Source organism: Fulmarus glacialis, unplaced genomic scaffold (assembly GCF_000690835.1).
Source record: "Fulmarus glacialis isolate BGI_N327 unplaced genomic scaffold, ASM69083v1 scaffold11273, whole genome shotgun sequence".
Taxonomy (NCBI): Eukaryota; Metazoa; Chordata; class Aves; order Procellariiformes; family Procellariidae; genus Fulmarus; species Fulmarus glacialis.
This window is the reverse complement of record NW_009203586.1, coordinates 1-59,586: the sequence shown is the minus strand read 5'-3', so window position 1 is coordinate 59,586 and position 59,586 is coordinate 1. Positions and strand designations below refer to the sequence as shown.

Genomic DNA, 59,586 nt, shown 5'->3' with positions numbered 1-59,586 from the left:
AGCCTCCGGGGTGTGCGGTGCTGCGGCTGCAGAGCCCAAATGTGGCAGCGCCATGCACCCTCCATGGAGCACCCCCCATCCCACTGTCTCCTCGCTCAGCCGGGTGGGCTCCCCACAAAACGCTGTGCCCAGCCAGTCGCAAGCCCCCAGACGTTTGCTGCCTGCCAGCACACCTTAACCCTGCGCTGAAAGCAGCCCTGCCCGCCCAGGGCTTCGCTGACATGCCCCAGTCTCAGCCCTCAGCATCGCTCACGCTCCGGGGTCTGTTTTGCTATGGCAGAGCGTGGCGTTAATCATTAATTCATGTCGCAAACAGATTCAAAGCCTCTTCTCTCCTTCACTACCTCTAACTCTGCTTTGTCAACTATCTCTTCCTGAGCCATGGCTTGGGTAAACACGCAGCCAGGCCCAGTGGCACTCCAGCGTGGCACGCAGCCCCCGCTCAGGGTTTATTTACCCTGAGGTGAAATGAGAAAAGGCAAATGCACCTGTGGTCACTTCCCATTCACACCGCTGAAAAGTGGTGGCATGCACCCTGTCCGAGGCTCAGCCCGTACTGGGCTCTGCAGCGTGCTCTGTGCCAGGGCTCGGCAGCCTGCAGTGGGGGGCAGTGATCTGTGGAAGCCCCCAGCCCACGCTGGGAGGTTGCACGGTCTCTGCAGCAGCCCAGGCAGGTTTGGAGATGAGAAGCCCATCAGGGTTCTATGCTCGCTTTGGGGAGTCAGGTGTCACCAGTGGCTGGAAGCTGGGGGGACACACATGCAAAACCTCTCCGCATGCTTGTCCTGCTCTTACACTCTTCCCTTTGCACCCAGTTTGGCCCCTGTTGGAGACAGAATTTGAGGTTAGAGGGATCTTTGCCTCATGCATTTAACCGTGGGGCTGCAGAAGACAGTGTGGTGCAGCCCCCCTGGAAGGCAGCAGACCCCCGCTCTGGCAGCCTTCCTCCTGCACAGCACTGGAAATTTATGACCCAGTGCTTTTTGTGCAATTTCTGCTCTGTCAGGGCAGTGGTAGCTCCGCACCTTTCTCAACAGACCCAGGCCATGAACCTACCCGAATATATCTGACGCAGTCAGGCACATGATCGGTGCAATGGTAAACAAGCCAGGGCAGAGCTGGATTTAATGCATGCTAATCTGCAGCTATAAGGAGGGGGAACCCATCTTTCAAGCTGTTCCACACACACACCTTCCCCAAAGCAGCTTTTAAACCACAGGCCATTAGTTTTGATCTCCACGTGCAAGATGGAGGGCACCATTCTGACAAATTGGTCCGGTTTTGGCCCAAGTAGTGCCACGTAACTTCTCCAGGGTTCCTAGATGGCTGTTCTTCCTTCTCTGTCCATCAAAACCACCGTCACAAATGAGGATATTGGAACAAATTCCTGGCCGATGAGTCAGGAAAAGTCACCCATTGCATGGGCTGGGAACATCACCTGCATTGCAGTGCACGACAGCTCCTTACTGTCACTTTCTAGGTCACCAAGGCAGATGATCTGAAGTTACCCTCTGAAGACCATCTGGCAAGCCCTGCAAGGTCGCAGGTGTACCACCAAGCACCAAGGTTGTCACCTGTGTGCCTGACTGATGTTTGCTTCAAAAGACGTGCCAAAGATTTAGTGGGGAACGAATTTACCAGCAGTGGCAACACAGTACTGTGCACAGCAAGACCCATGTAAAGACACAAAGAGCGTCTTCTGCTGGGGACAACCTGAGAATACCTGGGCCTCTGTCATTTGGAGGAAACCAAGGATTCCCAAAAGCCTGCGTCGTGTTTTGGCACCCAACGGCGGCTGCAGACCGTGCGTGTCTCCCGCGTTCACTCGTACCGTGTGTTCAGGCCGGGCAGTGAAGCAGAGGAAGACACCACCTGAGAGACAGACGGATACCATCCTCCAGGTCACACTAGTAGTGTATTTATTGGAGTATCTCACATGCAGGAACCAAAGTAGAGATGATTTCTGGAGCAAGTTAAACAATGGCAGATTAATACAGTTGTATCGTCCTTAACGTAAACACTTTCTACGTGAATACAGCAACATTTTAGTGTTGGGTTTCTTTGCTTTTTGTATATTTTGTTTCTCTTTACATAGTCAATCTCTTTAAACAGTTACGTCCCCCTTCTCCCCTACCCCATTCCCAAACAAAAAAATATCCAATATCTTCAGTAAATAAATATTATCCACTTTTATCTGGAAAGCCTACAGCTGTAATATACAGAGAAGCTATTACACAGGTTACATTTGTAGGGTTAACGATAGCTCATAATAACATGTACAGAATGAGGAGCTTGTACTCATAAAAACACAGAGCAGGGTGGGAAGTTTGGCGTAGGTTTGCTGTGGGCTAAAGAGAACCAGCACCGGAGCTCGGTGCGGCTCCAAAGCCAGTCAGTTCTCGGTGAAACGCAACCTCGCCTCTCTCCTGGATGGAGGAGCAACCTGCTGCCAGCGCCTGGGGCACGGTGTTGGGAGGCTGGAGCTGGCAGCCTGGAGACGGAGCACACAGGCGCAGCCCGCTCCGGAGGCTGGAGTTTGGGAGGGATGAGTGGAAGGTGCTGTGTGGGCACCAGCAACGCCTCTGGGCGCCTGGCAAGGGGATTTCTGCCTCCTCTCCTCTGCTAGAGGTCAAGGGTGGGTGGGTGCCCCCAGCAGCTGAAGCGTTACCTCCAAGAAGGCTATAAATCCACTCAGTGATTGCCTGCTTCATTATTTCCATAAAAATAACTGTCCTGAGCTGTTTTTTTCCAGGGCACGCTCCACAAGCCTTGCGGTTAGCATTTAGGAGGTAAACAATGACTGAGCTGGATGAGGCTGGCCTGGGGATGGAGATAGCACAAGCAGTTCCCACTCCACAGGACTCCCAGCAGCCGCAAGAGACCCGACAACTCATCGGATGAAAAAGACTGTTGAAAATGCTTCTGTGTTTGCTCTCCTGGTCTGCATGTCCTGTCCCCATGGATGAAAGCAGGAAAGCATTGAATAGAGAGGAACAGGAATAGGCTGCGTTGGCCGGGGTGCTGGGGCACCATGTGCCCAGCTCCTGCGGCAGCTTACGGAGGGGGACCATCACCCTTGTCCTGGCTCTGAAACCACCACCCGGATCTGTTCTTCCACCACTGGAGGGAAACATCTCGCCACCACAGCCAGCTCTGCCGAGTCCTCCATTTAAAAGTGGAAACAGCCAATATATCCCATAAAAAAAAGCCAAACGAAGTCAAACAAATGGAAACCTCCACTAAAATCCTTCTTCAGCTTGGAGGTATAAAAACAGCCCTGGAAATGGCAGAGCTGATTTGATCAGCACATTTCAGAGACAGAGGCTGTGATAATTGGAAGGGGAAAGGTATGTTGGAAGCTACATGAGGGTCCTGGTAAGGACCAGTCTCTGCATTTGTGCTGTTCCCTTTAAGAGACACCGTGCTACGTTTTTATGAGCAATTCTCCTATGAGCCTTACCTACATACTAAACACCCTAAATGTCTGTACAGCACATTGTTATCTATTACACCTGCCAAAGATGCAGCTGAAATCTACACATAACAATTAAAAAACCTGAAAGGATATATTTAAATAGAAACCATTCATTTCTTACATCTCAGCACATGAAGGGTTAACAGAAGAGGTTAAAAAACACACTGGAAAGAAAATATATTGACAAAATAAATATTTTAACCTAGGATAGGGTATGATTAGGACTTACAAAGGACCCCAATAATAATTTAGTGTCATTGAGTGTCAAGCTGCGATTCCTAATAAGCCTAGAAAGCGTTGGGATGTTATTTCTTATGGAAAGCAGATCAGGCTGCAGCTCCATCTCTCTTCTCACAAGTGTTGGAGCCACACAAGTCCTCTGCCCACTTGCACAGAGGAAGCACTTAGAGTGAAAGCGAAGGAAGAATAAATCGAGAGGTTGGTCTTCTGAAGTGAAAAACCCCTTCCCTTTCCCTCAAACAGTTTCCACCACTGAGGTTTTCTGCAGACCACAAGAGCATGGGGAAGATGAGAGATCCTGATACAGGACGTTAGGGAAGCTCTAGCATAGCTCTTACATTTGTTAAAGAAGGTTTGGGCTAAACCACCCGTTCCGCCGCACGCTCTGTCCCCTTCAGTGCTTCCAGCCCCTGCATGCTCAGCCCACCAGAGCCAGGTCTGGTGGATTTGGGCTCCAAATTTAACTCACGGCAGGGCTGTGCTTTTACCAGACCCATCAAGGGTCCCACCAAAAGGACGTTTAGCCATTGTCCCAGGCTGAGCACACACCTCCCAAGGAAGGCATCTCCTGAATGCTGCCCTACTTTCAGCAAAGCCACTGCTTGTGCTGACGGCACCTGCCACCGCCTGCAAACAGTTCCCTTGCTTTCCAGCGGATAACACGGGACGTCAGTGGGACCACGGAGTGCCTGAGGTTGCAAGCACAGAAGAGAGTCCCTTGAGTTGTGCCAACACACGTTCCTTATCTCCCCAGCCTTCTTGTTTCATCTCTTTTCCTCCACGGTCGGAGGGAGCAGTCACTGACAGCTCTGCAAGATCTTCTAGAAAGGGACCAGATTCTCTCTAAAGCAACAACTTGGAAGTCCCAGGACAGATTTAGCATGACAGAAAGAAGAAGCGTTAACACCACCCACCCCACAGTTTTTGCTTAGGGGTGGGGGAAGAAGGGCCAGCAAATCCGCAGCAGTGGGACTCTGCAGGGGGGCTTGGTGACAGCACTGGTGATATCCTTGCCACTCAGCATCATTTGACAATGTTCCCATGCTTGAGCAATGCGATTATCTCCTCCGGCTTGGCAGGGAAGCTGGATTAACATGCTTAGAATCACCTGATGTGGCCATTTACAGGGTCAATGTGTTTCAAGGATTTAGAAGAGAAAATACACACTTAAAACACCCACAGAGCTTTTTGCATTGACAGGAATACCAACAATTCATTCTGTGCTGGCAAGACTGCTCAGGCAATCACCAGACACCGTCTGAAATCAAATCAGTGTCACAACAGAAGTTTCCTCAGGTTTCTGGGAGCTGGTGGCCACATCTGACGTGTTGTAGAAAGGCAGGGTCTGGCAGGAGCTGGCAGAGGGGTGTCTGGCAGCCAGTATCTGAGCATTGGGCTCACCTTGTGTTTAACAGCAAGGGCATGGGCGAGAGCAGCAGTGCATACATGCAACCAAGGCAGACTGTCCTGGCACTTTCCATTAGCCACAGAGAAGATGAAATGGAGAGAAACCCTCTGCAGACCCATATAGAAGGGCTTCAACTGGGGAGAGGGCCAGCAAGCGGGGAAAAGAGGCAGCTTGATCCCCAAACTATCTCCATCCCTACACTTGCAAGTCATGCTACTTTCTGCACAGCGCAGAGCTGACAGGGAGCAGCGAGCTACGGAGCAGCGGGGGGTGGCAGGGCAGCCTTGCCCAGCTACATACGGAGGGATCCTGGAAGAGGATGCAGGCAGGGCAGGACAGAGGAGAGGATGAGCAGGGACAGCACAGAGCGACATCTGACCTGGGACGGCCTGGAAATCCTGCACCAAACAACACTTCCCTCCGAAGATTAATGTGACTGCTCTCAAAGACCATCAGTGCTGCAATCGGGCCATTTGGTAAAAGGCTTTATGTGTCAGAACGTACCAAAGCGTGGCATACCCTAGAGAGTATGTTACAAGCTGAAATAACTATACTCAGATAAAAGCTTCTATCACTTTCACATCAGCTGTTTATAGCACAGTTTCTTGGTCTAGAACAACTTCTGAGAGTTCGACACACATCAGCATCCCGGGAAGCTCAGACACGCCAAGTCAAAACAAAGTGGCTGGTTGCCTAAGACAACGAGCGCCCCGAGGAAGAGGGGCTGGAGCGCTGCTGCCTGCATGGGTGTTCATCTGATAAAGTGCCTCTCTGTCAGGACAGGAGATTCTCCCTGCCACACAGCATTCAGCTCTCTCTTTGATCCTGCCATCTTGTGCCACTGGCTTACTACCAAGGAACATGCTGGGGGATGCAGCGATGGCTGGAGCTGCATGCTCCAGCTCCGCTTGTCAGCCCAGCAAGGCAGGCACACATGCTGGAATCCCTTCTGGCAGCTCCAGCAAGAGCAGCGCTCTCGGCCATGCCTCTGGCAAGCATGGGAATATGCTTGTTTGCACAGACAGGAGGGAGACTGCAGCTCTGTAGGAGCTGGGAGTTAATAAAGGGGCAGAGGTATCAAAGGACACTCCAAAAATTACAAATAGCACGGCCACAATCATCCAACACTTTCTCAGGCCCAAACCTAGAAGGAAATGAGGAGTTTCACCTCCAGCACAGGCAGGCATGGCTAATCCCTCCATGGTAACCATCTCCCTCAGCATTTTCGTACAAGCCTCTGTGAAGTTTGCCTCTTTTTCTCATACCTACCACCAAGAACCAGCATGTCTATCCTACCAGGCATGGCAGGGAAACCAGGAACCTCAGTTCACACCCAGTCCATGAGCAAGTCCCATCCATCTGCATGGATGTTATTTACAACAGCTGAGACAAATGCAGAGCTCTACAGTCTCTGAAGAAGGAATCTAAGGTAAAGAAAAAATAACCTAGCTATTTTAAAAGGCAAACACACTAGAAAAGATCCTCATGTGAGAATGCTCTCCCAAAGAGCAAAATGTTTTATGCGCTAACATTACAACATCCATTTAGCTCAGCATTTTTCATTCTCGTCAACTGCCAGAGCTACTGGACATGGCCAACAGACTGCTTTCAAATTAGAGCAAGCCCAGATAAAACACAAGGAAAAAAATACCCTGTGAGATTTAGAATATGAAGCGCTGCACAAAGTGGGGAAAAGCGACTACCATATGGTACCGGGAGATGTGTGAGTGGGAGAGTAAAGGATTTTAACTTGTGAAGCACATGTTGAAAGGGGAACAGTTGTTCCTTGCTGCCGAATCTGACACGAAAGCCAATACATTAACATTTTATCTAAAAATAAAGACACACTCCTCCTGAACATTCCAGCTCAGTCAATTACATGCTGATCGACAGAGCAGTCTACTTGGCAGGACCTGCCTACAGAAGAGGATGATCCCTACATAAATTGAAGGGCAAGGCTGCTCTCTCCCCTCTGGGCTTTTGTTTCAACACAGTGTGACGTACTCATGCATTCTAAAGGGGTTTTCAGCATCAAGACCTGGTTTTGTGCAGCTGGGATAGGAAGGAGGGGATTAAGCGAGTGCTGGAGAATCGTGGTCTGGCAGGAATAGTGTTGAATTTAAATAGAAAGAGTCAGCTTGTGGGGGTGGATTGTTTGGGGAGGGGGGGAAGGAGAAGCAATCTATGAAATCGGGGGGGAAGGGGGTTGTTGTTAGCCAAGGACTGTGGGAGGACGAAGTGGCCGTACAGCGATATTCGCCTGCAGAGCACGGGGGTGGGAGGGCGGCTCAGAGAAATCTTCACAGTGCAAAGAGGGCATCCTCCGAGCGCTCTTGCTTTTTCCTGCTGGAAGGATTTGTTGGAGGGGTGGGGGCTTCCAGGGGAGGGGATGGCAGATTGGGAACCATCTCCGCCGCTTTGGCTCGCTCTTCTAAAAATTTGTCAAACTCTGCAATGCAAAAAAAGAAGGAAGACAGGTTAAGAACTGGAGCTGTATGTTTAGCCCCGGGGACAGAGGTTAGCAGGGTCTGAAATTCCAGCGCCTGGTGTCCAGTCGGGCTGTGTTCACAGGCACACATACTTGTACAGCCTGACTTCCTCAGGAAAGGGTACAGACGTCCTTTGAGACACCCTAGCTCAGGCAGCAGAGGGAATCAAACCCACACTAAGCCATTGGCCGTGACAGAAGCAGGGAAACATCATTCCAAAGGGTTGAGCAGCTTGGGGACGCATTCCTACTGTCACAAATACAGTGCACAGCCAAGGAAGATGGCAGGAAAGCACTTACAGCCGGGAGGCTCCTCACACCATAAATACTAACTTCTTGCTCTGAAATGCTCTCCTCCCGCCTTTCTGAGTGCAGAAGCATTTGCTGGGGAACATCAGGCTGGGAGAAGTCAGCATCTCAGCAGGGATCGAAGCAGATAATTCAGTCTGTGCACTAACCTGGGAACAGCTCATAGCCACAGGCATCTCTGCTTACCTTCACTGGTCACTCCTTCTTCCAGTTCATCTCCTTTCTGCAATTGGAACAAAAAGGCATATGAACACACAGGCAGTGCTTCACCTTCACTATTACCCTCTACATACATTTAATGCAACTGGACAGTTTCCACCACTCGTTTCCACATGCTAACTATTTGAGCAGGGCGACCTGGGGAAATCACACGGCTCCCACGTCGGGAGGCCAATGGTGACTGTGCTGCAGAACAAGAGGACGAGCACTAGAGATGCTTCTGAAGACTGCTGGTGGATAGCTAAACTTTCCCTGTTGGACCTGAATGGCAGTCCAGCGCTGTTTCCACTGCAGACAGTAGGCCTGGTCAAAAACCTGAGCCGTGTGAGTTACCCAAACACTGTACAAGATGCCATCTTTTGTCACGCAGTCCTTTAAAAAATCAGGACTGCGGTTTGCATTGTGTCTTCAAATAAAAGGTACTTTACTGACAAAGGACACATGCTGCAAAATAGTTTGGGGCAAACGTTCCTCCTGTGGGAATTCATTTTAGATTTCATACAAAAATATAGCAGCTTTCCTGGCGTCCATGCTGTACAAAGACAAGACTAGGGTGGGCTGGATGAAGGATACTAACGGGCAGTTAGCGTCTGTCCATGAGATACAAAGGCTGGGATGCCAAGGGGTCAGTGCATTTCTACCAGTTGTGTGCATTTCAACATGTGAATTTCCAACAGTTCTTTAATAAGGAAATTAAATGAAGTCCAAGGATGTAGCATCCTTGTCAATCTATCAGGATGCTAAAAATGGACGAAAACACTACTTGAAAACCTCATGTTGAACCTGCTTTGAAAAAGAAAAGTATTTGTCCATGCCCTGGCTTCTCCACCAGGAGAGTGGGAACATACTGATTGGCCTCACAAAGGTGTTTAATGCCTGAGAATTAAATGCCACCTAGCATTTACTAGCTTTCTACCACACAGACGTTTCCAAAGGTACACACAGCAGCCACTGCTTCACATGCAGAGATACTGTTTGTTCCAAAGTACCCCAAAAAGGGTAAGGAAATAAATAACGATTAGCTAAACTAATCAGTAATTTCCTCAGCTGGGAAGCAGAGAACTGAAATGAACCATTAACAAAAAAAGGAGGCGGGGAACCCAGAGTAAAAAACAAAAATCCAGTCCAAACTTTCTCAGAGGGCATCTCTATGCTGCAACACACACGGTCAGGATAGGGACCCAGGTACCGGGAGAAGGGAAGCCGGTACAGTCACAGCCACAGCGCGTGTGATCCCCAGGCTTGTTCAGGCATTTACATGGCACTTCTCTGCTTTGCTCTTTTTGAGTAAGGCTATCTAGGGGATGACAGATGTACAGAGCTACCTCGATATCGCTCCATAAGATCTTCTCTCCTGCTAAACTAATTTAAATGGCAAAGACAAAAGTTTATTGTTTAAGCAGAGTGGACATGCTACATTTACTGTATTTCTTTAACAAAATGAGGCCAGTTTGTAATTAAATTTGAAAATGACTGCCTGTACCGAGGCCTGAAAACCTGTGACATTTCAAAGACAGCCAGTCAGTCTGCCAAACTCGAACACTGAAACCCAGAATCTGTTCAAGCACTTCAGGCGGCTTTGGAGAGCAGGAGCATTTTCTTCCTTTCAGTAGAGTCAGCTCCTCTGGTGCCGGAGCAGAGGGCTGACATGCCAGAGCGTGCCTGCAGCACTGCTGCCAGAGCCGGGGAGCGAAGCCTGAACCCTGCAGCTCCCAGCTAGGAGCTGAGCAGGCAATAGCAAGGAGCTGGGGGAGCCCTTAAGGAGTAGGGAGTTATCTAGGACAATATCTGAAGTTGGAAGAACGGAAGGAGACAATCCTTAGGGATATGGTGACCACAAGGAAACAGTTCAGTTCACTAAAACCACGTTTAAAAGAACAGTCTGAAACACAACCCACCACCCGTCCCCAAAATGCACTTGGTTAATTTGAGTCAGATGCTTACATTAAAAAAAAAAGACCGGAATAAATGCGTACTAGCTGTACCACTGCTTAAACCAAATGTGTATTGGTACAGCAAAACAAACTCCAGAATGAAGGAAAAGCTACTTTTAGTTCTTTTGTTTGTTTGTTTAATAATTACCAGACAATAATCATTTAGGAGAAACTGAAAGTTATAAACGTTGAAGAGAGACTGTTACAAATTTTTATTATTGTTATTATGAAACATGTCAAGATTGCTTGCCAATTTAACCAAGACATCTCGATTTGAGAGGGATCTAAGCCCTGATCCAGCATCTCTTAAAAGCATGCCTCAACGTAAGCATGTACCTAGATCCTGTCAAAGCTAATGCAGCCTTAAACATGTGCTTTAAGTCCAGTGGAGAACACAGGTAAACTTCAGCACATGTTTAAACGCTTTCCTATACAGGGACCAGAAACACACGATTTCTGGAATGCATGCTATTCTGTGATGTTAACATGGAGAAGTGAAAATAAAACAACTCAGAAAAAAACGTTTTGATTGAATTGCTGAACACGACCCCATCTCCTCCTGCTTAGGAAGTCCCCTCAAAGGGAAATAAGCCATATGATTTGGAAGTTTCACTGCCTCCCATTACGAGAAGTACCAGTAACTCAGCAATGCATTGAATGTTATTCGTACAAGTGCTATTGCCCATGTGAAAAATGAAAATATAAAGAGTCTCACCAAGTCGGTACTGAGCCACTCCTCAATGTCATCCATGACAGAGGACTGTGCAACAGGGATCTAGGGAGTGCAGCGAGAGAACAGCAAGGCAGGCAAAAACCAAAACACATCCACAATCATGGCCACAGAGTGATGGAAAACGCCAGAAATAAGATTAAAAACAAAACAAAAACAAAGATGTAAGATGTGCTGGAAAAAAAAAGGCAACAAAATATAAATGGCATTTCAAATAAAGAAACACTTGGAAAGGAAATTATGAACAACAAGGCTAAAAAAAACCAAGAGAAAGATTATGGGGAATGACGTGACTTGATGCCAGCTTAAGACGGGTAACTTCCCGACCACATATTAAAACCATCAAGATGGACTGATGATTCTAATCTCGATCGTGAAAAGCTTTTAAGGGTAGAATACTGGATATCAGTTAGGTTTTGAAACGTTAAATTTACACCTTTTATTTTTTAAAATGGGTATTAGCCACAGCGAAGGGTTAGCAAAAAGAGGGGCTCAAAGACTTCAGGCAACACTCCTATGAAAACATTTGATTTTCTCCGCAGGTGGAGGCAGTCAGAGCCCAGGGTACACAGTCATGTTTCCTTCCAGATCCTCCTCCCACCACACCACCGAGCCTTGGCAAGCCTCGGCACACCAGTTTAAAGAAAAATGGTCCTGACTCTCCGGCCCCTCTCTTCTGCCAAAGGTGACCCTCTTGCAGCAGAGGCAGCAGAACCCAATGTGTGCCAGTGCAAAGTGCGGACTCTCAAAGGTGAAGGTGAGGAGGAGGATGGGGCAGCAGCTCCCAGCACGGGCAGAGGAGGAGAGCACTGTATGCACTCCTCTCGGGCTCTGGCTCCAGCACCGGCAATGCCTTGCAGTGCTGCAGCAAGGCTCACCAGAGCCTGCCTGTCAGGCCTCCACGGATGGTTTAACAAAAAGGCAGGGAAGGTTTACCTCTCCTCCTGCGATAAAACCACTCGCGTTATGCTGTGTGATTGCGACAGGCAGCACAGACGCAGCACACCAAGTGCTGAAGTGCAGCTATTTCACAAAGCGCTACAGGCAACTGGGTCAGCAAAGGGAAATTACTGTGTTTTAGGTGTAGAATTTCCTGACTTAACTACACTGCTTAAATACAACAGAGGGCTGCAAAAGTAAACAGGAAAACACCACAATAGATCTCGTAAGGACAACCTGAAAAACACTTTGAAAGCAATGTCAGACATGCAGGTTCCAGGCCAGAGCACAGCAGCTGAGCAATGGGGCTGGCAGACAAGAGCCTTGCTGGAGAGCCTCTCCTAGGAAGAAAAGGTGTTGGGGGTTGTCCACAGCTTTGCCTGAAACCTCTTATGGGAAGAAGAGCTGAAAGAGGCTCTGCAGATTAATTTGCTGGGAGATGTAGTTTTATCAGGGACTTCTAGCGGAGGAAGACAGGCAGACTCTAAATTACAGAGGCAGCAGCACAGGCTGATGTTGTTTAGCGGAGCTCCTCAAGAATTTTGTCTTCTAATCAAGTGGCCCTTTGCACTGAGGAGGTCAGTTAAGCCCTTGCTTGACGTGAGGTCTGCTAAGGTGGGCTAGTTGTGTCAAACGACTGGAAATCCAGGGCTCAATCCAAAGCATCTCCCACCAAGAGAGGCACCGGGAAGGTGGCTTGGATCCAACTCTGCAGGTTGCTGGACAAATGCACGTGACAGATCCAAGAAGGCTCAGAGGTACAAGTTGTCATTTTGCTTTCAGCTAATACATGAAGATCCCAAACAGAAAATAAGTTCCTGCAGTTTCCTTTGGAATGGGCCAGATTAAGGATAATTGCCCCTTTCTAATTTGCAATGGAGAGCTGAATCATGCACGTGCAATGCTCATGCAGTGTGCTGAAGCTGCCGTGAGCTGGCCTAGATGGCCATTAACGAGAGAGGGCTCTGTAGACATCTTCCAACATGTTCCTTCCCAAGGACAAGTTGCATCTTGTAGAACTTGCTCGTTAGTTTAACAGCTTTGGAAAATACTTCTCTTCAGAGATACAAAGCAATGAATTTATTCAGCCTACAGCAACCTAAAACCTACTGCAGAAGTTTCACTGCTGTCTCTCTTCTGTATTGCTTAACACTGCACACAGTAAGTAATGCTTTGGAAGGTGTAGCCTTCAGAGCTATTGGCTACTTTGCAGCTCAGAAAGGTACTTACATTTCTTTAAGGATAAGAAAATCTATATGGAGAGGAGAAAGAAAACAGCAAGGTTTTTTTGGTTTTCTGTGAATAAAATAAGAGCAGCTGTTCTAAAAAGCGTGGTGGTACTGCGGTCCCTGTATTAGGAGGAACAGCAATTCAAATCTTGGTTATCCTGAAAACACAACAGATGACTGAGCAAATAATGGATTCCTGAGAATCGCAGGACTCTTGAGTTTGCAGGAGTCCTCGAAGAACAGTTCAGCAGTACAGGAATCTGTGCTGCTGTGTTTTGGAAGATTTAAAAAAAAAAAAGAAAAAAAAAGAAAAAAAAGGAATTCTACTTTCAGACAGATCTACTTTATATAACAAACAAACAAAAACCTTAGAAGTGCAAGAACACTTCTTGCAGGTCATATATAAGAAGCAGAGAGAGCTGTAAGATAAACATTTGAGCATGTCAGCCGTTTGCTAGTCAGCACTGACCTTTTAAAAAGCTTCCCCCATCTTCCAGCACACTTACAGAAGAGCCAAGGGTTGGTATCTATTGCTCCTTCCATGCTCAAACTTCCAATTTACTTTCCTCAGACTCTGAGCCCCATTTTCCCCATAAAACATGGGTTAAATGTATCAGGTTTAATCTGTTCAAGAATAAAGAGGGGGGAACTCTCAAGAGTAACTGGAAGTCTTAAAATATTTTAACTATAACGTTGTACCATTTATATTTCATTTGAAACTGACCACACACAGAAATTCATTTTTTACCAGTCAGTTGTGTATTTGGCAAGTCTCCCCCTTCAGAAGCCCTAAACTGAAAAAATGCGTAGGGGAGTTTTAACAAAACTAATCCCCTAAAACACAACAGAAGCAATGTAAAAATAAATTAGCTAGTTTACACATTAAAAAAGACAACAGTCTCTGGGAACAAACAGCAGTGGCAGCCGCAGACTACATGGAAATGACTCCAGAATGGGATACCGTCTTGTTAATACTTTGATTATGCAAACATACACGGTCTAGTGAAGCTCTCAGTCTTGGCAAGACAGCTCCCTAGATAGTCAGTGTTGGCTGCAAGAGCTGTTTTTATAACGATATTGTGATTTCTTTTTTAAAAGTCTATACTCAAAGTAAATGGAAATTAAGTCACAAGATATTTTTGAGTACTTCAAGTAACTGGCTTTAATTAAAAGTTGGGCTCATTGTTCAAATTCCTTTTTTATTTAGTCTTTGGAAAATCCTACAGATGGGATCATCTCAACAGTCCTGAAAGGGAAATGGAAAAGGAGGGCTGGGAGAACAAAAGCAAGCGTTCAATCCCACAAAACCCACAGGAACCTGGAATTCAAGTTCATACTTATCTAAGTTAGATTGTGTTGGTGTTCTCACTAGCAATCAAAAGCCAGAGAGTATTGCCAATATATTTCCTCAGAAGTCATAAAATCCAATATTCTACCCTTAAAAAGACAGTTTGAGGTTATTATTATCACATTTTATTTCTACTAAAAAATGATCCCACTGGAAAAGCAGGTATGAAATGACAATTCAGGTCTCTAGGTGAGCTCATTAATGTTCTTAAAATGTTTAACAAGGTTCATGCTAATTGCTGCTAGACTACTGTCTTGTAGTAACTTAGTTAATTCCACTTCTTTCTAGATGTTTAACAAAGCTGACACCAATACTTGGTTACCTGCTATTCATTTCGCCCGTTAGTTAGCAATAGTAAAGAAACGTCTGTCATTCCTATGGCAGCAGAACTAGAGCACTAAGATGCACGCTAGCAGTCTACTCCAGCTTACTACTACAGTCTTACCATCTATTTAAAGCTGTTGTGATCTTGAAATAGCTGCCTGGACTCAATATTAGAACATGTTTGACTTTACATGGTAAGGATTGAATTAGCTACTTGATTACTTGTAGCTGTGTTTATACATCACATAGATGGGGAAGGCAAGAGCTCAGGTGCAGTATGGTCCCCAACACAGCCTGTTGTGCCCATACAACAACCAGCCAGTCTGGATCTGATAGGCATGTCCAGACAGCGAAAGCCTTCATTCACATGGGGCATCACATTGTCTTTGTAGAGTGCTCCATAAAATGCCATGTCTGGACAGGTAATGAAACCCACATGGTCTTCAGAAAAAGGGAACACGCCTGCTTGCCTTCAAAAGGGAGAGGGGTCCCACCACACAGAAGAAATGAGATCTTCACATGTCTATTTCTCAGTTTGTCCACAATTCAAGCACTTTAGTGTCCAAGAAGATGACGTATTCCAACAGTCTCATGTTATCCAAGTCATTTCCACATCTTAGATCCTCTCTCTCTATTGAAGGCACACATAGTGGCATCCCACTTTGTTACTAATTAACAACATTTCAGCGAACGTTTCATTTAATCTTTACTCACATATCTTTACTACAGAGAGAAATCTCCTCTCTAGCCAGGCATGCTGTTGGTGGTCAGGATGCAACGCTCAAAGCTTTTCATACCACTTTCTGTGAATTCTGGTTCAGTTTCATTCTTCCCCTGCCACTGTCCCAAATAATGTCTGTCCTGACATGGTGGCTTAAGCAACACCTGCTTCTCACTTTTCAAATACCCATTTGGCATGTGAGTGGGGTGATAAGATTATTCTAACAAATTAATATATTCATGCAAATCTCAATAGCTACCCAAACTCATGAGAAGGGAACTGGAATTACCTGCACTAAAACATGGTGGCCTTATGCTAAAGTCTGTGCCTAAGAGCTGCTGATACAGACCCCTGTATGACACCTGCATGGCCCAACTTCCAAGAACCCAGACCTTACACTGCAAACAGATCTCGTACTGGAACAGCTCAGCTAACATCCCTAAGTCATGTTTAAACCAGGAACATTTTCTGCAGATATTATTTTGTCTACGTTAGTTTTGTAGGCATAGCTGGAATGGATAAAGGTGTGGTTTGTGTCTCCACGGTCCCGGCATCACCTTGCCAGCAAAACTGAGCTGAAGATTAAGCTGAAACAGAAACAATGCTGCCAAATTCACTGGGAGAGTACACACGGAGCCCTGAACAAGGCTCCCTCTGCAAAGGTGTGTTGGTGAACCGGGATGCACAGAAATAGAGTGGGAAGAACTCAACCCTAAGCTTAAATGTATCACAGTTTGGAAAGAACAACGTCAGGTCATGAGGGATGCAAGTACCACTCTGGCAGGTGGAGAATATCCTTTCAGTAGTCTTAGTGTTGTACAGGCACAGGTAATGGCAATGTCAGCTCACCCCTCTTTCCCCCCTCATCTCAAAAGTACAAAAAGTTACCAAAGAACATCAAGTTCATACCTGGGATGCTAGTTATTCCACTGGTATTGCAAAATGCTACAAAGTCATATTAATAAATACGGTTAAGAACTACAGCCAGTTAAGAGAGAAACGGAGTTAATGATTAGTTTAGTTTTATTTTAGGTATTTCTCTCTCATATTTAGCATACAAATAAGGTGACAGGCTTGTAAGAGCAGTGACTGGCTGGACAGCCAGATCCCTTCCCTCCCCATATCCGTATGCCTCCATGAATGCTGCAGTATCCTTTTTCCAGACTGAATAACCACAAGCCAATGAACGAATATTGTGTTTGTTTTTTTAATAAAGCAGTGGTGTGAGTGGTGTGAACAGCAGGGGTGCCGATTTCATGCTTCCCTGCTCTTGTAAACAGTGGAAAGGCAAAGAAGAGGAACTAACTCAATCACTGGATTATTCATTATGGATGAACATCTAACAGGGGCATAGTACATCTCTGGCTGCAACAGAGCCACCAAACAGCAAGAGCCTCTGTGAACCACAGTCAACAGTATCAGAGGCAAAGCAAGCGCTGCTCACTTTATGGCTTTTCACTCTCATGTTACGAGCTGTGGGTCTCTGACGAGCACTGAAGTGAAACTCTGGTGCCCAAGGACAAGTACCTACAGCTGGGCTTACCCACGTGTGCTAAGCAGGCACAGAACTACTTTTGGGTGCTTGCACCGACAGGCAGATACGACCGTGTATATGCACGTATCCAATTACTGTGCATGCACCAGCTATGCAAGCTTCTGACAAATTCACAAGCTGGCCCTCAGAAATAATCTGGATTAGCCCTAAATCTAGAAGAACAAATGCGAAGTGTTTCACAGAGTTGGTGCACTCTGATATTGCACACTCTGGATTTTCTCAACCTTAAACTCTCTGGGACGTTTCTCTTTGTAAGCACTGAGTGGCTTCGTCCGGGACATTCAAGGCTCTCCCCAGAGTGAGGCATTCCCATTCCATGGGCCTCCTGACGCACAGCCCCACACGCTGCACTGCACGCACACCCCAGCCCAGAGTGAATTCTGCACTGCACCTTTCTGAGCTCAGCTGCAGTCAGGACTGTCTCAGAAGGACTTTGTACAGTTAGGTCACATTATTGGTACTAATCTTAAACACTTAAAGTGATGGATTACGTCATCCAAAAATACAAAATTGGTCTTAGAACTTGGCTTTAAGGCATAGCTGAGGCTATTTTTTACCTACCTCTGACTCCTGCGCTTAAAGCAGGCTTTTGAACTTCTCTCTGCAAGCATGTTGATGAAGGACAACTTCAAACAAGGTCAAAACGTGCAAAGATTTAGTGATCTTCAGAAGCTTGATTTTATCAGAGCACTGGCATCACTAGACACGGGAATTAAATCCTTAAAGCCAGAAACACTGTCGTACTTTTTGGAGTCTGAATCTTAATGCCAGTGTAATTTCCTGACTGGGGTGGAAGATGTCAATCTGGGTAGCAGTTCTCCCATTCCCTTCCTTTCATACAGAACTATCCCTACATTACTCAGTTCAATTAGATATGATCCTACAAGCTCCGTATGTTTATTCCAGACCATGAAGTTCAGCACTACCAGAAGAGGCTGCTTTAAAGATACATAGAAAGTGTCCTCTTTTTGAACAAGATCCATGAGACTTGTGTTTATCCCTCGAAAAGTGGATACTGCATAAATAAATCAAGACAGTATAAGGAACTAATTGGATCCCCAGGCCTCTTCTGAAGGTTATGTGGGATCCTACAAATGATTCAGTTGGTTACAGGCCTTCATGCTGTATAAATTGGTGCAAATCTTTCCCTTTGCCCCAGGTAATGATGTAAGTGGGAAGAAAACTCCTTGTACTGTCTGATTTCAAGTGGTTCAGTAGGGCAGGACAAGAGGTGAATGGAGGATGGTTATTCTAGGTAAAGGGACTGGGGTGGGCAGTAGGAATCGCTTCACTGGTGAAGTCCTCACCATTCCTTGTGTAATTAGCCACTTGTCTATGGGCTCCATGTCTGAGTTCCCACCTTTACCTCTCCTCTGTGTTGAGAACAGAAAGGTCCATAAAGAGAGAAACCACAGCAACAACCCATGATAAAGTAATATAACAGCAGCAAGTTAAAAACTTCACATACACATATACATACACACAGAGTTGTCTATGATAGCTTCTGGCAGCAGCTGCATCCCCCTCTGCTGCCTGTCAGCTCTGTCCGTGGAGGGACAGACCTCACCCCGACCTCTGCACTTCCTACCGACAGTTCACAGAATTTTAGCACTTCCTCCATGCTGATATTAAAAAAAAAAAAAAAAAAAAAAATCACTGACTAGTAGTGAGGCTGATGTTTGTCATCTTCTTAGAAGAAGAAAAAGTGTAGGCTCTACAACCTACTAAAATCAGTCAGACTTTACTGAAAACACTACTATTACGCACTGTGGAGTTTCCTGTGTTTATGAAGCTGTGAGTTGCAGCACACCCTACTTACGTCCTTGATCTCAGCAGACAGACTCTGCCCCAAACTCTAACAGTACGACAGCTCTAATGATGGCGTTGAGCAGGAGGGTAAGCAATGGCAGTTTGCTGCAGTGTTCTGGCAGTCTTTCAAACTGCCCATCTCTAAGAATGGCAGAGGTTAAAACGATCGCTGATGCATCCAGTTCCCCCTGTGCAGGCTGCAGACTGCATGCCACAGCAATGCAAAGACTCTCAAGATGGCTTCTTGTCTTTCAGCATCTCATCCCTGAGCCAGGGCCCGCATGCAGAGTCATCTCTAGTTCTGGAGGGGCTTGCTTGGGACCAGCAGAGCGCAGCGGCTCCAGCCCACTGGCCCTGCCAGAACTGGGCTAGCTCAGCAGAGAGCCACTGGTGTGTTTATGTACTTCCATCCAGATACCCGTATATGTGGGTATACGTATCCTGTCCCCATTACCACAGATAATGGAGAATCAGCTGTAATCTTTTATGTCTCATTTCAGTACTCGTGCTGCGAAAAAAAAGGGGGAAATCACTCCAACTTCATCTACTATCTGTGTAACACTAGAGAATTGTTTCTTGGACACCTCTCCTCCCAGTTGTGATCATGCAACAACTCTGTGGCAACAAAAGCAATTCCCAACATGGAAAAGCAATATTAAGAAAACAGTGTATTTTTAGCTCGTCTTGTTTCCAGCTGCTAAATCATATTAAAAGACAGCTAATGCCACGTGACCAGCCATCTCTCTACAGACCATTCTGAGAATGACTACATTAGAAACGTCGGATGTGCTGAATTTTACCACTGGACAACTGTGCTGGAACAAGACGTGTGTGAAGAATGTGTTGCAAAGCTTTTGGCTCCTCCCTAGAGCTGTTCTTAAATTAGCTCTCTACCCAAATTAACGTGTGTCTTTCATTTACTGAGCACTGCCAGTTTTTTCCTACACATGCTGGGGCTGGTAACTTTAGGAAAGTTTAATTTTTATTTCCTTTAAGAAGAGACACCCACAAGCCTCACAACACTTGGTAAAAAGTAGTGTTTACCAATTACCAAAAGACTGCATTTCAAAACAAGCCTTTCTGATTACACGATACAGTCATCAGGACCTTTGAAAAGAGGCTGAAAGTCTCAACAACATCTCAGAGCCCAAAGTTCCACAACCCATAAAACGTTTGCCCAAAAAAACTTTGACCGTCAGATTAGCTTAGACACAGCCCTTTGAACTGACAACACTTGGGGCAGAGCAGCAGCTACACTGGTGTGAATGACACGTCGCATTGGTGCCTCAAGCAGAAATGGCTGAGAATAAAAGTGTTAATAAATAAGGACATGACCCCGTGGCCACCAGGGGAATACAGCCCCCGTGACCAGTAGCTAAATGCAAGCCCCTTGCGTTTGGTTAGCCAGGAACAAAGAGCAGAATCTCAAATCCTTTCCCAGGTCCTGCCAATAACACAGCTCAGTGATACTGGGGGCTTGGGTTGTCACACTGCCTTCAGGAATTCCTCTCTCACCCCCCTTAATATACTTCTGTCCCTGCCTCCCCATGCTTCCCCCTTTTCTCTCAGTACTGCTGGCATGGGTTTTTGTGGGGCCGAGCTTGAATCTGGTCACGGGGCTGACTTGGGTTATAAATTACCCTTTTTGCAGGAGGACAGGGACAGGAACAAGCAGACAGATTTGTGGGGTGGGGGGATGCTCCATAAGAACTCACTGCTGAAGCCCTGCTACCACTGAACTATGGCCCAGGCAGGCAGGCAGCTGTGATCTGACCCCAGCTGGCTCCGAACACAAATTCTCCCTGGCTCAGAGCACAAGCTGCCAGGCATGCCAGCTGCCACGAGCACTCCCATTTCAACTTATGAAAGAACCAGGGCGGGATCAGCCAAGGCACGGGGAGGCAATTGTCCTTGGAGGGAGGTGTGTGCATGCTGCACTGGCTCTCCCATGCTACACTGGCTCTGCCATGCTCCCTAGTGGTCAGCACAGACCAAAATTAGACTGGGAAAAGGCTCTGAACTTGCTCCGTCATCTAAAAACTTGCACACAGCTGAGTACAAAAGAGCAGGACAGTTTTAAAAAGCAGGGTGGTAGAAAGGGGTCGAGGGATGATCTGAAAGCTCTTTTCACTTCTGCCTTCACCAAGGTATGCAGACAAAGCTGGCCAAGCTCGCTTTCTCAAACACGTTTCTACCATCAGCTGCTGTGAGGTGACAGCACATGGGCCTCTTCTGCCCACACAAGATAGCAGGAGCCTGCCCTGGGACAGACAATACAGACTGCATGCAAGGGCAGTTATGGCAAGGCATGTGAAACATTAAAAGTCTACATAATTTCCCTCCCTGTAACTTGCTCGTGTATCCATGCTCTTAGAGAAAAGTCTAGTAGATTAAGATGGCAAGAACTTTCATAAGCAAAACCGAACCAAACAAATGCACACCAGTGTTCACAGGATGTTCCGTACTTATTCTTTTCAGCAGTGATTCCAGTCAAAGAGCTAGACCCCCCAGGCAAGCTGCAAGAACACAGGAGAATTTACACACCATGATTTTAGGCTGGGGTGCTAAGTAGCAGCTCTGTAGAGATCATTACTGAGCAAGTACTTGCTCCTAGATATCAATTTCAAAACAGCCAGTACTAGCATGTCGCTGGAATACAGAATGAGAAGTCTTGGTCAAAGCAGCTGCCTACAGCTTGGATTTCTCGCACGGCTTCAGATAACAAAATGCAGAGCAATGACCTACCCCTCCTGTGTTCTGTTTTCGAACATCCAGAGCAGACGCTAGTCCTTTGACAGCCTGTGGATCCTCATATGTCACACTGAAAGAAAGGAACAAACCACAGAACTAGAAGGAATTCCAGCAGTCACCCATGTAGAATGCACTTGCTACTCTGATTTACTTCCTTGGAAATCAGAAAGCACGTTCTTTTTTGTAACAAGATTTCAGGTGTACTAAGGGTATTCCAAGAAGAAGAGTGTGCTCTGTATAAAGACCATCCATCAGTTTCTGTAAGCATGTTGAAGCAAAAAGAAAAGACTGGCATTATGAAAGGTAGGCAAATAGGTTTCGAGGCACCATAAGCATGTCCAAGAACTAGCAGGGGACTATGAAAAGAGGCCTGATTACAGATTGCGTTTTGCAAAGCTTTGAAGATGACATTTGGAAGCCTGAACTTGATGCGTGCATGGGGGAAGGCACAGGGAGACTTGAAGACAGATGAAACGTAACTAAGCAACTACAGTGAAACATACAAAGAAATGCACTATTTACAGAGGTTGGATTTTTAAAAAGCTTCTTAAATTACTCTGCAAAAGGGACATGTAGCAGTCAGGTGACAGAAGCAATAGCATCATTTCTCAGAGCACAGTGGCGAATCATGAGCTGAAGCAGATGCCAACACCTGCCCATAAATCAGCCCCTGGGAGGATCTGCGTGTCTGAGCAGGAGGAGCACTTTCCCCTCCAGTGTGTTGGCTTCTCCCAAGCTCTGAGCACAGAACCCAGAGGCTCTCTCCTACACACCGTGGCAAGTCACACTCGCATCTTTACTGCTGCTCCATTTATATAGCGTACAATTGAAGGAAGATATAGCAATCCTCCCTTGTGACATCATGGACTGATACGTGCTCCTTTGTTCCATTAGCTCGCAGGAGGAGATAGAGGTGCAGTGTGGGAAGACTAGTTTTGTGCTTCATTTAGCACCAGAGACAGAGGGACCTCCATTAGATCTCTCTGCAATGCATCTCCTTTCTGACTATACGTTAGGGTTCTCCGCCTGAAATCTCCAGTGGTATACATGCTCTACAGTAGAGCACGTCTTCTCAACATTGATACTACAACTGAGGCAGTACTAATAGCTATATTGATGACTGCAAATAAAAGATCCCAGTAAATTTGATGGCTCAAGTTTTCCAGAGCTAGTAAGTTTCTGATAATCTGCTAAGGTCTGAGCTAAACTATTTAACAACATTTCTTAGTTTGAGACAAGGTATTGATGATGTTCTGACTGCTGATAGCCACTACATCCTTTAGAATCTGAAACCAGAAGAAGGCAAGAAATAATATATGAAAAAAAAATACCTGAGTGTGTCTTTTACTGAATCTCACTTGACAGGGATCAAAGGATTCCTTAATAATTGCACAGATTTATTTTATATTAAAATAATTGGACCTGTTAAATGCCCTTGAAAGTGCCAGATTTGCAGCTCTAGAGATGCAAGCCCTGTGCATATAAACAAATCAGGGGTAGCATGGCAGCCAGGCAAGCTACACTGCCTTGACAGCCTGCAAGAGTCTGACTGCTGGGCCAAAGGGAGAGTTTAACTGGATGGTAGTTCTGTTTCCAAGCCCTTGATGACAGTAATTGAGTCACCAAAGTATATTCAGGTGAAGGACCCTTATGCTCCTGTATCTCAAGCACTGGCCGGGTGGATGGGATGACAATCCTTTATGAGAGGAAGCATCTGCAGAAGTAAAGGCAAGTTCATTTCCAGTGAGCTCATTAACTAAGACAGTCAAATAACATTACTCAGCCAGTCTGCTCTGCCCAGCAGCAGGAACTTCTCCACTTGCTCATATTAATAATGACCAACAGGATAGGGCTTGGATTAAAAGCACAAAAACATACACCAAAACTACTTTTTTAGTCTGGAATGAAGTCAAGAAGTTTCAGATTTATGCCCTTAGAAAAGAGCAATGCCATGACTCAAACAGAACTAAAGACAAACTCCAACATACTTCTTTCGCTGCTCAGCCAAGGAACTGCCTCTTGTCTGTGCAAACATGTCGAAGTCATCACGAGGATTACAGTGTTGTAGAGAGCTGAGTGTGCCACTGACGCTGTTTGTACCCAAGTCTGCAACCAGAGGCAAAAAAACCAAACCAATGAAGTTACAAAACATATGCAAGCACCACTGCCATGACTGTGTAGGTTATAGAGGAAGTCATTAACAATACAGGACAGCTACAGATATCATCTAGTTAACCATTGTAGCACTGAGCACAATTCTGCCCAGAAGAGGCTGGAGGCTGCTAATCATGCATTTCTTAAAGGACAAATGTAGAGATTGTCTTATTCCTCCTGGAAGCACCACACTGTAAGTATTCTTCATCGAGAAGCCAGCATTTGGGAACTGGTGTGCACCTGCTGCCAATCTCACCCTGAGATATTTACTATTCACTAACATGGTCCAAGATTTGGGGCATGGATACTCATCTTCTCCACAATATTGTCTCTCAGCTATTGACCGTAAAATCAATAGTTTCAGATCAAGTGATATGATATTGGTGCAGTGCTGAAAGAGGTGGAGAACCTTCAGTCAAACCAAGTGATCATACCAAGCAATCTTTGGTTTGATTTAATGTGAAACACCTAACAGTTTCATAAAACCTTTCATCCAAAGATTTCAAATATCATTTGTAGAAGGGAAATCAAGAACATTCACCAGACTGATTTAATGGAGAGCTATACCTATGCAGAAGTAAAAGTAGTACTACAAGTTTTACCACGAACAAGAACCTGCATCCTTTCCTTCACTCTCCCCTTTGGTTACCAAATCCCTCCCTTTGTGCCAGGCTGGTTCCCAGTTACAGATTGCTACAGTGCAGGGGAATGGGAAAGCTTTCCTAATCTTGTAAGCCACATACCCAAGCCTTCTGAAGGCTACATGGCAACATTTATCAGGTAGTGGAGAGCCAAAGGGACCAGAAACTCCCTGACCCACAGGTGAAAGAGGAAAACAGCTCCTCGTAAAACCCAACAGCTCACTGCGATAAGAGCTTGTACTAGGTGTTCAGGTCGGTCACAGGGACCTCAGCAACCGCTCAGACTTGCTCCCACACTCACACACCTGGATTGCCTAGCAGCCCCACATGGCTGTTCAAGACTCACAGACTGGTCAGGCTTGAAAAAGTCCATGCATTGCAGCCTCATGTTCATCGGAACTGTTTAGATCAGGTACTCACCAAGCCCTGCAAGCTGTGAAGAAAGTGAAGACGCGGGTGCCGAGTTTCCGACCATTGGGCTCACTACAGCTGGAGAGCCAGGACCCAAATCTATTAAGTTATCTTCTGTCACCTCATTCAGTACCTGTTGGGACACAAAAACCACAGCAAGTTACACATGCCAAATATTTCTTCTTGCATTTCAACATTAAACACCAAAAACTAATGGGTGCTTCCTAAAAAGATCTCTCTTGCACACTGCCAAATGGACCAGTCTCTTGGATACTACGGTGATGAGTGCAGAATAAAAAGGGTCAGCCACCAAAAAACCCTCAAGTTTGACCGCTCAGCACAGCAGGGAACTCTCCTGGAGGTGATCTGCACCTCTCCAGATTTAGCTAATGCGTCTACGTTCTCCACCTCTTTTAGCACTGGATCAACATCAGATCTAAGTCAAACTGAATTTGCTAACATCTTCCACATTAGGTATAAACTGTTTTCAGAAACAAAACTCATTTATTGTGACCAAAGTTACAATGCAGAGTCTGTGCTGAAGTTTGCATCACACTGCAGCAGAAGTGGCACTCAAACAGGCAAAGTCCATAGTGGAAATTGTTAGAAGAAAGCAAAATAGAAAATGTAATAGTGCCACGTATGAATTCATCATGAACTCAGACCTTGAACACTATAAAACAACTATAAAATAGTTTTCATTGAAAGAATAATTAGAAATGTAACTCTTTAGCTTGGAAAGGAGCTGCTGAAAAAGGAGATGAGAGAGGTTCCTAAAATTATGAGTGGCATGAAGAAAATGAATCTGAACAGTGGTATTGTAAGACACAGTGAAGAAGATTTAGGTGGATCAAATAAAAATAATTGACTTGTTCAAATGTAAACAAAATATTTATTATATACACATACCCACATAAATATGTCTAGTAAAACTGTGGAACTCACTGCTTAAGGATATTGTGAATGCCTAAAGTCTGCATGGACTCAAAAGCAACCGAAAAAGTTAATAGAGGAAAGAAAATCCGTCAAGGATTGTAAACACAGAGATGTTTTAGTATTCCTGAGCTAAAAGTTGCCACTTGAGGTTTGCCAAATTCTTACACTCTTTTCCTGGTATCCACTATTAGCCACTACAGGGAGGACACAGGGCTGGACAGATACAAAGTCTGATACTAATGATATCAGTACTAGTATGGTGTGGCTGCTGATATAATAAACGGAGTTAGGTACTTACTCCATTGCTGGCATTTTGTGTTGAACGTCCTGATCTATACCGTTCAAATCTGTTTTGAAAAAAAAACAAGAAACGAACATGGACTATCAAAGCCACCAATAAACAATGAAAAACACAAGTTTATAACAAAGCCATGACACGCTTGCCACTGAACTTAGTTTTTGTTGGTTCAAGAAGGAACCCTGGAAGCTTTAACTCCAAGCTAGGACAAAGGGAGGATAGTTACAGAAGTTGCATTCTTGGCAAATGTGGATATTAAGTTGACTAATCTGATCTTGCAGCACACACATGCCTGAAAAACACTGTAGGATTTGTCTTTGGTTTTTTTTCATTAAGTGCTTCCTGACAGACCATTCTGTTAGCCAAGGGACAGGAGGAACTGCAGCAAGATTGATGCTCCCAGCTAAATAAGCTGAGCACCGCAGCAAGTCTTACTCCCACTTAACAGCTCCCTCTTGCTGCAAACCATGTAAATTAGAAGCCATATACACACTAGCACAGCTCTACCCAGGCAGCACATAGGAAGAGAAACAATGCTTAGCAAATACATTTTTTAAAACATTCTGGGTCAGCTCAAGGATCGTCAGAGCCTATGTTCAAATAGGGTGGTATTTTCCAAGAATGAAAAGTAATGATGTTGGACAAAAATCCTCATACTTCTTAGGGGAAGAAGTCTGGCTAGTCAAGATCTGGTCTCTTCCCTACTCCTCCCCCAACCAGCTGTGCATCTGGGGCCACAAACCTAAATCCAGCCTTCGTGAACTCAAAAAAAGCAGGGGAAACTACCTCCTCCCAAGGTCTGTCTGAGGCCAGTCCGATCTCTTTCCTTACCAGGAAAAGCATCATGATTTCTCTGAAGTTAGAGTTTTTCCTCATTTAAAAGTAGTTTCACATGTAAAAAACATAATATTCACATAGTCCTGTGGGGTTAATCCCAGATGGACAAAATGAACCAGGGAATCTCAAGGAAATTAAAATGTTTCCTTAATGTAACAGAGGAAAATGCAGACTTAAAAGGCAGCAAAAACAAATTCAGGCCCAAATTTCAATTTTAGGAAACTGTGGGTGTCTACTATTACTGGAAATCCAGCTCCCTTAGCTGGAAATCTAAGACACCTCCCACCTCATATTTCTCACCCAAAAGGCTTATGAACCACACGTTCGTTTACGTCCAAAGCTCCACAGCGAAGGCCAGAGCTCCCGCTTGAGTCACTGACAGAGCTCGGTACCCATACCAGAAATCAGCGTGATGAATGTGGAGCTTTTGGAATAGCAGAGGAGGAACTGGAATTTATTGAAACGTTCAGACCAGTGCAGCTATTCTACCACAAATAGCTTGCCAACATCACTCAGCTCACCTTTCAGTGTGTAATGACTACAAATACATTAGCCCCAGTCAGCAAAGTCGCAGATGGCGGAAAACAGAAGAAATATTAAGGGTGACCAGACTAAGCCTTAGTGACAGTTACACTCTGCCACTTGTAGAATCATTCTCGTGCATGAAACACATTCCATTTCACATAAAAAGCCAGCATTTGTTTCAAAGTTTGCCCCAATCTCCTCTGAACGACTAAATCAAAGACAAAATCGAGGCCACTGAGTCTCCTTTCCAGCCTTTGCCGTGACAGCACAGATTCACAGATCTAGAGTCTAATATATTTTTAAAGGCTTGAGAAACAAAGCCCTGTGCTAAGAGCAAGGAACAAAGGGTACTCTTTAGTGCCTCACTCCCCAGGCCTGTCATTAAGGGGAAGATTAAACTTTCCCAAGACTGCTGTATCACGTGTCACCTACTGCAGCAGATGTGGCTGACAGCGCCTTTGTCTAACATGTCCTATGACCCAAGTCTCGCCCCTGAGGATGATTCCCGCAGACCAACTCTTCAAAACCTCAGCTCTGCACAAGACAGGCTTTTTTCAAGATTTTAAGTGTTACTTAAAAACAAAACCCTTACATGCACGAAGGTCACGCCCACCTCAGGCAGCTCCCCTTGCACCAGTACTGGAACTAGAAAGCTCAGAGATCAGAAGACAGAGAGAGCTCACGAGAGCCTCCCTAAGCCAGGAAGCAGCACAAGCATTTGTGCAGAGCCCAGGCTAACAAGCGGAACTAGTGACTGTGGCTGTGCTATTTTCGGTCCCAACTCCCTACATCTGTATAGCATTGCACAACAGGGACTTGCAGACTTAAGTCTCTGCCAGTTGAGAGAGTTTTCACGAAGTTGCCCTGCATTTTACGGATATGCACCACAAAAATTAAATGGCTAGGACAAAAAAAAAACCCATAGTATTAAAGGAAACAACTGAAACAGGAATGTTACCATAGAAGATCACAAAAAGACTTTCTAAATGCTTTCTGTGGTTTGGTTCTCTGCATTTTGTTATGTTGGACCACTGGCCCAGATGACCAACTCTTGTCAGCTGACCTATTTTACACTTAAATGAAAACCCAGCACAAATGTAAACAGTTGATGGAAAAGGTGCCCCACCTTTCGTATCTGAGGAAGACGTTATTTAAATCATCATTCACATGCAGCAGTTCCTCTGTGACTTCTTCATTGGACACTCGTGAGATAAGCTCCACAATTCTCTGCTGCATAGCTCTACAAGTTCGGTTCAGTTCCTAGGAGGAATGCATTGTGCACACACATTCTGATAAGCAGCTAGCAATAAGTAGATTTAGCCGAGCTCTGTTCACAGCCAAACATATCCCCCAGCTGAGAAACACTAAGACAAGTCTATCTTTGCATGATTAAATGTCACCCAAAAGCACATCTAATCAAACATGCCCTTCAAGAGACGATGGCATAAAACCTTGAGAGCCTATTTACAATTCAACATCCTGATTCTTCTTTAACTCTGAGCACTTCAGAAAATAAATATCTGTATTTTAGTGATCTGTTTTAAGAATAAAACATGTTAATACAACAGCTTTTCAGAAGAGAGCTTTCAAGGAAAATTCAATCTGCTCTTTTTGGCAATATCATCCTTAAAAATGAAAGATGCACGTGGTGGAACAAGTTGGGAAGAAAGTTCATCATAGCCACACAAGTAGCTAAGTGTGTGCTACACAGCAGGAGGAGATGGGTTGGGGACACAGAACTTACCAAATACTGAAAACATGAGTGTGAACACAAAACAAGGAGCAGGAGCATGAAAAGATGAGCACTCCACACACACTTCAGTATTGAACTATACACAGAAACATTCCCTTCAACTGAACAAGTCCACAGACAAGAGACTGCAAAAAGGCAGTGGGGAGTTTCAGTAGAAATTTTAAAGAATATAGAGTAAGGGCATTTATTTTAGAAGTCTCTCATGCCAAGAAATCTAGGTTTGAGTTTGCCTAAAACAGGAGTTCTCATGCTTCCAGGACATATCTTCCATCACCAATTATTTAGCAGAATTCTTTACTCCTGAAAAGACTCAAGACCAAAGGTCAAAACCGGTACGTTGAGCAGGAACTACAAGAAGAAACGTGACATATGGCATGGCGCCACTGATTAGGCCCACAGTTTTACTTCAATAAGCACTGACATTTCAACTAAAGCATGTCCCTTTGTCATCTTCCACACACACCTCTCCAGCTCCACTTCACAGCAAAAATTCAGCACTAAACAAGGATGACTTGTTGGTACACAACCTTCGGGATGAAAGCAAAAATGTGTTTGTTTTCCTTGCTTCGTCTGACATCCTAAGCTCTGGATAAATTTCACCTAGTGCAATCCAGCTGCCTTAACAGCTTGAGGAATGTGTTCTCCAATGTCAGTTTTGATCCCATCACTTTAGAAGCAGATTGTGACATTTCAGAGGTTTGTTTGCTGCCTTTCCGAGAGGGCTGACAGTACCTATCTATTCTGCTCAGAGCTGGCTCTCTAGCAAGCTGTTTACATTTGATTGTTGGAGAAAATGTCAGGAATTATTTAAGGAGGAGGGCTATATAAACCTCAAAGCAAGGAGTCCTTGCACGCATTACCCAGCTCACAGCTTTCAAAAGACTAACCATTCTTTGTGATCAAAACCGGGTTCTCCCCAGCTCTGTGATTCAGATTTAGGATACATCATTCAAAGAAGGGAACCAGTTGGAATAAAGAATCGCTGCTGTCACTCCGTCTTATGATCAAGTTCTTTCACCTTAAAGCTATGCTGTAAGGTTACGCTGTCAAGATGTTAGTAGTTGTTTCTGAATGTAAGCAAACTGTTCTACACTGTTTTGGTCTGTCGTGGTTTCCTGGAAGCTTCTTCTGTTTTGAGCCGTCCAACCCAAATGGGCAATAACTGAAAGGCTCTTTATTGCAAAGCCTCTCATCAGCTGCCATGATGGCTCTGAGACAAACACACAATACCGCTGCATGGGAGAGACCAGTTTTTGGATGGATTTCAAACTCTGATGTATCACAGAGAGCAATTCGCTGCCTTCCTCCAAATGTACTGCTCTGGGAGCCCATCATCCCTGCTGGAAGATCAAAACAGAAGCCTATTTCTGAAGCTATGGAAAGGCAAATACCATGTTAAGGGCAGCAGCTGGAATGCTAGATCACAGTATTCCTCATCTGTGTTGCATGTGGTACTGTATTACTTTCCTCAGGCAAAAGGGCACCCCGCTACCACTGGCCTGGGGAAACAGGTAAGAAGCCTGAGACATGAACTCAACCAAAACTGCTTTCCCTTTTGAGATAATAAATGCTGCACTGGATTGAGACTTTCCAGCAAAGAAACCCCTTCTAATTACCCAGTCTAACCCTCCGGACAGCATGAAACTTCACCTGAGCGCCAGCCTTAAGCCACTACCTTCAGGAAAAGCTATAGCACATCTTCTGGAAAGACAGTTAGTTCATATATAAGATTTTGCGTGGCAGAGAATCCACAGACCCTTGGCAATACTTAGCCCAGCTGGAAATATGGAGTGGTTTTTTCTTGCATAGTGACCCGGAATGTTTTGCCTCTGTACGAGTGATGATGGAGGGTGCAAAAGAAGCAGAAATGCTCAGGGCTTACAAAGCCTATTGCAGTTTTAAGCTGCTTAGTGGTAAAGAAGACCTTATATTCAACATTGGGAAAAATTTCTAGCTACACGGAGAAGAAAGCACTGGAACAAGTTTCAAGGGAAGTTAGGAAATCCTTGTCACTGGAAGCTTTAACAAATGAAGAACATCAAGTTCAATGAGACTAACCAGGGTCAAGCGCAGTCCACATTAATTTTGTAAAACAAACAAACAAAGGCAGTGAAGTGAACTACAACAAAAACCATCTCCCGAGAAAAACTCAAGCACAGAAAGGATCAGAATCATATTTGCTAGGAAACTGTTACCTGGAGTAACTCAAGGTCTGAGGAATCCTCTTGTCCAGGTACCATTTCTGTCAGCATTTCAGACATCACTTTTGTATTCCCACGAACAATATCCAGTTCACTGCGCAGCCGGGCAATCTAAATTGGGGTAAAAAGACAGCAAAATACTGCATAATTTTTTGGTTTAAGCAGATCATTTTCAAGAACTGACTTTGTGATACCTCCGGTTCTGTCTGACTTGATATCTGAGGCTCCAAAAATTCTAGCAGGGAAAAAAAATGTAAAGATAAAAAGGTTACCCAGTAGAGAATTTTAGAAAAGCAACAGAAAAAGGAAAGAACTTTGTAGAACCACTCACTATCATCACAAACCCAGATGTGCTATGCTTGTATGGAAGGGAAGCAATTGAAAACAGCAGCTAAAAACAGACCCGGTTGCAGTACACCTTGCGTGCCTCGCTCAAATGTGGGGAAAGATGTACAACTTTGGAGCAGGATCTTTGGCTTTGAAGTGGTTATTTTTGCAGAGAGAAAAGAAGATCCTATATTAGAGCATTTGCAACGGCCTTACGGATGCAGACTTAACTCCCTGTTAGAAAGACTTCCTGCATCTGCAAGACATTCTGTGCCTTTAAAGGAGGGGGACTAATGAGAATAACTGCTAACCTATTGCACAACCGCTGAGTGGACTGGTATATCAGATTGTGAGGTTTCATAACTGCTGCCATTAGGAGGCCATACACACAAATCTAAAGCCTAGATTTTACAGTATAATAGGAGGAAAGATTTCTAAGTAGAACCAGACCTAGGAGGCAATCAAAGTCAAAAGAGTTAAAATGAAAGTTGCTCTGCAAATTGGTTTCTAATTTCATCTGCTGAAAGAGTCTCACTCAAAAGAATCATCAGCCCAATACCTGTTCAGAATTAGCAGTGATGGGACCAGTCACATTCAGAGCTGGGGCCTGAGGAGCAGAATACGCCGTTGGAGAAGATGAAGAATAAGAACTGGTGCTCATCCTTTGCTGAGACTGTGAATTGTGCATATTTGCTGCAGGATCAACTTCAGGAACACTCTGCCACATCAGAAAGATAGGAGTTCAAAAGCTGAATTGTGACAGCACTTGCTTTGTCAGCAATCTCAGGCCAAATACGTTCAAATATAGAACGTAATTGCACCTTGTGGAAAAGGTCAGTGTAGTTATGAGAACAGACTGGCAGGCCAGCCCATAAACAGACAGCTGCAACAAAAATGCATGCCCATATCTTTTGACCCAAGCCACATGCATTTAAGTCAATTTACCTTTACAAGAAAAGTGAGAAGCAAAATAAAAACAAGAGCCAAAGATAAATAATTATAAATTATTTTGAACTAGGAATTAAGTTGCAGGCTTACAAAAAACGATGTGATACATAGATACTGGATTTAATTAATCTTGGCATACATATTGTAAACTTTCAGTCCTTGATCACTTGCATTTACCACTTCAAAGATTCATTAACTTCAGTTTTCAGAGTGAATAACCAGAATACCTGTGATCATTAAGTTACTTCCTAGCAGCAGTTCTGTCACCTTTACAGACCTAACTTTTCAAAGGTGTAAAGACCTCACGTTACCATGGGCCCCGTGAGAGATTCAGACTCTGTACACCTTTGAAAGACAAGCAGGCCTTGGTTCAGGGTTACCACCAACAGAAACAACCATACTTTTGACAACAAGAAGTAAATCTCAATCATATATCCTGCTGGACTCTCTCTGAGCCAATTAGTTGCATTTGTCTGGTGGTTTTGTGGTACAAGACAAGTGTACTAACCTCCTCCAAACTCTTTTCTCAGATTGATGTTTGACTCAAGGGAGGAGATTCCATTAGCTTATCAGCCTGTCAAATGCAGCTGCATTATGCTTCTCCTACACTATACACTCCTTTCACTATTAAAAAAGTCATTCTAGGAGTGAGAAAATGAGCCAGATTTAGAGAAACAGGAGGGGAAAGAAGAGTAGTTACCCAACTATTTAGACATCTTGGGAAAATACCCCTGGAATTGCAATGCTGCAGCTTACCCTCTGTGGTGTGTGTATTGGAGACAGAGCATCGAGATCTGCCATGGGAAACTCTATGCCTTTCCTCTTGAGCTCTTCATAAATATGCACTACTCCAGTTAAATCAGGGCTACTTCGAAAGGCATCAGCCCAAGCCTGGAAAACATGAGGGATTATCCATAAACCTTCCAAACGAAGTTCCAGCTCCACCCTAACCTCAGATACTGACTACAAAAGCTTTCATGTATTTCAGCTTCAAAGGGAAGCTGTAATCATTAGACCTGGTCTAAAAGACCCTGCAAATATTATTAAGACAGTCACGTACACATTTTATTCAAATATAAAATAGGAACCCGGTGCACAGTAGCTATGTCTAGCCCCTGACATCATCAAAATCTGTAAATGCAAATGAAAGCCTCTTCCAATCTCCTCTACTTAGCAGTGATTGCATGCTGACCTTTTCTTGCATATTCTATGGCCAATGACCCACCAGAAGAGGTCTGTGTGAAAGATTAAACTGATCTAAGCAAAATTCATAAAGTCATACAATAATCTTAGGTCATCTCAATTTACTTTGTGAAACACCTTCATTTGTTGCCAAAGAAAAAACACAGCTGTCAAGTTTTCTTCAGTATTTTATTTGGACCAAACTTAAATAAAAAAGGTAGTTTCTGAGGTTCTTATATTGTGAAACATGAGCAGCAGAACTAATGAAGCCTGGGTTCTTACAGAGCATATCCAACACTTAGACACCCCGGTGTGTCAGAGAGAACAAGTTTAAAGGGAGAATTTCCCACAGCCAGAACATTCATAATATCTCTCCCGCATGAATTCTCTCATGTCTAAAAAGATTTCAATTCACAGTTGAGCTTTTCCTTCAGTGGCAATGCTAAGTGTTTCTCTCGCTAGCCAGCCTCCTGTACTCATGAAGCTGCTAGGAGCATAATATCTAGAAAGCCTCTACCCCTTTTCACTTTTGCTGAAAATTAGCCAAATATTAAAAATTTAGGGGAAGGAAAAATTGAAATATTATGACTCAGTTAGAAATGAAGCATTCGCCAAACCCCCACATATGTGAGGCAGAGTATCAGTGTGCTGGATCCAGAAGTACTGCGAGACGTGTGTGTGGGCTCTGAACTTAATTAATTTATTCATCACTTTTACACTAGCTCTTTGACTATTTTTATTTTAAAAGCTGCTTTTAACCACTTTTTATATTTGAGAGGAGAGAAATCAGAGTTAGCAAAACAAGATAAGAAATAATATTAATATTTAACTTACATTCCTATTCTGTTCAATTCTAAGAGCATTCCCTACCCTACATGCCCAGGAGACAACCCATTATCAGTTGCAAGCTAACAACTCTGGGTTTGCTTCTCAGCTTTGTTAAGAGTAAATTAACCGCATCAACTGTACTGATGCAGTGCAAGTCCAAACAGCCCTATCTGAGCCAGAGAAAATAGCTCTGACTGCAAAGAGCCATTCTGTTGCCTTGCAACTGACCTTCCAAAACCATCCCTAATTCTGACGGAGATACTGACAGTACAAGTAACTCTACCCTTGCACTTTCTTTGCATTTTCAACTTACGTAAGAAGTCATCTGAATGATGCTTCTACATAATGGTGTTCCCCACTTCAACTCTATTTGCAGGTAACAGTGAAAAATGTTAGGCAAGGGATGCTCTATTTAATAACCACTCAAAAGAAACTTAGAGTCAAAAGTATGCTACATTGCTGCCCCCAACTTTTAATGAGGCTTGTTTGCCCAGGAGGATGTACTAATGCATCCTCTCTTTCACTGGCTTCCTACAGATTTTGTTTTAGCGAACTCACTTCATTTGCACTCTATCTTTTTAATATATTCTCTCTTCTGCAACTCTCTTCCCTGGAGAAAGGAGACACTTTCATTTGTATTCTTCTTCACCTGAGCTGAGAGCATTATCTACATTAGTGTGTCTCTCAGAGGTCACAAGCAGGACTGGGCGCTACTGTTCTAAGTGCTGTCTACACACTGTAAGACAATCCCTGTCCTAGACAGCTTACACTTCAACTAGGCAACAGTAATATTAGCTCTACTTTACAGATAAGGAGCTACACACAGATCTTAGGAGACTTGCCCATTGTCCAAACAAGTGCACGACAGAGGTGAGATTGAATTCAGATCTTTTAAGACTTTGGGCAAGATTATCAAAGGTAGATACTTAAGGATGCTGCTGTATAAATCCCACTTGGCACCTCAGCGTGCCCAAACAGGCTAATTAAATACCATTCCAAAGCTGGCCCCTAAATCAGTGCCCATCACAAGACAATTCTTCCCGTGTCGGACACTTTTTAACACATGTACCTTCAAAAGAATTTGCTGTGCCACTAAAAGTCTCCTCATGATTCATCTTTGATGACAGCGCTCAGCTACTGGGCAGCAAGGTGGTATGAACTCAGAGGTGATATGCAAGCTCTTACCAGAGGCACAGCAATAAGGAATATTTCCAAGGCCTTTCAACAAGGTGAAGAAGGAAGGATAAGCAATATGTAATACATGTTAATTCATGTACACTGGGAAATAGGTTAACCAAGTGAGACACAAGATGCCCAACATCTCAAAACAGTCAAGTCTCTAGATAAGAAATCGGATGGCAGCTTTATCTACCCTTGCTATGAAAAGGCCCAGGAGTACAAGAGCTGTATGGCTGAAGACATATGCTGTTTGTACCGCTTTTTTCCATGCTTCCAATTGCTATTAATCTTCTCATTTCTGTTCTTATTAATTCCCTGATATCAAATTGTAAAAAGCCTACAGAAGGGGATAATTGTAACGTTAGTGAGCGGAGCTGAGAAGAGATCAGACCCCTGGCACAGAGTTAACTCCAACTGCAGGGAGCTCTAAAGAGCAAAGTCTAAGCTGAGCAAAGTGGCCATGACGTACGGGATATTTTGGGTGTGCATGTCAAGAGGGCAGCAGAGATGAGTGACTGCAATTACTTTTCCAAACTTGTCAGGCAATCTGGAAAACAAAGTCCCCTACCACCTCCAGTTAAAGAGACACTAACAGAACCCACCCACAGGCAACTTTCATAATTCTCAGGCTTTTTATACCAAAAGGCATTTGGTACCCAGAGTGAGACTTTTAGCTCTACTGCACTAAGTCTACTCAGATAAAGCTCTGTTTAATACACTGAGGCAATGACTGCGGCTTTTTGGTTATGTTACAAACACTTCCATCTTAGTTGCATTGATGACTGGGAATCCAATTACATCCAGGACCCAGCGTAACCAACATCCTCTAAAACACTGTAGCAGAGCAAACAATACGGAAACACGCACAGTTTCTCTTTATGGGACAGCATTTAGCCTCATCTCCTGGTCACCGCATGCATCAGCTCTCCAACCAAAGCAGGCAGACACCCAAGGGCTTAGTCGGATGTACAAGAATTGTTTTTAATAATTTCATTAATTTTGTGCAATTTTTTTAGAAAGCCTTGGGATCACAGACCAGAAATAAAGGGAGCCCACAGACTCCAATGCAATGCCCACCTAATTTCCCCACCCAGCCTATTTCCTGTTCGGAAATGACTTATTTACATTGTCATGCTCTAATGATGTTCTATCTGTGTATCCAAATAACAAATAAACCAGCAGAAATTCAACTGCATGCTTTGCCACAAAAATCAGAAATATATCTGGGAAACTATACTGAGCATTTGTAAGTACCCTCCCACAAGAAACACTGCAGCAGGTTTATATCATTTTAAACACACAGTGTCTTTTAGTCTCTGGTGTATGCAATAGCCTGTAGGAGCTTAGCGATAAAGCTTCCTATAATTGTCAGATTTCCTCCAGGCAGGCACCAATGTTTCCTCATGTGTTGCTAATGGTTTGTGGAATTAACATGGCTGTTTATTGTTATCCTGCACAGAAGGAGAAGTGGCAGACAGGCCTATGTCTGAACTTCCCCACTGCAGGCAAGGATCTGACAGTGCACAATAGCCAGAGAAAAGACACCAAAACCATTTTAACTCCTATATGGTCATTTACTTTTCTATAACCATCTTTAAAAGGAATTCAGAATGCTTTCTAATGGAGGGAAACAGCTCCATTTTACGGTCAGGGAAACAGACACAGAAAGGTAAGCGTTCTGCAACTGACAGCAAAAGCACGATCTTCTAAAATTTCCTGGCCTCAGATGACAAGCCCATCACAGAAGCAGGTCTCCAGCTTCTAGATTTGACTGTTAAATTGCAAAGCCATCCATTTATCTTTTATTAAGTCCTCTTTTTTAGAGTAGACTGGTACCTGTCTAACTAGAATCCAGACATTTCTCCCTAGATAAAATATCTATGCGTGTGCATATCTGCTCTTCCCTGCCAACCCGGATATATTGTTTGGTTTTACATATAAAAAACTTGCCACATTTTTAATGATGACTGCATGTTTAGCGATGCGTAGCACTGAAGCAGACATTCCTAATTTCAGGTATCAACATATGGAAGCAGAGACAAGCTGTATACCTGAATCAGTGCTAGTACTTTATCCTGTACAATAGTGGGGGGATTATTCTTGGGCGAGATGATTTTCACCAGAACACCATCTATGAAGTCACGGTTTGCCACTAAGACATGAAAGCGATGGCCACAGTTCTTCACACAGGTCTCCAACACCTACACACACACAAAAAAACATTCATTGTTGGAGCAAAGCTTGATCACACACATAGTACCTATGTGGTTGGTTTCCAATTTTGCTTTTTTTTAATTTTAAAACTTTTGACAGGAGGGAGAGAAGACAGAGGAGAAATTACACTTATACTCTTAATTCTTCTTTTCTTCCCCAATTTTACCAAAAAGTTTCCTTCTCTACGCACACATTTAGATGTACCTCACCCACCATTAACATATTGAGCACTTTTGTGATCTACCTTTGCCTGTTTTCAAGGTAAAGAAATATAAAGTTTCTTCCTCTTCAAAGCAGAACTTCCCAACCTGCACAGCTCAACAGCTAAATACACAGTATCACATCAAGAGCAGGTAAGACAGAGGACATCATGTCACAGTGAGATATTATCGTGCTCTGGCACTCCACCATTTTCTATGTACCTGGAACACAGCTGGACCCGCTTGCTCTGAGCTATAAGCCATGTTTTAGAGTTGGGAATTCAGGTGAATGATCTTCACTCATTCAAAACACTCCCTTGTGAATGCTCTGACAGGTTATACTTTGACACATTTTCCCCCTGCAACCTAGCTAGAGGCACCTTCCACTTGCCATTCAACTGCCATGGAAGAACAGCTGTTGATTTTTCTCTGAAGAACATGATTAGCATGGAGATAAATCCAATGCGTCACTTCTCCTTACAGCCATGCCTAATAACCACTGCAACTCTGTATCTGAGGAGTCTGTAATTACTGTCCTACTTCAGCTACTTTCATCAGCCCTGATGACATGGACTCATTCCTGATGAATTTCGCTTTTTGCTGCACAATGGATAATCTCATGGTTTGGTCTTTGGTAATCTGTCAAAATGACAATCCAGGATAGGAAATGGCAAGAAGACAGAAAGTACAGTCACGCTTCGTCAGCGAGATGCGACAAGAGCTGTGTGAAAGAATCATACAGATCACCTACCCACAGCAGTATAACTCGATCTAGTTACTGCTGCTCATTCCTCAGACTGCTGCGGCGCAGAGCCTGCCCAGCACCGCGCATTCAGGAGTGCTGCATTACCCAGGAAACCCCTAGCTGAAGCCATCAGTAGGAAAGGTCACTGGCAAATTATCTCACACCTTAGCAGTGCTGCCTAAATGCACAGAATATAATTTACACTTTACTGAGTAAAATTAGATCAGCATAAATTAATTCGAGTCTCCTACAGAGATCCATTCACAAGGGAAATTGTGCGTCAGCTATTTATGAAGCTGCAAATATGGCAAGTTCATCACCCTCACTTGCAGATATGCCCACAGCTGTTGTCTTGGAGTGGAGAAACAGTAGGACACAGGGAGATGAAAGTAGAAGGGAAAGCCCCAAAGGGTACACAGACCCATTTGGGCTACTTTAACTTTCAGTCAGTACTTGGGATGAATAAAAGCCCAGAAAAAAGCAGAAATCAATTGAGTCAGAAAAACGCTATGCAAAGCTTCCAGCAACTCTCCCCAAGGAAGTGAGGAGGCAATTGGAGAGAAGAAAAGGGCAGAGCAGTGACTGTTAAAGCAAATAGTTTGTACATTCAAGAGAATGCCAGGAAAAGGAAAATGACAAAAGAAAAGGCTTCTGCCCTTTTGAGGCATTCCAGCCTGCCCCCACTCACCGTCAGCGCCAGCATGACCTCTCTGTAATTTTTGTTTCCATTCAACCTCTTCTTCAGTGCTCGAATGGCATCCTTTGGACTGAAGGAGAAACATACCATTTTTAAAAGACAGCTCAGACATGCTTTTCACATGCCATATACTGGAAAAGGAATCCTTTACCGTTTACATCTGACATAAGCATGTGTGTTAACTTCAGATTACTTGACTACAACCAAACTAGGGTCATGTAGAATTATGTGAAGAGACAAGATAGCACAGAAGTCAAGACTAGAGCAATGCCCAAGGCCTCCAAAAAGTCAAGGTGTTGATCAAGCAGGAAAGATCGACAGCCACTCAGAAAAAGGCCCAGGGCATAAGACCAGTGATCAGTTCTCCTGCAAACTGCAAGCAGCACAGCTTTTCTGATGCTGAAGGTGACGTATCAGAGAAGCTCTCTATTCAAATGGCTGAAATTAATAGCATTGCAGCACTGCAAAGAGATACACCTGCTGAAAACAAGAACCCCAGTACAAACTTGGTACCCTCTCCAGCAATACGTTTTTCATGCCAGCCTTCCCAAGCAGAGACTGACCACAGAAAGTGCTGCATCATACAGTAGTTTTCTGAAATGTCTAAGGAGCAGGAAAACAAAGCAACTCATATGCAAACTGTATTCAAACTAGAAGCATCTGCCCCCAGACTCACTGCACCTCCTCACATGCTGAGTACGACTGGATGAAGATTGCGTTCATGAACCTTTCAAAGTTTGCTGAAATAGCACATACCCTTCTTCTGTCTCGTTGATAATGTCACAGATCTCCATGTTAAGTGTCCAGTCTTCACTCTGCAGAGAGCCATCTGTGGCCTTTTCTGTAAAGAAAAATAAATCTGTTCACATCTTCCTGATTAGGTACTATACTTCAATCCATCTTCAGTTACTCTGAGCTGAAACTATCCAGTATAAGAAAGATAGAAAAAAAAAAAATCCCCACTGACTGTAAGCAATGTCAAACCTTCCCTCCTGATTTTAGGGATCAGCATAGAGATTTCCAGACAGAATCAGTTATCCCTCAAGCTCACTACCTTCAGCCCACATAGATGGGCTGTTCTTCAAAGACTCCTGAATTCCTGGGAGAGTAGGAAAATGTAGCTAATTCCAATTTAAACTTCTCAGATGCTGCACTGTTGCCAAGTTATGAGGTAGGAAAATCTCCCCCAAATCAACATGACCTCCTCCCTGTTTTAGTAGATAATATCTCCACATGAATTGAGGGAGGAAAGATAGCAAATTGGAGACAGAATTCAAGGAAGTCCAGAATTTCAGTATGGAAAGAACTACCAGCACATGAAAACATGTAGCACATGACAATTCAGGTCACAATATCATTCATGGGCATCCCTTTTTGCCTGGGACTTTTTTTACTCCTGTACCGCAGTCCCTCAATATCTGCTTCCCTCTGTTCCACGCTATGTCCCCAATCTCCTCTCCAGGCTGGGGCTACGTACACATCTCCCAAGCACAATCCGCGTTCCTCCTGATTCCCAAATGCTCCCTCACTATTTGCATGGTAGGTAAGTAAGTCACTCTGGCACCAGACTAAATTCTACGGGAAGGATGACCTATAGCACTGTGACAGTGGCAGATGCTAACTATTGGCAGTTTAATTTATAGACGTCTGCAAGAGTAGCATAAGCATAACTTCAAGTAATCAGTTGACAAGAACTATTTCCTCCTTGGGATTTCCTCCTAAATCAATATTGTTCTGTCTAGTGGTGCCTAGAACATCCACTGAATTTTTCACACTTCTCACTTGCAGCATTCAAACCCTATCTGTGTTACACTACCCACATTCAGAGATGCTATCGAGTTGAACGTAAAGCCTGTTGCCAGAGACACCTAAAAAGGGGACCTTCAAGCCAAACTTGACCTTCTCTGCTAAATTAGTCTAGGTTTTTCTAGATCCTTGGCATCCAATGTTTGATGGTAAATAGGGTAAACAAAAGCATTTTTAAAATGTAAAATAAACTAAAAAAAAAACTTCTAAACATTCTAAAGCAGAAACAAAAACACAGATACCATCTTCTCCAACTATCCTTCTGTCTTTACATCAGACCCCAATCTGTCCCCCAGAATAAGGCAGATTTTGTTTGAGAACACCAGGCTCCCAGGACTTCACACATCTCTTTTTCTGTTTACCAACGATGTTTTTCCAATCTTCATGCAAAGCTACTTGTAACAATCATTTTTTTAGTTCCATTTTGTCTTATACTGCACATAAGGCTTTATTGCTATAGAATGTGATCTGCCTTCACCTCCATATAGTCCTTATTGCTTAGGAAAACATTTTATTTAACATTACAGAAAAACCCTTGATATTCAGAGATATAAAAAAATCACTACATCTGCTCTGCTGGAGAAGGTGATCTCCAAAGTTGCAAGGGATTTATAAGCACTGTGCTGCAAAATGAGAGATTATGCCATAAATAGAGGGTATTCCTTAATCTGGACATACGATTTGTTTTCTTAATCTAAAACTACATTAACAAAATTGTGTGTTCTTGACAGCATTTGGCATCAGGCAGCGACTTAGCAATATTCGTACTCTCTGGTTCTGCTATCACTTTTTATAAATGCTTGTAGAAAATGCTGATCCTGCACAAAGTTGTGCCAGCAGCCAATTCATTCACTGGTCTTGTAAGATCCATTTAGTTAAGATTTCTTTTGACAAAATGTGTATATGGCACTACTCCACAGCTAAAAACTGTGATGTTTTGGAGAGGGTAGAGTGAAGAAATGCTGCTGCAGCACTGTATGGAGGGTGGCATAGGAACACTTATCTGGGGTCCCCAATAACTTTATTTGTATTTCCCTTCTGAGATACACTAGGGAAAACGAAATCCCCTTTCTCCCAGAAAGTTTGGTTACCGCCTTTTTATTTTGCATTTCTGTTCTTTAGTTGGAGTAATATGTGGTTGAGACTGTGTGGGTTTAAGACATAACAGTTGTCTTTTTGAGAATTAGTTCTTTTCCCCTTGGGTAATTTTTAATTCGAATAAGAGTCAGAAGCTAATTTTAGTCTCTTCTTCAGCGACAGAGAGCACACAAGCTCTTGTTATCTGTAGTCGTTTGTCCTTTGTAGGGTGTATGACCCAGATTTCCTGCTGCAGTGCTCTCTCAAGTGTTAGAAAGGAGTTAACTGACTGCAGAGAAGGCATACGGGTTTGTGTGCGATTTGTTTGATGAACAGTATTACGCTGCAATGAATTGAAAGCCTGTAGAGCTCTTCCAGAACCAAAACGCAGCAGGTTGTAGTTCTGGATTTCTGGTGAAACAGCTCTGCCTGCACTCATGCGTAAGAGAATCCCTGCCCAACATATCCAAAATGCAGTAAATTAAAAATACTCAATAACCTGTCCAGTATTTATCAGACATTTTGGAAGCCACACGTCTCTCTGAGGCTCCTCCTCAAACAGCAAATAGATACCACTGACAAGATTAAATAGATTTTGGAAACTATCACAGAATTGTGAAGGAATGGCATGCAAATCATGCAAATACCCTTTAAAAAAGTCACCAGTTCCTCAATCTCTTTCAACCTCATTAAAGGCATCTAAATGGCACTAGTTCACACAAGGACTCTGGAACATGACCAAAGGATTCCAGGGTGACATAAGAAATATTAAATTAGACAAGGAAAAACGCAATGAGTAGGAGTCCTTCCTGCCCCTCCCCTCACTGAACTGAAGAGTTTATGGTATAGTTTAATAGCATAACAAAAGGGCTGGCAACTCCCAGCCTGGGTGCCAAGGGTGCCTTGCACAGCTTCTGCCCCGAGAGCAACTCCAAGTGCTGTGTTATTGCCCACTTCGTCACCGCAGCAGGGGCCAGGAGTTAGTTTCTCACACGGAGACACGATACCACCAGTGAGATTATCAGAAAGTCTCTCTCATTAACAAGATGCTATCGGTTCCCACCACGTTTCCCAAATTAAAGCATAAATGTTCTGGTAGAAAGAAAGACAATGTGGCACTCCATGCCTGACACGCTGCAGACCTTGGGCACTGCATATGTGCATGCAAGCATCAGCTTATCTCTAGTCTGCAAAGAAAAGGAGAAAAAATTGTGCTATTTTTTCATTCACACATTCCCTCTGAGATCTAACTCTTGTGGACGCATTTCCACGCTCTGCCAAATGGCAGTATCAGTATTTCCCTGCTCACAATGAAATTGTGTACATTTTATGGCATTCAGAAGGACCTGTTCAGTAGCATAAAGTTTTCAGTGTAAACAGCCTCAGTGCATACCCGCCCCAGCCAAGCCTCTTCCCAAGCAACTTGCTCCAACCTGAGAGATGTCACCACAAGGAAATCAAGTCAGAAATGCCCATGTAACTGCCATGTAATAAACAGGCTGTGCAGGGCAGGACAGGAATGCTCTTTTAAATGCAGGGAAAAAACAGAAGAACTTTTACTACCCATCTTGAATCCAGTCACCTAACAAAGAAATGCTAACACTGGTTGTTCTCGAGAAGCTGCTCTCACAGCCCTTTTCAGTCCATAGTCCTTTCGCTTCGAAGTTACAGTTCAACGTTGATGACACTCTTAAAATTTTACTTTGTTCATATATGGATGAGATAAAGCAGAACTCCTCGCTCTTCCTGCTTCCCCCTTCCAGTGCTCGTCTCTGACCATTATACTGAACCTGCCAGTGGAGACAGCCTGAAGATTTTCATTAGGATTCCAACTGCACAAGTTGAAGTCTGTATGCTATTTAACTCATATACCATATGCATGCTTACACAGCCGAGACTGAAAAACTGACTGCTGGAAGCACTGAGAACACCTACTCTAGCTGAATGATGACAGCAGGCACGACCAGGGTAAAAATCTCCCCAAAAGGTCTATCTATAAGCACCAATAAGTGACTGTGGTGCTGCATAATGTTCTTGGAAGAAAAGGCAAAAGTGAAAGTTAAACGTTGCACTAGCAACGAATCCCATTAAATGAAAACGGGAGAACTGCGCTGTTTTCTGCCTGAATACCAGAATCTCGTGAATGAACAGATCTTTGTATTCAGAGAAATCACAGTTTTCTCTCTTGGGACTTCTCCAGATGTTGCTTCAGAGACTCTTGATTCATACATTTGGGAAGAGTTACGCACAAAAAATCACCTTCTGGTGTGCATGCTTCTTGCATAAAAATGCACCGTATTAAAGAGATCCAAAAGCAAGACAGTTCTGATTCCAAATTCTTCCGCTTCTCTCCAACAGTGTTTGGTGTTCAAGCAGCATAAAACATCTTTTTTTTTTTTGCTTGGAAGTTCAGAAGATCGTGGATCTTAGATCTTTGTCTTGCCTTTTAACAGTCCACCTGCCTACCAGCTGTGCTCCAAAACAGAAATTAGCAAATCAAGCAGTCAGATGTGTTATATTTCACTCTGCATAATATTTGACAGAGAACAGAAGAAGCCACAGTATTAGCAGGCTTTTACTTCTATCCTACTGGTCCCCCTCCCTTCAGCTCAGTGGAGTTCTCAGAAGCAAGAGCTATCAGCTGAGGTCAAATGCAAAATGCTTTTATAGAATGGACAAAGGTCTTTCAGGAAAAAAAAAAAAAAAAAAGAGTTTTGCAAGGCAATGCAAAACACACAAGATAGCTCACAAGGGAAGATAAGCTATTGAATGAGATGATAACATCTCTCCTCTGAGCTGTAGCTTATAGAATTGTTTTGCTTTAAAGCATCATTACGTTTTGTGACTGCGCTTGTCTCTTTTGGATTCAAGAAATCATCAATGACCTGCATGGCACTGTCAATAGGACCTGGGGAAAGACCATACAGAGGCCACAGAAACATATTTCAGCTGTCCAAGCAAAACGAAGATAAGACTAAAGATCCTCAGCGTTCACATGGCTGCTAAGTTCAAGACATGTCACTTGGAGATACACTAGACTAACACTTGGAAACTCCTGGACCTAACAGTCTAGTCTTGCTTTCTCTATATTTGTTGTTAGAAAGACAGTCACAGACACTTAGACTTTATGGTAACCAAGAGGAGGTTTTTTCCTTTTTATCAAAACGCTGCTATTAAAAAATAAATGCGACTCCTTCGAAATTCAAGATCAAAACTCAACTCTGAAGTGACTTACTCACAAAAACCTGCCAGATTCTTTGTTAGAAAGCACAGCTCCAATAGCATTTTTCAATTAGCCACCTCACTGCTCCAAGTCCTTTTTCTACATTCCTTATTTCACACTGCTCTGAAAATGCTGAGCTTCACACTTCCAAAGAAAAAGCCAGTCAGCTAGAACAAACGGGCTCAATCTGAACTGCAAGGCATTAAAAAAAAAACGTGATTTGGGTTGTACTGCTGCAGCACTGGTCATCCACTTTGACCATTGTGATTTTTCAATTGATTTTAGCTATGCTTACATCGAAACTCTTTGGGATGAAGTCGTCTATCCTCCATTCATTGTTTTGCCAAAGTTTCTGGGGCTGAATAAATGAATAATCATAGCTTGTAATGACTGCAGAGTCTATGTTAAAATAAAATAACAAGAGAATCTGTGGACGCGCATATGTACAATCATAATGAGTATTTAGCTCCAATGCTGTTTGAAGGCACACCAGTAGACTGGGAACTGTCATTTTCTCCAATTAACTTTCAGGTTTTCTTCTTTTTGAAGCTGCCGCCCAAATGCCAAACTTCTTCAAACCTGCCTTCCAGATCACACTTACCTGCAGTCATGAATATGTAATATGCAATTACCGTGCCTTTTTAAAGGCCACATGGTATTCACAGTTATGCCACAACGTTCCTGTGATTTAGATACACTACAGAAAAGACATTGCACAACATCTCCCACAAATTCAGCCCCTCAGGACCAGAAAACTACAGCTGATTAACTGACCATAGCTGCGCGGCAGTTTCAGAAACAGAGCAAGGTGAATGGATTAATACATGTTAAACAAATATTAACAGCTGTATAACAAAGAAAATTTTTCTTTCGTACTCAGATCAGAGCTTCACCTGAACAAGAAGAAAAACAAACCAGAAATCCTTATAATAATATTGAGTAGGCAAGGAAGCATATCAGCCTGACTCACTCAATTTATCACATCTCATAGGTCTCGATGCATTTGCAGGTTGTAAAACCAGACGGACCTTCCAGTACTACGCTATCATATTGTACAGGAATGGCCCGACAAGGCAAGCTAGTCCAGGCAGTTTCTGTACTCAGATATCATTCATCTCAGGCACAAATGATGGTTTAGTCATAGTCCTTAAAAGCATTTGGAATCTGGATCCCAAGTAGAACGGTGTGTTTCTATACAATAAAGACTTTTGTTATGAATCTTCTCACTGAAGTTCCCCTATCAGCAGAAATTGTTGCTGCTGACAGCATGCTCCACTGAATGACATGTGTATATAAGTTGCTCTCTTTGAAAACAGATGGCAGAAAGAGACTACTGCTTCTTTAAGTGAAATCCCTCTGACTTCTTCATTCTACGCAGCTTTAAAAACAAAACACAAAAAACCGCCTTCCTCCTATGTACGGTACACTCACTAAAGCTAACGTGTTGACCCAATAGCTGTCCTTCAGAGCTAGGTCATACGGCAGCAGCTCCCAGCTCACCAAGCCATTTGCGTGATTCAGAGGCACTTTTCCCTAAAACTCAACCTGCACCACACGTTTCTTCACTTCTTTCAGCAGTGACCTTGGCCAGATTCCCATCTCACTGCAAACCCACGATATTCAAAGTGTGGTGCTACTTTACAACTGACAAACAAGGACCTGCTCATGTCAGAAATCAATACGCTAAAGCCTTCAATCAGAAACGTCAAAGCAGTTTTAAAATACACGTCCTGTATTAATGGATTTTAATGGATTCGAATGGAGATGTTTACCGTGTGATTTACTGTAGGGAAGCGACAAATCAATGTTCCTTTATGACATGTCACATCTCATGACAGACTGTCCCCCTGTACTGTTGTATCGGCGGAGATGATGGCTCACCAGTTCGCAAACATCTGTGATCTATTAGGCAACACTTCCAGTAGTCTAATATTATCACACTCTGACTGTCCATCTTTCTTCTCTAGATGAGAGGCACAAAAGCATAAATTAAAACCTTCTGGGTGACAAAACATTCTCCCTCAGATTTGCCTTTTCTGAATTTGACTGCGACTGCTATGACTTGTCCCTATGACTTTGTATGGGAGAATTTATCAGCACAGCTTTGTTTAAACAGGTCAGTGCATTGCGATAGTTTCCCAAATCTCTTCCTCCTTTGACCACAGTAAGGCAGCTGGTGCTGGATACCAAACTGCACTCACATTTAGTCATTTCCATAGGCAGAACTTGGATCGTAGCCTACTACTTGCCAAAGGGTTTTTATATTGTTTTAATTTCTCCAAAGAATTTGGATGATTGGGAGAAGGGGCTACCTTGTTCCTTGTACCAACACCAGATACAAAATTTCTTAATAGCTGAGTCTTTGGCTCTCCCCTATCCAAAAAAAACGCCAGGCAAAGAAACTAGCCAAAGAAGCTGAAAAAATAGTCTTCCTCCAAACACCCCTTAGTAGCTGAGAAGCTTTTCTCCCCAGAAAGACAACTCACTACAGACAACCCCAATATTTCAAAAAAGCTCTTAAACAACTATCTAATACATATACATGAATTTGTACTAATGCCAAAAAACAACTGCTAAAAAAATGCAGACTCCATTCATTTTATCAGCCTTAACTTACAAATCTTAGAGAAGGGGCAGCTGAATGTAGTGATTTATTTCTCAACTTCTTTGTTAGCAAGTATGCCTAAAGGCTCTATTACAGTGGGTTTGTTATTTGTAAGAACACCAGCGTGACAGTTCCTTAAATAAACCGTTGCAAACTGCTTTTTGAAACATCCCCCCAAAAATGCAGAAAAACAATACCATACATACAAAGTGGAAGAATGTATTTGACCAGTAAGATACTACCAGGAGAAAAGAGAGAGAAAGAGGAATATTCTATGCATCTCGATGCAGTTTTACCACCCAGAACTGCAGGCAGAGCGATATTACAATTTGATACCCCAGCTGCACAAAATGTTGCAAGCACTATCAAGAGCAAGAAGGTATCCTGATCTGTGACTAGCTGCCCCGTTCAGGACTTCAACAGCATCCAGTAATTACAGGTGAGACCGAAAAAATGTCTTTACGAAAAGTTATGGATGATCAGTGTGTCAGTGAGCTATATTTGAAATCTATCAGCTCTTGATGGCTAATTTTGTACTACATGAGTAAAGCAAGTTCTAATAACTCACTTGGGACTTCACTCCAGTACTTACAAGCTACGTGCTTTTCATATTCATAAAACAAAACTAATTGCCTTTCATGGATGAAATGTTCTAAGAATTTTTAATCCACGTCAGCTGCAAACTCTAAAAATCCATCCCCATATATTTAAAACTCCCCCTCCCACCCACTCACTTGTAACATGTTGTTTGCTGCAAACAAACTATAAGGCAAAGATAATCCATCAGGCTCCTACATTAGTATTATTTATATTTTTTTTTACAGGTTACTCCTAAAGTCAATTGCCCACATTCTCACATGCTTAAAATAAACTGAAAACACTAATTACATTTAGTGGGGGAAAAAAAAGGCAAAATCTTTCATTCCTACAAAGAAAGCAGTTACAAGAACACATTTACTCCTTAACTGCAGCATGCTACAGCAGATTTTTAAGTAAATGTTCATACACGATAATTAAAATGTGTTACGAATGAAAAGAAACAAATCTTGCCGTAGACTATTTCATGTGTATGTTCCCAGCTCTCCTATATATCTACAACTACGAAGGTGAGAGCTGTGTCCTCTGGAAAACCACAATTATCCCACGTGTAGAAGCGAACTAGACAGTGAAGAGTCTGCAGCTTTTGAGGGCTTGACAGCTCACGTTTTCTACTGTGAAATGCTTCAGTTTGCTTTTCAGTTTTGCAACCTTCACTCACACTGCTCTACAAGATGACAGCAGGCCGGCGCAAGAGGCAGATAGCTCCGATCCCATTCAAATTCTCCAATACCTCCGCGGCTTGAAGGCCAGTGTCTGGAATACACTAAGCGTTTTCACCATGGGAAGAGGGGAGAGCTGGCTCCTGTTCCACTAGGTAACAGGAATCACTTTTGCCAACGCTGCTGTCATTGAAGGGCTCTATTGCCAGCTGCCCGTTCCAACAAGCCAAGCTTGCTATGCCTGCAAAAGCTTAGTGGCTAAACACTTCCAAACGATCTTCTCAGGAAACCCGAGTGCAAATTAGGCAACAATAATAACAAGATACACGTGTGCAATTCCATCTTGTACGGGCTGAGAAATGCATATTTCTTGGTCTCTAATAACCCTATTAAAAATTCTGCTCCATTTCTACAGCCCTGTTTCTCATGTGTCACTGCCATAGAGAAGTCTGAAAAAGACTGATAAATAGAAAATGTAAATACCGTAAGCTTAGATCAAGTATGCAAATGCCTGTTTCTGAGACTGTCATTTTAATTTCCCCATTCACCAGCTTGTGTTTTCTAGTCATACAACTTTGTAAATTCTTCAGGTCAGGAACTGTCCCAATACATTTCACATCCCACTGCAATTGCCTATATTACATGATACTACTAGTGTGGTAAAATTAAAAACAATGTAAAAGTATCAGGGGACTGCAGCATACTTTTGGAAAATAACTATATTGGTCCTTGGACAGTTAAAATTCTAACTAGAACACAGATTTTGAGCACAGCTTACAAACAGTTTGGCTTGCTTACCATACACAGCAGGGAAGCAAATTCTAGCAAATGAAAAGGGCTGATCTAGTGCATTCTGAAAACTGCAGATAATGGATGGGAAGGTAACTTTCCCAGTGTGAACATATACAAACTTCTGGAATCTACAGAGAACCAGCTCTCCAGTCTTTGCTGCTTACAGCTTGTTAGGCAACAACACAGAATTCACAGGATACCAAATAACAAATACGAAACCTCCTGAAGCCTTTTTGGCAGTGTGACATGGCTATGTGTTAGTGTCACTGCTCCTGCTTGGGAAAGCAATGAGTACCAGCAAAGGTGCTAGCCTGGCCCCGTTCACTGGTGGCCAGTTGAGTGACTGAGCTTCACCACCTCCAGCTGAGGCTAGCTTCTCCTGGGCATTCCCTGATGTTTCTGGGTGAATCAAGACTTTCCCAACTTCTTTTGGGTTTTATGTTCATATACACTGTGCACGTCCTTCCTCTGAGCCCAGCAGCAGCTTCCTAAGCAACCAACAACAGTATAATGATGCCTTTTATGAACAAGTGCCCTTTAGAGGTGTAAAGCTTGCCTGAGCAAGGCTGCACTGTTTCATCTCTCTCCTGGTGATCATCAACGGCCTGGAGATGATTCTACAAGCCAGCATGCAAACTGTGGTTTGCTTTAAGGGATGCTACACATGAAATACCTCATTAGCTGCAGCAAGACTCAAGGCCAACACCCTTTAAGGAATCTGGTTGGAAGAGGGATTTTTCATTACTCACTGGCTATGCCAAGTCATTGGCATAGATGGGGATTTTAAAGGCAGTTTTAATTACAGAAGGTAAAACCCACACATGATCAGTGTCAGAAAACCACCAGAACTGAACACTGACCCATTTGGGTTGTTTGCTGAACTTTAATCACTTTCCAAGTCTGACAGCTGCTCAAACTTAATTGCTCATTACGCTTGTAAATAAAAACTGATCTCACTCTCTGATTAGCCAACCATCTTATAGTTGCCATAACAACTTCTTGTCTAATAAGTGATTTCAGATTTACCATTATTTGTACTAGCAGAAAATTTCACAAAGGTCTGAGATCGCTCTTTTCACTAAAATACCCTTCTAATTAGAAGAACCGAAAATGAGTAGAGAAAAGGCAGCTCAAAGATAATGAAAAAACAAGCTATTTACTACAACAGCTTAAACATGAGATAAGGGTACCCCGGAACTAAATACATGCCGGATCGTGCTTAACCCCTACCTTTCACTATCAATCATCTTATTATCATACCTATATCCCATAACAACTGCTCAGAAAAATACTAGACAGCATTCAGGTAATAACTGGTCACAATGTGGAGACCAATTTCAAGATTTACTCCAGATGAAATATTCCAGTGAAGTTTGCGTATTTTCTCTCCTAATCTTAAATTAGGAACCAATTAACTGGTTATGTTCCTTAATACTCTGTTAACTGATAGGAGTGCTTTTTGGTGAACACTGAGGAGTTCAGATTCTCAACAGCTTCATATAAAAGAGGGAAAAGTGTTTGTATTGAGCCCAACAGATGTCCATTGCATCAACTGCAATGAAAGATGTTTTGGAAGGAAGAGCTACAATATAGTATCTCACCTCTGGATCACCTCAGCTAAAAAACTTACTTCAGGCTTGACTTTTTGGACAGAATTACTAATTAAAGCCTTGCAGATGTCTGGAAAAAAAAATCTGTATTTCAGTAAGTATTTGGTCATCACAGCTTAAGTAAAATGCCTCTATTAAAACATACAGAGGTATTAGTCTGAGAAGACAAAGTGATTGGAAGCTATCAAATACCGCTAGCCTGTAGGTCTAGTACAGTATAAAGACCTTCCAAAATTTGCTGGCAAAGCTGCTGAAGCTTGCAATTTATTTCATCTGCTCAAGATAGCTTTTTGTGTGTATAGGCCAGGAAGGACGCCCTTTTCCTTCCAAAAGGAAAATAAATGCAGAAAGATATAATTGAGACAAAACTAAAGTTAAAAAAAAAAAGTCAGGAAATACCAGATTTTAAAAAAGCAGTTTTTCTGCATTTACTCAGGTATGCAAGAAATGTGAATTTTTTGTTATTTGGGCCAAATACAAAGCTGGTCACGCTTCTTGCAGCAGATGTCTCTCATGAAAATACAGAGGATGCAACATGTCCAAGTTAACAATATCCTCAACATTCCTGACCACATTTGGGATAAAACAGTGTCTTTCTTGCCTTAAGAATAAGAAACCAATGCTCTGCAAAGTTCTTGGGGTTCAAACACAGTTTATAACACCAATCTGTGCCTTCACTTTGTGTACATTTTCTTTGATCTGAATTTGAACAAAGAATTTCTTCCCAAAGTAATCTAACCCAGAAGGCTTCTGAGGACCAGCTGGGGAACAGACTGGCTTACTCTCAAAAAATAAGCAGGCTTACAAACTAACCAAACTATTCAACAGGTTTCTCCTGAATATCTTCTCATTTTTGAGTCTCCTGACGCTCTCTGAGACTACGTTGCAAACACTGAGCTGTCAAAGGGTTTCTGTGAACTGAGGGATACAGAAGCACGGGTAAGTAGTCTATACATAGCCGTGCTAGGAGTTGCCCAAACACAGACAGGGTATATACATAAATGGACTTCTTTCCTTCCCTAATCCTTGATTTTGAAATGAGTTATTACATTATGGGGCCTACCTCATAATTCTGGCAGGTACAGAATAATCATAGAGTGCATATTTACATTTAAAGACAGTGCTGCCAATAACAGACTGGCTGAATTTATTTGCATCTCCCCTTCTTGAGCAACGGGGAGAGTACATACAGATTGGAAGATCTGGCTCCATGAGTTATGTAAAGACATACCTGTAGCAAAGGACCTGCTCCTAAGGGAAGAGAGACCAGGCTCTAGCAAAGCCTTTAGACCAGCGTCTTTTGTGCTCAAGATTCATCAATTTTAAAAGAGCCCTTTACCATTAACGATAACTGAAACAAATGAGCACAACAATCATGGAGACCTGTCAGCAGCATGACTAAGCAAATATGGAAGATAAGGCTTAGCTATCCTAGATAGGATTTTTATACTCAGCAACAAGTTTCTTTTATGTAGAAAAACTAGTAATTCCCCAGGTGGATGCAAATGACAAAATGGAAAACTAGTTCTGGATGACCTGTGCAGACTCATCACATGGGGGAAAAACTGTGTTACGCAGACTGGCCTTTCAGGTCGCTTCCTAACTTCTCAGGGCTCTTTCTCCCGTGTTCTCCAAACGTTTATGCTTTTTATCACCTATACGTTGCACAGATTTTGAAACCAAAACACAAAGTGTGAAATGATTTATCCAGAGTCACATATGAAATACCAGATGAGGAAGGAGATTGCCAGGCCAACCCTGAAGAGCACCTGGGCTGCAGGTACTGTGCAGCATCCTTCCCCACGAAGGATCATCTCACCGAAATTTCTGCAACAACGGCTGCTGTTCCTCCACTGACCATCACCACCGAGGATGCTACCAGATGCCTTGATCACTTTCAAAGAATGCTTAATTATAAACCCAACATAGTTTACAAAATCAAAGGAAAGTGTGAATAATTTAAAATTGTTCTTAATCCAACTAAGGAAAACACACAATACTACTTTTTTTGGTGAAAATTGTTTTGGATGAAATATGAAATCAGTTGGAAGGGTCTGTGGGGATTTTCTAACTGTGTGTCTTTAGTCAAGCATATTTTAAATATGCAGTTTAAAAAATCTGCCGAGTACGTGAACAGAGCAGTATCAAACTGGGAACAAGCTGTCCTCACGCTGCAACCTCTCACGTATAGATTTATATTACAAGCATATGGAATATACATTTAAGCATACCGTGCTGGAAGAGATAAAACTGCATTACTCAAAGATACATGCTATAATACCTTCATGAACTACAATCTGCTTTTGTGCCTATAAAATAAATCCAGTCTCAGAAACCTAGTATTAAATGGTATTATACTAATTATCCAGCTTCACACATGTATGTAGTTTCTCCAAGTTGCCAAATTCATGACTCAGTATTTATTTGCTCCTTTAAAAGCAAAGATATCCATTTTCATATTTCATGGAGATTTTCCTTACAACATAATCCATTGTCATGAAGTGAAAGCAGATCCAAATAATCTTATAAAACTAAAAGCATTTTATCAGACTTTCTTTTGCATGACTAGCAAAATCCTATATGAACAGTGGGGGACTGGATTTTAAATGACTGACCAGCTACAGGAGTACCTATAAATGTACTTAAACTCTGAGGAGAGCACTTTTTGTGCCCTCTTGACTGTGGCAGAAGACAAAATTCATCTTTTTGATGCTGTGGGCATCTGATAGCAAGAAAAGTTACTGCTACCTTGTACTGAGAAAAGCTTCCCTTAGAACAAGACACAATACTTCAGTGGTTATGGGTAAATGCAAAGGACTTTTTATTTTATTATAATGCAATTAATGAAAAGAGAGGTGATTCAGACCCCAACAGCATGCTGCAAACATGTAATTTTATTGGTACCAGATCCTAAGATTACGGTGTGCACTTTAAACATTGGCTTCTGGCATTGGGAAAAGGTTTCTCTTTAAAAAAAATGTTTTACTTACAGCACAGCAAAGTAGTAAGTTTACTCTGAAGGGAACTTACACAAATTGTGTATGTGGACAAGAAAGCCTGGGTTAATTCCTCCTGCAGGATTACCATGGGCTGCTCGCTGTAATACATCTCTCTATTCCTGCATGTAACCATCAACTCATTTATTTAGGAACCATTTTTATTCTAAGACTCATAAAAATCTTAAGGCCTTTCTTTAGGTTTCTTATATCTTAAGTGCTTCCTATGGAAAGGAAAATAAAAAGGTGTTTATACACCCCCCAAGCTGAGGCATTTACTCATTTTAAAAAAAGAGGGGGGAACAAAACAGCAGCTCTGGAACCAGACTCTGTCCACCATATTTATTATCAATTTAACAGCCTTGAATGGAAACTGCAAGTGCTTGGATAAAAATCAATTGAAAAGCTGTCTGCCTCACTGTTGCTTCAATAAAGTGCCTCTGTATCTTTTGCTGAAACCTTGTTTTTGTAGCCTCCTTAAACAATACTCAGTATTAAATCACTGCACTGTGCCTCCTCCGAAAACAGACTCCAGGGCAAGTGTCCAGACCAGCACCCCTCCTTTAAACCTCCCTTCATCAACAGGGACCAGGGACGTAAACCAGCATCGTCTGGTCAACACCCCCACCCGCAGTTATGCAGGACACCTTAATTTCTACTATATTGTTAAAAATTAACTTTCAGGTCTCTGTGCATTTCACTCGGGTGCTGGACCTCTCTCCGTGGAGGTCTTTGGCTCTGAGTCAAACAGACTTCAAGCTGCGGCAAGAATGGCTGACTTCAGCAGCACGCACAGCCCTGACCAGGGCCCTTACCGAAACAGACCTCGATGCTCCCATCCAACACCCCGTGAGGAGCCCATTTCACACATCACTGCCCCAGCTCAGCCCTTTGCACCTGAGGGAGCCGGGGGGGGCCAGCAGTAAGACTTGGTTTGGATTCAAATAAATAAACACTCTCCTGAAGCCTTTGCAAAGTCTCTAGAATTAAAAAAGAAATACTACAAAATGTAACTGGTTTTATTGTGTCCTCATGTGTAAGCCATATGGCCTATATCAAATAAGCAGAATGAGCAAAAAATAGTCACCAGTACTCCACATTCTTGTAATTCAATCAGCTTTAATCATCTAAGATGTTTTCGCTAACCTACAGTAAGGGTATTTGTTCTAATAACCTTGAATAGATTGGTGACACTTTAAAGATGGCTCCCTTGAACAAAGAAAGATAAAAACACAATTTATGGCAGGATGTTGAATCTCAAGGCAAATTCCCGCTACTGTAAATTGCAGCTTTTTCCCCAGGCCAGCCCCTCTCCAGATAGCAAGCAATGTCTTTGCCATTTTACTACACATCTTCCTCTACTTCTCCTCACTGGTCAGGAGTACTCTTTAAAATAGTCCTCCTCCTCTAAGGATCTAGTCTATTGTATTTACACTATTAGCTGGAAAAAATAAACAGTTCAATCGTAAGAACCGGGCTAATGCTCAATGCCACAAAGGATCTTGTCAGCCCCGACATACTCAGCAGCCTACGAAACCTGCGGCACCCTCTAGACTCTTGCCAGCTTTCACAAAGACCTTCTCCAGGGCTGGTGGCACGACCACCCCTCAGTCGGGCAGAGCTGCGCAGCACAAGATGTCACTGAAAGCTCCAGTGGCCCCCCAGCCTCCACGTCCAGCATTGCCGACAGCTGCTGAATTCACTGGGCACCGAGCACGCAGCACCGGTTAAAAGCACCGGCAGCACATCAGCCTCCACACACAACCTCTGCCCAAGGATCTTCTTGAGGAGGCCAGCTAGGAAGCACTGACCACCGACAAAAGCGACATTGTGAAGGGACTACGAAGACTTCTTGTAAGTCCTGCGGGATGCTGAAAAGCACCGTTTGCTCACAGAGCCTTTGAGAAGTAATGGATTCTGCCACATAATCCTGGATGAGATTTTTAGCTTATATGGAAAATGGTGCTATTACCTACCTCCCTTCACTGCAACCTCCAGGTGAAAAGCAACATGGATTGGGCAAAACGGATTTTAATTTCAGGAATCTCCTAGGCACACTGCAGCAGCTGCCTACCTTCCACACAACAGCCCTGTCAAAAACCACCCCCTCCGCTCAGGAGAGGACCTTGCTAGAGACGTAAGGACAGTTCAGCATCCACGAGTCAATGGAAGTATTAAAGAAAATTAAGAGAGGTTTGTAATTAGTAGCCATGGTGGTCTTTTATACAGTTTCTGTTGCTCGACTGCTGGAAACCAAGAAGAGACTACCATATAAGCGCATTGCCAAAAATCAGGTAGCTTTCAGCGATGAGGAACCTGGCTGCCATTGAAACTGGCACTTTAGATGCAGGAGACTCTATCCATCTCCATTACAAATCCTCTGAGCTCATCCTAGCATTACTTTCCCACATTAAGCAAAAGAATTAACATAAAAAGCCTGTCTAGCTTCAGACATTATCCAGATAAAGAGAAGGAGAAAAGAGAAAATCTCTTGTATTACCTCTCTCAGCTCTCCCCAAACCTTCTCTGACACCTTTGTTCTTTCAGACCTGGCATTTATCTGAAGACATTGTCTAGCCCTAATTAAATCTTCATGTGAACCACTGCTACTTCCTGGCAGAGAACACGCATTCTTGGTGTGCTGATGGACCTACATAATTTTCTGCACTTCTCCCTTATGGTGAGTGTTAGGCCTTGCTTGAAAACATCACAACTGTGTTCAACACAATATGTTTCAACAGAAATACAAAATTATTCAGTTTCTTTTAAAGAATGAAGAGAAACATAAGTGAAAATTATATTCCACAAGCTCATTGAAAAAAATCCTGTGGAAACACTGGGCAAATAGCACCATCTGAGAACAAGGCATGCTTTTGTTTTACTGTTGTCTCAGAAAGGGATAACTGGCAGTGATATGAGAAGCAGAAAAATTTTTCTTCCAAAATAAAAATCTGCAGCTATCTCTTCCCCCTGGGGATGAAAAAACATTTTTAAAGTGCAGCTGAATTTTGCATCAAGGGAAGTTGCATTATAAACCACTCACACACACCTAACCTTATCTGATGAAAGCAGCTCCTTCAGAGCTTTGTGTTCGAAGCCTTTAAGTCGGCAGCGACTGCACATTCAAAGAGAGCAAGGGGATGCAAGAGCTACAAGAATCTTTGCACTCCAAAGTTGGAAAGGCAGAAGGCTAGAAAAGCAGATTTTACTGCTAACCCCTCCCAACAATTCTTAAGTCTTAAGGAAGCCCCTTTAAACCACTTATTGATGCTAAAAGAAACTGACAATAAATAGATGAGAAATTATTGCCTTCCCTTAACAACGCTCATTGTAGAAGGCTTGTCCAAGCAGCAAAGCAGCCAGCTGTCCTGGCAGATGTGGTCAGATGGCCAAACACAACAAAGCAAATTGACTTTAAAATCATGTTTAACTTCCACTGTTCTTGTTATTATCCTCCAACTCTCGGCACTCCTCTCCCTAAGCAGAAGAAATAAACACCCCAGATGGCTAAAGAAAAACAGCAAGCTATACATATGCTCCATATAGTCTGACAAAGCACGAGTCCAGCCACCTTCAAAGCACAGTGCGAGACTTACCCGTTTAAGGGCCTTTTAGCTCTACAAGGGGGTGTCTCTGCACGTATGGGTGAGGCAACTACTGTAAAAGAACTTCTGGGTTTTGAGGCCACGACCAGGTACTCTGAAACATTTTTCCACCTTAATTTCCAAAGACACAAGTCTTCCATCATTCCATAAATTAATGCAGAATAGCTATAGACTAGACTATACATAGCTATACATTATACTATATATAACCCCTAAATAAGGCATTAGAATTACTGTTGCTTATGAAACAAACCAAGAAAACTATGAGCATGGTTTCACTGGAGAGGGATGCTAGTGCAAGTGCATTCAACTGAACATTGCCTTGGCTTCTGGGACCGTATGCCACGGTCCCCACACTGCAGGAACCTGAGCCAGTCTGTTGTTCTTTCCCACCGCAATGTGAGAGATCTTGTATTTCTTCAGGGCCTAAGAGAAGAAAGCGGGAGGCAACGACAGCCCACCCAACCGTGGGCAAGTTATCAAACTCTGCAGAAGTGGCGCCCAAGCTTTCTCGTGCGGCCCTGGCCGTGGCAACCCTGACTGAAACCACACTTGCTACAGCTGAGAGAGAACACGTCTGTGGGAGGGAGGTAGACACAGCAACCCAGGAAGGACTTGGCTAGCTGTGCAGTGAAAGCACACTCAAAATAACCTGCCTAATTTCACCAAACCATTAGCAAAACCACAGTTCAAGCTCTGGGCTGAAAACAGAGCACATACTTGTATAGCTAAACCACTTCACCCTCCCTGCATATCCACAGGTCCAGGGAGGTTTCAACATTTTGGGAAAAAGGTGGCTGAACGACAGGGCTGCTCTGTAACAAGGTGCTCACATGCAGAAAAAGGAGCTGGGGGACGCAACAACTTTCCTTCATCCATCAACCATCTTGAAGGGGAGTCGCTCCTTCCTCACAGCAAACAGCCTGCCCGAAGCTACTGCTACCCTCACGGTCCTCTGCTGCCCACAGAGCCCTTCACACTATCCCCCAGAGACCCCAATAAGGCCTACAGCACCCACCAACCCCGAAAGCCACCCACCACCTCCAGAGCCCCCACCA

The 59,586-nt window shown here is 43.3% G+C and overlaps 1 protein-coding gene across 1 annotated transcript; it reads right to left on the bottom strand.

Moving 5' to 3' along the window:
• Nucleotides 1–6,638: 6,638 nt before the first annotated feature.
• TOM1L2 (target of myb1-like 2 (chicken)) lies at nucleotides 6,639–42,210 on the bottom strand. The gene is given in 15 exon segments (XM_009574690.1): nucleotides 6,639–7,572; nucleotides 8,107–8,143; nucleotides 10,789–10,848; nucleotides 21,474–21,549; nucleotides 23,468–23,585; nucleotides 24,695–24,818; nucleotides 25,920–25,968; nucleotides 28,408–28,541; nucleotides 31,230–31,346; nucleotides 32,122–32,280; nucleotides 33,267–33,401; nucleotides 37,751–37,900; nucleotides 39,547–39,625; nucleotides 40,312–40,398; nucleotides 42,146–42,210. Coding segments are annotated over 15 exon segments (1,539 nt in total). The 3' UTR covers nucleotides 6,639–7,423.
• Nucleotides 42,211–59,586: the final 17,376 nt, after the last annotated feature.